A 72,089-nucleotide genomic window follows, 5' to 3' on the forward strand; every position below is an offset into this window, starting at 1 on the left:
CCAGTGCCATTCACAGAAAGCATGAGAAAAAACCTAATACTATATATAAAACCAAGAAAAATTCAAATTCATCACTTCTAGGGACCTCGTAACCACCCTGCCAATACAGAAGTATGTTCATGTGTGCAATTAGAAAAATTACCCAAATTACAATCTGTTTAATCCAGCATATGTTGGAAAGTTATAGAAGGATGACTAGTCAATCAATCCATTCCTTTTAGCCCTGGATTTGTTTCAGTTTAAAACAGAAGTATACAAATATACTTGTCCAATGTTTATGCTTTAACCATTCACCTTAAGATGTTTTTACAATATAATTTCTTAAGTCTATTTAATATCTTCATTATCATAAAAACCAACCTATATCCATCTTAACTCCACATCTACCACTCTTAGGGGGATGAAATCTATTTATCCCTCTGAGCACTTGGTAGACACAGAATTAAGATGGATCTAAGATGATAGAATTTCCCCTTTAAATAGTCTATGCTCACATGAATACCATGGTATTACCATGGGTCAATACCATGGGTTATCATAAACCTGGAGCTTAAAAATTACTATTAGTAATTTATAAAAATTAATAAAATTAATAGTTGATTTTTATTTTATTTTTTATTTTAACCAAGCTAAAATGCTTAACATACATTAAATTACAACATCCATTTATACTCTTGATCGGATCAAATATTTTTTCACTCTATGCTAGTTTGCATATCACGATATTTGATACCTCTCGGGGGTTAGTAAATCCAGAGTAAAGATGGATCTATGTTGGTTTAATTCCCCCATTTAAATAGGCTACATTCCAGGTGAATACCATGGGTCAATACCGTGTGCCATTTTGGTGAATACCATGGGTCAATATCATGTGCCATTTTTATTTTTATTAATACTAATATTAGGGTTAATAATGTTTTTTTGCATGGTCTTAATAACAATCTAGTCCATGGTATTTGTCCCATAGTATTTTGCCCATAGGTTTCACCTAAATATAATGCATTTTTTGAGTGTTCGTAAATATAAGGTGACTTATGGAGTAAATATAAAAATTATTTGTTTACCATACCTCTGGTTTATTTATATTTTTATTAATTTACCATACCTCTTTTACAAATATGGTATTTGGCCCATAGGATTCACTTAAATAAAACCTATTTCTTGAGCCTTCATAAATAGAACAAGGGTTATGGACTAAATATAAAAGGAGGTTTTATTTATTTACCATGCGTCTAGTTTATTTATATTTTTATTTATTTACCATACCTTTTGAGTAAGTATAAAAAGATGTTTTATTTATTTACCATACCTCCACTTTACTTATATTTTTATTTGTTTACACCCTTGCATGTATATAAGGTGACTTATGGAGTAAATACAAAAAATGTTTTATTTATTTACCATACCTCTCATTTATTTATATTTTTATTAATTTACCATACCTCTTTTATAAATATGGTATTTGGTCCTTTGGCCCATAAAATTCACTTAAATAAAACCTATTCTTGAAAATGGGCGAATGGATTCACTTAAATAAAACCTATTCTTGAAAATGGGCGAATGGAAGGTTGTAACTCCTAATTTCAAGGGCTAAATTTACCTTTTTTACCCTCCCCCTTAAAATAAGGTGGGCTATTTGAGGTGATTTGTAAAAATGTACTATGATACAAAATATTCGCCCACTAAAAATTTAAAACCCCTTAATTTCGCCAAAGGGCGAACATTCGCCCCTAAAATTTTCTATGGTACTACAGTACAATTCGGGTGGTGTGAAAAAGGGACTTGGCGTCGAACACCACACAAAATCTTTCGGTCGAAGGCCATTGATGTAAACCTGTCGCCGGAAGTGAGAAACTTGCAATTGAGGCATGCAAGCTTCAAAGTACTGAAAGGGTTGTTCCTAAGTCAACTTCTTGGATAATGAGCCAATGTCGACAAGAAGCGACCCGTCGTAGGAAGGCCTTAATGAATCCCACATCTACGACACGAAACAGAGTAAATGATTTTGGAGGTGAAAACGATCTGATGATACAGGGTTCAGGGTGGCGGTCATGAAAGCATGGAGCGTGAATGTATTGCAGCAGATGAAACACAGGTGAATTCTTTGAGCGACTTCTCTTGAACATACCAGCCACACTGACATGGATTGGTAGCGTTAACCCCAAATATGGATGGTGCGATGGACCAATGGTGATATGACCAGTGAACGGAATAACCCAACCTGACTCGGACGTGGAGTGAAAGTGTCATGTTCAAGAGCGACTTGCTACCAATAAAGTTTCTTCAAGTTTTCTTCCCAATTTTTCCCTAGTCATTGCTGACCAGTACCTCTTTATTTTTATCAAGCTTGAGGAGGATAACATATGCTTGTTCTATAATTTGCCCTTTGGGCAAACCCGTCGCTATGTTTTAACGAGCCTAGCGACAGTGAGACTCGTTCTTGTCTATATGGACAAATTTGTCGCTATTTGGTTTTAATGAGTTTAACGACAAAGATAACTCGGTCCTTTTCAATTTTAGAGAGTTTGAAAGGGACGTAAAGGAAACTCCAATAATCCTTTTTCATCATATAATCCCTTAAGTTCGAAAAAGTATAAAATAATACGAAAGGGATGAATTTTCGGTAATTTTAACAAGTCGAACAAAACAAGTGCTCGATATTTTTGTGTAATAATCCCTCAGGTCCAAAAATATTAAAATCTAGAGGAGGGATAACACTCCTGGTAGCTTTAACGAGCTGGAGAGGCCAATTTCTCAGAAATCTTTTCATATTTTACGAGTCAGGTGAAAAGAGCTTAAAGGAGACTCGTCTTTTGAGGAACGAGTGATAATTTCAGGTAGCAGCTGATTCCAGGTAAGGTTTGGAATTTTCCAATCACGGTAGTTTCACAAGGATGGCTAACAGGATCACTCTTCTCAGCTATTCCTCAAAAGGGGTAAACAATCAAATGGAGGTGAATGATTGCCTAAAACAGAGTGGAGGTGATGGTAAGAACACAACCAGGGCTCAGAAGCGGATGATAATGCATTCACAATGGTTATTTACCGGAGATGGGTTCATTTTTTAATGAGCTTAAACTCTGGGGAACATTTTCTCATTGCTTGGGTTTAATTTTTAATGAGCTTGAACTTCACATAAAAAACTGCTCGTGCCAGTCATATAATAAGGATGTCTCATCGATAGGTTCAATTTTTAGGGAGCTTGCACCATTCGAAACTTTGCTCCAGATCCTTTCATTATGCAAGCTAGGAATGACCAATCCTACGAGTTTAAAGGGTTGAGAAACTACAAACTAAGAAAATAAATGGTCACTCTTTACTTTCAGGAAAAAAGGTTTGCATGCCCCCAGGCATAGCGAAGTAGAGTTTCCAGGTTACCATATGAAAGCTCTCGCATATGCAAGTTTGTTCCATTCGCATTGCAGAAAAAACACTTCCTTGGCGATGTCTACTGAAATAGACAAAGGTGAGTGGCGCGGTTGCCTCCACTCACATAACTTTGACGAGGGAATCTTATTCCAGTCTAATCCCATTTTCCTAAATGGACGGGTGTGTCAGACTAGTCATATATCCTCCACGGAAACCTACCCTATGCCCAAGGTTTTCTTGCTGAAACAGACCAGGGTGCATGCCCCCTGGGTTTCAGTCATGTCCTCCTGAATCACTCGCACTTTTCGGGTGGATGGACTGGAGATTGATGAGACATTCCTTGTGTGAAAATACCAGTTAGGGATGGCATTTGACTATTAGTTATGTGTGAGCCGAGGAATGAAAGCTGGTCTACGATCTGGACCACTTGGCCTTCATGCGGAAAACACATTACTCTAAAGAGTGAGGAGACAATGGCTCCCATGCTATAAATATAGTCGTGCCCAAGGAGTAGATTATAATCTATAGGTCTTTGGACTACCATTACGTTCATATAAACGGTTTTCCTTCTCAACTTTATGGGTACATTGGGAAGGATCCCTAACGGTCAACTAGTTCCTTTGTCGAAGCCTGTAAACCAAGCACTGGCGAACCAAGCGATGGCGAACCAAGCGCTTTCCAAGTAGTTGAGGAAAGGATACTCACAAAAGCCTCTTCATCTATGATGGTACCGACCATGACCATTTTTTAAGCTTTTAAAATGATTCAGAATGGTACATTAGCGAGTAAATGGGGTCTGCCTAGTAGATTCCAATTGAAGGAAATGACTAGGTTACTTGGAGGTGGGACCGAATAGACGGCCGGATATGACTCTAACGAACTTCCTTCCTGCGGTAAAGGAATGGGTATATTGCCCCCATATTCATTAGAGTCTATGTTTACGAAAAGAATTTGAATGGTGTCGTTCTCATTCTCTTCGGTGGTTGTATCATATGAAGATGGACCTTCCGAAGACAAGACTGGGTCGACTGCCACCTCAACCTTTTGACTTTCGTCTGGTATGGATTCAGTGGGTTTATCTTTAATGATAGATGCTTCAACCGACCACAATGGCGTGTCGGTTAGATTTTCAACTAGTGATAGACTCGGCAAGAGTTTCTTATATCCAGGAGGAAGTCGTAGCGGTGAAGCCAGACGATTATCCAAAACTCTTTTAGCTTTGTCTAGGAAGGGACAACGGTGGATGACGTGATTTCCTTCACACAGTTTACAAGGAAATTTACATTTCCTTTTCTGTCCAAATGCTTCGCTTTCACTGGTCAATGGTGTACTTTCAACATGATCTCCAGAGGTTGATGACACCGGATTGCGCAAATGAGGAGACCAGTCCCTTAAGATCCGAGGGATGCAAGGACAATCTCAATGATAGTGGTCTACTTTGCAAATGACACATGGAGATTTAGGCTTGGACGGTGCAGTGTGTGGATTTTCACTAGACGATGCCCGGTTACCCCTTTTCGCCTTTGGCTCCTTCTTCTTCTTCTCTTTCTTCTCCTTCTTAGTTACTTGATTTTTGGCTTTACCAGCTTTATCAAGTGAAGAGTAAGGAGGAGAGGGAGAATCGGACGAAGTAGAAGGTTGGGGGGTAACTTTAGTATCATCTAGTTGCTGATTCGATTGTTCAGGAATCACGGTGTTCTGAACGATGGAGGTCGAGAAGAGCCATATTGGCAAGCCAATCATAAATCGTGGAAGTGACAATGTGGCCATATGAGGTGCACCAACATCTCCCCAAGAGGAGAAAGGACTAGGATTTCCTCCAAGGGGAAATCCTTGGTTGGTGGACTCCATTTTCCTCAACCTAAGACCAACGCGAGAATGGTGATATCATTCTGATTAAAATAAATTTTAGACACTTTGAAACAACTTGTTTTTTCAATTTTTAAGAGTCAAGAAAAAACAAAAGATGACTCTAGTTGCCTTCGATTTTTAATGATTTTGAAGTGACAAGTGCTCAGATGGAACTTTTCCTTTAAGGAGTCTGAAAAGGAATGAAAGAGACTACTCTGGAAATCTAGACATAGGGATTACCAAACCAATCGCAAAACTGTAGAATACTTTTTACAGTATGGCAGTCAATCTTCCCGAATGTTGTGTTCAGTGCATTGCGATCGATAGGGCAGCAGACACGGCTTCCTATGGATAAAGGATATAGCCTATTGTGGTCTCCCAATATATACTTGATGGTACGTGGAAGCACAAGTCCGTATTGGAACTTGTCATCTCAAAGAGGAGGAATCACCCAACCAACAGTGAAAGCGACAGTTACCAGGCTTTACGACGCCAGAATACGTCTCTAGCCTAGACTTCTAGATGTTGTGCGTTAGGTTCCAATGCGTTTTTATGTTTATTGAATTTATTTTACAGTTGATCTTTCTTAAGAAATTTTCCTTTCAGGTTCACCGCATGATGTAGATATACAATTCCTAAAATGTAATCTAAGATGATAAACAATCGTTTAATCTTCTTTTTTGCAATGAAAATTCTAGCTACTAAAGAAAGAGAGATGATATTCTTTCAACATAGAGCAGAGAGCACACACTAGATGCACTGTCCTAAATCAAACCAACAAGCAGTCTAAATGAAAATGCACATGCATGTATTTGTTTTCAGCTTTCTTAATGTGTGAATGACAAGAAGAATGCTAAGTACAAATCTGAAGTATCTTTTCAAATCGACAGTACTAACAAATTTCTCTTCAAAAATGAAAGGAAGATAATGACGACACTTTGTGATTTTGAATTGAAAACTGCATTCGACACTTGAAAAACTACTAATTCAAATCAAATACAAGTGTAACTGTATAATCGACCATCAAGAACAATAGGATTCTTTTCTATGACTAAAAACGACACTTGCAACACTTCCAAATCAAAAGACGACAGTTTGATTATGTTACTTTTTGTAAAAGAGAACTGTAAATGGCACACAATACATAAAAACATTCACAATTCTTTGTACTATGGAGGTGGAATCATGCAAAGGAAGGGAGTTTCTATAGTGGTATACTGATCACAGACAACAAAACTCCTGAATAAAGCTAAAGAGAGTGAACACAGAAACCAAAATCTGAGAGCAGAAGAGGTCTTGTCTGATCAGCGCACCTGCAACACAGGGAAAGTGCGATGCAGCACACCTACTGCACACGGGAGGTGCGATGCATCCAGATTCCCAAGAGGAGAAAGTGCGATGATCCAGGGACGAGACTTCAACTTGGTTTCGAGTCATAGTTTGCAGCTTAGTTCAGGGATTTAGCCTGAGCTAATGATAGTCAGTAAATAGAAATCACAGGGGCTGATCTAATGAGGTTACTAGAGCCACCACTAGGGCAATTAGAATGTTTGCAAATCGATTGTTCAGTTTATAAACAAAACTCGGAGATAGACTGAAGTAGCATTGATCTACTTTGCACTTGCATAGCAAATGCAGTTTGAAGGCTAGCTGGCTTAACTTCAGGCTCTGTTTGTAAGCTTATAAAGCAAAAAAATATAGACAAGCAAACAACCTATTCGCCCCCCAATGGAGTCGCCATTTCATTATCAGGAAATCTAGTGTCCACTCGGAGCTGCTAGTCCCACTAAGACTGGTAGCTATCTTAGAAACAAACAAACTAAAACTACTTTTACTTTCCTTTATGAGAAGTAGATAAAAGGGGAACAAAGGACACCAACCTCAGTCTTGCGCTTGGTTCCTTGCTTGGTTCCTCTCCCTTCTGACACATCTTTGCCGCTTTTTCTTCATCTACCCAGCTTCAAAAAGCACCTGTGGGATCAAAGCAACACAATACTATCGAAGGACAAAGATCTACAATCATAAACAATATAGGACCAGATATATATTGACCACACAAATGCATATATCATCAAACATACAAGAATGTGGAGGAAAACTTGAATAGCTTTATTAATATCAAGAATAGCAAAGAGGATTACAACCAATTGTTCTGACCCAGCATCATCCTCCCAGCATGAAAGCCCTTCTTCACCTCATGAAAAGCTTAGATCACCCAACACTATTATCTTCCACCAAGAAACCAATAGCACTTCCTTACAAGATACAAAATTCCAGCCTCTGGATCTCTGGGATGAGGGATCCATATATAGATGATTGCAGGGGGGTGAGTCAGCTTCTGGGATTTTGATTAGTGTCATCTCTCTGATAGTTCTTGATTCCACTTGGAGATTGATGATCTCTTACTCATCCCTGGGTGAATTCAGAGAGGCAAGTGTCACAGGAGAAGTTTTTGGAAGATTCCTGACAATCCACCTTGCAAACTGTCTCTGCCATTTGTCTATTCTTGCCCATCGCACCCTACAAAAGGGCTTTCCAGTATGCATTGCACCCTTTTCACTGAGCAAGTGAGATGCATCGCACCCTCTGCACTGGGCAGTCTGTATGGTCCAGCTTTGACCAGTTCTGAGTAGTTTTCTGTGGAGAACTTCTGGGAGATGATATAATCAGCTGACCTTATTCCTTTAGGGTGTGAAGCAACACTTTTAGGGACTTAGGAGCCCTTGGTTTATGGACATGTATGATTGGGGTTGCAGTGCCCAAAAATGTCTATAACAGGAGGCACTTGGAGATTTAACTCCTACTTGTCTTGCACACATTGAATGAGATTCCTCATCATAAATGTAATTGTTATGTGAGTTGTTTGGTTGTTAATTAGTTGGATTTGAGAGATTTAGTCCAACTAAAATAGTTCCTACTTTGGTGTTTGGTTGAGATATTTTCTCAACTAGTTGATTGTGTGGTTAAGATAGAATTTCTATCTTGAACCAATAATTTTTGTATTTATATGTGATGTTTAATAGAATATAGTTATGATTTTGGTGTGCAATTGGCTTTTCTAAATTAAACTACTACAATATATATATATGTATATCTATATATATATATATATATATATATATATATATATATATATATATATATATATATATATATATATATATATATATATATTTAAATGTGAGATTTGAGATGTTTGAGGTTTAGTTTGCATACATTCTTATTTATCTTTGAGAGAGAAAAAGCATATCAGATAATTATTTTCTTATAAACTTGATCAAAGTTAGAGTGGAATCCTATCAACTTAAAAATTGATCTATCTAAACTTTCTAATATTTTATATAAACTAACACTTCTAGAATTTCTTCGATGTAGGAAATTAAATATATATATTATGTGATAAATAAAATATGTTCCTTCAGAATTATGAGAGTTGAAAGACAAATATTTCACCCATGTTAATAATATAATTTACCATTAATAGTTTATGGGCTCATAGTTTGAGAAAACTTACTATGAAATGCAAGAGTACTAGATTAGTATAACACCCTCCTCCCACACTTACCCAAGCTTACTGGTCTACCATGAAAAATATGTGATCAAGCGTTACTATGATATGACTCAATCTCCTAGATACAGTTAAGGAAGTGAAATCATTGAAACGAAACCAAACTGACTTCTCTCAGGTGTTACAGGACCCCCAAGAGATAAACCACCCTTCGAGGTGCCCAAACCCTAAGTTTACTTGTTTCTTGTTGATATGGACTCCTAGATGCTGCCAAAACACTGCCTGAATTCTACTGCAACTCTCCAGTTGCATGCATAAGCCTGCATGGGAGCGACTATAGTATTTTTCACCTAGTTCTATGCCTACGACCACAAGATCTAAGGCACTTTTTCAGGGCTAGGACCCAGACCTCTACCTAGAACTTAATGAAACACTTAGGAATTATAAATAACTCAGATACAAAGCCTTTAACTCAAAAATTCATCAATGACTTAACCTGAGGCATCCTACCAATGACAGGAATTTCTCCAAACACTTCATGAACATGTAATCTACAGGTCATAATTATACATATGGACATAGGGGTCTCATACGTATATAAGAATCATCAATAATGTATGATTCCCTCTCACGTTAGCTACATTATCATTTATTAGGTCATACATTCATTAAATTTTCATTTACTAACTAAAACATGATGAGAGCGATAACTCAGGTCTGTCATAAAACCATGCTTATAACCAACATATAGCCAGAATCATAATGATGATAGAACAACCATTAAAGGCACATGATAACAAATACATCTACTCATGAAATACAAGGGAAAAAGAGATTTTATTAACATATGCAAAAGCCAACCAAGTCAGGGACTTCCATGCACCACCTGAGCATAGATTGGGCTAAACCAAATCTCGCTTTCAGCCAATCATCCCCGTGCCATATTCCAAGCATGAATGTGGGATCTCATGGAATAATACAATCAAAACCAAACCAAGACTTCGAGAGGCCAAACAACCTCAACCCTCAACCAATGATTCCACCTCACGATCAGATATCACTAACTATCACGAGATCAATCTCTACCCAAGTTATCCAGGGCTCTAGTGTAACAGCCCCAGGTTAAAAGTTCATGTAATAAAGTTAATAAAGGCAAAACAAGACCAAGGTCATGGGACACTTATTCCAAGATAAATGTTGGGAAAAACATCCCAGTGGATGTTCATTTGGTTTATTATGGCTAAGGGGATATTGGCAAAGGCAATGACAAAGGCTTTAGATAGGCAAGAGGCATTAATTAGCATTTTATCTATGAAAATAATGGAAATTAGGAGAAAAGGAAGGTCACAGGTTGCATGCGAGGAGGAAATTGAAGGAAAACAATGGAAATTAAAGAAAATAGAGGCCTCATTAATAAAAAGACTTCTCAGGATTAGTTCACAACCTTTTGTTAATTTTAGCTTGGAGCTTTCTCCATTCTCTCTATTCTCTCATAATCTTGCACACTTAGCGCTTTCTTGGAGTACCACAGCTTTGGAGAAAGGAAGGCAAAGAAAGGACAAGAAAGAAAAGGGAAGAAACGATCAAGAAAGGAATATTTGGATCAAGCGGCTACAACGGGATTACTTGTAGTTATTGAATTGCATGTCTGATTTCCTTACTAGTTTTGGCATGCATGGTATATGCATGTATGTATTGGGTTCTCTAGCTTTCATGGGCATGTGTTTTCTAGGTGTAACATTGGTTTCAATATTTCATTGCCATTTCCATATAACCATGGTGTGATGCGGTTCTCTTACTTCGTTGAGCTAGATTTTCAGATGGTTTTGAAACTAAGTGAGGTGGTCTCAGGAAAATTCCCAAAGGCTTAGAAATCCCTAGACTGGTAAATGTGGGATATGCAGTAAATACTTAGGGTAGATATGGGAAAATTCCTTATGGTTTAGGTGGAGAAATATGGAGGTCTCCATGCTTGTATAGGCCTAGTGATCCCAGGACCGGTATATGATGGGATTGTGGTAAAGCCTGCTAGTGTGTGTTTCTTATTTGGGCCTAGGAATCCCTTGGTGGGATATACAGTAAAGCTTAGTTGTATAGGTGTTTTCTTCGGGCCTAGAAATACTTGATCGGTTCTAGCAGGATATGTAGTAAAGCATGAGAAGCATGGTCGGCTTTGTTTTGAATCCCACATTCATGCTTGGAATATGGCACGGGGGTGATTGGATGAAACAAATATTTGGTTCAGACTAATCTATGGTCGGGTGGTATGTGGAAGTCCCTGACTTGGCTAGATTTTGTATATGTTAATAAGGGCTCATTTTCCTTGTATTTCATGAGTAAATGTGCTTGTAATTATGATATTTTAATGGTGGTTCTATCATTGTTATTTTGTTGGATATATGATGGCTATAAGCATAGATTTATGACAAAATTTAGTTATGGCTCTCATCATGTTTTCATTAGTAAATGAAATGTTAATGAATGTATCACCTAATAGATGATTATTCAAATATTGTGAGAGGGAAAACCTTCTTGACGAATCTTAGATAAGTATGAGGACCCTATGTTGAAATGTGTATTTATGACAAGTACATTACTTGTTCATGATGTATTTTAGACTTCTGTGGTTAATTCCTGTTGAGTTTAATTTCGGAGTATCCACAGTAATAACCATACTTTGTCTCCATTTTGAATCCGAAAGGGTATCCATCATCAGGACTTATGTCATGGTTAGGATGGGTCAGTATAGGTCCTTATTCGATCCTTGCATTAGAGGCCTTGTTTCTTTGTTATTTATTACTTCTGGGTGTTTCATTAAGTTATGGGCAGAGGAATGGATCATAGCCCTGAAAAAGTGGCTTATATCTCACGGTCGATGGCACAAAACTAGCTAGAAAAGGTTGCAATCATTGTTGGGACAGGGTCCCCTAGGGACAATTTTGGGGCAAAAGGCCAAGTTTTGGGGCAGAGAGCCCAAGTTTTTGTATGTAAAATGTCAAGTCTTCACAATTTGTGGTCACGGAGCACGTAGATGGTAAAGTGTCATAAAGGGTTTTACCCTTTGTTTATGTAAATTGTGTCGACTTTAGTAGATCTACCCATGGTCTACGAACCATGGGATTGTATAAAAAGGGAAGTCTTGGAGAGTCTAAGGCAATTTTTAAAGAAGTAATATATGAGGAGGAAGACGAATGTAATGGGTCAGTAGGAGCTAAGAGCGAAGAGTCTGAGAGTAGAATGGAGGCTCTGCAGCTGAGTGCGTAGAGGCCTAGATGAGAGTCTGCAACTGAGTGAGCAGGGTAATGTCGACTCTGTAAGAAGAACTGAAGTATCAATAAAGAGATTATTCTGGAAATATCTGTGTTTTATATATTTTACTTATGTTACGAATGAATGTGATTATGTTATGATGAGTAATGGGTTTATGATTTAATGTTGTATCGATGCGTGAATCTATATGTTTTACATTGTTATATGAACACAAGTGATCATATATGTTTAAATAAAGAATATCTTAATGCATGTTGAAGTTATCACACACTTAAGCCAATCTGGGTTAATACGTAAGTCGGAGTAATTACAGAGGTGCATAAGTGGTTGATTCACCTGTTTAGGGTCCGTGAAAGGCAGTTGTAGACCTTCACAAAGGTCTAGAGGTCGATTAAGAGAAGTCTATCGATAAGCCCTAAAAGGCTTATTTATCTGCACAAAGGCAGAGCTAGGGCATAAAACAACATTACACTAATCTCTGGGTGCAGAAACTTGGTTCCAACATCTCCCCATACTGCTTCAGGTGAGACTTCAATCTGCGCTTCGCAGATTGATGCCGAAAGGGCTAGTAGTGTAGGGATTTGTTTGGCTAAACTTAACTCTGAACCTGGGTCAGGACGCCCTAAGACAACAAATGGTTTTGTTTCCAGGACTGGGATCTACATAAAGAGATGTGTGATGTTGCATCACTAGAATCCAACTAAGAAGGAAATTGAAGATTGGCTAGATAGAAATATCCACGAATTCGCGGTGCAGGAAAACAGAAATCCACGATTGACGAAAGAACAGTGGTTGGATAGATATCTGTACACAGAGATACATGAAATCTTCTTTTTTTCCTTCCCAATCGAATTATACGAGTGGATCGCTAAATTGGCAGACGACCATGGAAGGTGGAGGCTTGACGGTCTGATAGTTTGGACCCCGGAGTTAGTGCGGAGATTGGAAGCCTCTGAAGACAATATCACATGCGTTGTCGATCACTAGATTGATCACATCATAGGAGGATTTGTGACAGAATTCGTGGTCGATACCTTGGTCATCTATAGCAAAGTAGAGCAAAACTTCTTCAAGGGACCGCGAGGTAAGTATTTAAGGTCTTTGAATACTTGGATTAAGATGCTCTTGTATGAAAAGTGGGTTATGTAGTTACCTTGATGTTTAGGGCTACCCGAAGCGGAAAGATCTTCAGGGACAAAGGAAGAATAGGCCCCGAATACAGTGCGCTAATTGTACCTCCTCTAAGTGATGATGAGGAAGTAGCACATGCTTCTTCGCAGAGCGTTGTCCAGTTAATATGACAAGGGTTCTCGCTAATACCCTATCCACCCACACCACCTCCATTTTTGCCTCGATAGTATACACCTTCGCCCACACCGCCACCACCTCCACCACCATTTAATATGGCGAATACAGTGAAGTTTCTTGTTAGCCTCACTCTCATAATAAAAGGGTTATAAATCCAAATTTACAATTGAATAAATCAAATCTTGAGAATTAGGAGTTAGTTCCTCAAACTAGGGAGTTTAGTTAGGATGAGAGATTCTCTCGAACTATTTCTCCTAGATTAGTGTTTTGTTGAGAATGTATCTCAACCAAGTTTGTTCAAGATAGACGCACTATATTGAGACAACTTGCTCATGTATTTATATGTATCATAAACATTATTTACAAAAAAAGGGAAATTCATGAGAATGAGAGACTACAAGAAAGTCTCTCATGCCTTTTCCACCATGTCTGGTTTGGATATATTTATACTATTTATTTCCTGAGTGCTTTATTACTTGTTTATTAAATTTATTTATTTGGTATCAGAGCCTATAAACAAAAATATGAGAGGCTAGATCCAGATCTGGGAAACAAGTGTGGCTGAATTTTCTGTGTGGTTGATTTTGTTGGGAGAAGCGTGATGCACACCAGTTTGGCCACAAGCAGGAGATCCATTACATTGTTTGGCATTGAAATCTGTTGACGGACCTGAGGTGGAAGAATTGTTGCAGTCTGTGTAGGAAAAGGAGTTTTTTTGTTGGGGAGTGAAAGCACCTGTGCTATCACCAAGTCATAAAATTTGCTAAGTACTTATATGTATCCACCATTTCCGTGAGAGGAGAAGCTTGTGGATGTATATAATCACCATTTTGAATTTGCATAAATTTTACGAGTTGAGAGATTGAATTATTTTGTTGGGTCATGCATGTGAGGCGATATGCATTTCATATCGGTATTCATCTCACATTAAAGGTTGAAGGTTTTCTTTGTTTTTTCATAATGGATCTTTTATATTGCAAAGCTTCCATGGCGTGAGTAAGCCACAATCATGATAGTCTCACCATTTCCCATGGCTAGAGTGTTTGTATAAGTTCTGTCGATAAGGCTTGCACCTACAGTCATAATCCAGGGACTGAAAGACAAGATGGATGATGCATCTGGACCACTGTTACCAGCTGCTTGAACAACGAAAAAGCCTTCCCTCTGGGCGAATAGAAGTGCAATGTCAAACACATTAAGAAAAGTGACTACACCTTTTGGAGGCGCATTTGGTCCGATAGACAATGACAAAATGTCTACCCCATCTTGAGTGGCTTGATCGATTGCTGCAACAACATCTGCCACAGCTCCTATGTCGGGATATATGGCTTTGTACACAACGATCCGAGCATGAGGTGCCATGCCACTGGTTGTACCGTAGTTGAATCCATTTGAAATAACTTTCACTCCTGAGTTTCCAGCGGCAGTTGAGGCTGTGTGACTGAAAGTCCCATGCCAAAACAACCAGCTTGATCCATCAAAATTTATTATGCCTCAACTTCCTAGAAATACTAAAATTTGCGAGATTCAATCCAATAGCGAGGTAGGGGAACAAATATTTGCCTGCCATGGCCAGTTGCATCGAAAGGAGAAAGAATATCTCTGGACGTATTGATTGGGATCTCATCCCTTGCACCAGCAGCAAAGTACCTGGCTGAGACAATCTTTCCATTATAGGATCCAATGGGAAAATAAGGAGCAACGTTGCATTTTCTAGTGAAATATGGAAGCGGAGGATAAGACTCGTTGCGAAAGCTGGGATGAGTGGGATTGATCCCTGTATCCACAAATCCTATAACGATGTCTTCTCCAACATTATATGTTCCCCCATTTGCAACCCATGGTCCTCCGGGCAGACCAAGATATTACAGTATACCCAGCGTTTGCTAGAAGTCCATCAATCTCAGATTCTACCTTCACACCTGACGAAGAACAACCCATCATATTTTTGTGCCCTGGACTCGATCCTAGGACCTGCTACATGAAATTGCGATGAACACCAATTTGATGTGGTTTGATCTCTGAACCTGGAGTAAGGTATATTTTTTAATTTTGTCATTTTTTATTGGGAGAGATGTGTTGTAGAAAGCATAGGATTTTGTTTCAGTAGCATGAGGATTGCATGGATATTTCAATTGGACTAGTTGTTGGGCATATGCAATGAATGGGAGGATGCTCGTGGCAAGGATTAGTGATATTATGGTAAATTGACTACAAGAATTCATAGTTAATTTGGGATCAATGCTGAGTAGCTTGTTGATGCTCTTAATGGATTTTAAGAAGGTGATTTTTTAGTGGAGAGGTAGTATATTTGAAGTCATAAGTGAATTTTTGTATTTGGAGTGATATGTTTTTTTTGGAGGGAGAAGTGATTTTTTTTTGTACCTTTTGGAGAGATAAGGAGTATTTGTATTTTTTTATGTAATGGAGTAATCAGTGATTTTGTGGAGTCTTAAGGATAAGTGAATTTGTTTTAGAGAAAACTTAGTTGTAACCCAAAGTAATGTTTTACTTTGAGAGAGATTGAGTCCATGAACATCCATTTTTTGAAGACAATTTGCTTCCAAAGTTTGCAAGTGTGACATTCTCATTGAGAAGTCTCCATGAAAAATTTGTGACATTGAAGAATGATGTACTCCAGTAATTAATAAAATCATAATTTTTGTGGTGCTTGTGTCCTAGATTTGCCCGAAATTCAATAAGAGGATCTTAGGTACACCGTGTGTAATGAATGAGTGTGCATGACTTGTATTCAGATTCTCAAAACGCCCTCTTTGTATTATGCTTAAACAACTACATGCACATAAGCAAGCTTATGTATAAGAACGCTTAATCAAGCTCCTGTAATCAAGCTTAAGTACACAAGAACAAAGCATCACATCATCAACCTGATAAGATGATCTTCCAAGAAAGCACATTTCACACCATGTAATCAAAGCAATCAAGTTAAGGACCCTACAAAATCAAGCATATTTAAGCCAAGACGACATCAACATCATCAACACTTTTTGTATCACTTGCAGATATACATTTTTTAACTGAATTGTACGGTTCTCAGTTGTAATTGACACCTCAATTTGAATTGTTAAGGTGAATACATTAAGCCAAGTAAGTCTTCAACTTGAGTCATCAAGATTGAACTTGTCATTTGTCTCTTGGGTGCATTTTCGATAGTGTTCGACACCCTTCCTTTTTTAAAATCAGCACATTCAGTGAGTACATTCAAGAAAGCACAAAGTGTTAGTAATCAATCAAGCGAGTTCTAGCAAGCAATCATCATCAAATGAGTGTGAATTCTAGTATTTTATTCTTAAAAGTGAGCATCAAATCAAGCGAGTGTTTAACGCAAGTGCAATAAGCAATAAATCAAGGGAGTGTGTCATTCCAACACAAAAAATCAAGCGAGCGTGTCAAAATCATGTGCGAAAGTTCAAAGCACGACATTTACAACAAATGAGCCAGTGTGAAGTTGATTGAAGCATTCACAAAATGTCAGTGAAGCATTCAAGCAAAGCGATCATCATCAAGCGAGCGTGAAATCAAGAGTTCAAGCAACCAAGTTATAAAACTCTAGAAAGTGTTTAAAGCATCAGCCATAAGCAACAATACAAGCAAGCCTGAATTCAAAGTGAACAAGCTAACTTGGCGACACACATTCAACTGTCCCAAATTCTTAACAGTTTGATTTTATCATCAGCTGGCGACATGGTGAACATCAAAAAAACAACTCTTGCTGATATGCAAATGCATCTTCAACATGCATATCAAATGATTGAGTTTTTTCAACCGGAGTCACAACTACAAAGAACTGAGTTGCTAGAGAAGCGTGATGCTTCCAAGTCTTTGAACAATACAAATACAGCTAATGATTCCAAGTCATTGATCCAACCAACATTAAGTGTCAAAGTGATCCTTGATCCATTTCAACTTTCTTCCAAACTAATCATTAAGCCATGGGAAGAAATCCAAAGTAATAGAAATGGACGAGGCTTAGGATATGTCAAAGATGACGCCAAATTGCATATCCCAGATTATTCAAGGCCCATTAAGTTTTTCAGTGCAGGGTTTGTTGCACATATCACATCAGCTAGTTCTAAGAAAGTTGAAGACAAACAGAAATACAAACAAACTGAAGTTGTAGCCAAACCAATATGCCTTCATTGTCAAAGAACCGATCATCTGGAAGATCAGTGTTTTGATCTCCATCCTTGTCACCATTTTGGCAAGTCAAAGCATTCATCAATGCAATTTAGCAAACAACAATAATCAACCAGATTGAAGATCAATTATTCATGGATTGATCCCTGGGAATGGTCATCCATGGTCATAAGATTGTATAAGTCTTACAATTGAATTCACTCACACATATTGTAGCCAACAGCAAAAATGAAGATGGTACTCTCGTGCAATTGAAAGAGGGAGTACACCAGTGAAACACTCCTACAACACATATTTCATTAAATTTGGAATTAAATGATGAATCTAGAATTTCAAAATAACCAAAATCCTCAATTAATTGATGTCATTGTAATAAAAAATTACAAATTTAATGAAATGTGTGTTCTACACCTGAAGGGGGGGAGTTCAGAAATAATTTGAAGAAGATTGTCTCTCCTTTCAGCTGACAAAGGGGCGAAAATGTCAATGAAATTGATAGTGGTTGTCAGACTGAAAGTCTTGACAACATCAGCAAAGCAACCAGTGGGCATTTTCATCAACGAGTGAGCATCAACAAATTCACTAGTGGGCAATCGATAGCAAAGTCAACAGTGGGCAGTTTTCAAACACAAAAGCAACAATGAATTAATTTTCAATGTCATCAGCAGATTCGCCAATGGGTGTTCATCAACTTTTGTCAGTGGACAAATAAATACGCCAGTGGGCGTTCATCAAATTTTTTCAGTGGAGACAGGATGTTGATTTCAAGCAAAGGAAAGTTGGATCCTTTTTTAGCTTGGCACATGATGGAGTTGTCAAGTGACAAACAGAGATGAATCAGACATGAAGCTAACTCATGGTCTCTTCATATTGTAGTTTCTTCAGTATCTAGCTTTGGCGGCATTTTAGGAAAATGTTTTTTGAGGATCAACTTGAGAACTTGGAAGAGGCTTCCTTGTTATTATTTTGGATTTGTCATTTAAGGGGGGAATGTTAACCTCACTCTCATAATAAAACAATTATAAATCCAAAATTATAATTAAATAAATCAAATTTTGAGAATTAGGAGTTAGTTCCTCAAACTAGGGAGTTTAGTTAGGATGAGAGATTCTCTCCAACTAGTTATCCTAGATTAGTGTTTTGTTGAGAATGTATCTCAACCAAGTTTGTTCAAGATAGACACACTATCTTGAGATAACTTTCTCATGTATTTATACGTATCATAAACATTATTTTAAAAAAAAAAGGAAATTCATGAGAATGAGAGACTACAGGAAAGTATCTCATGCTTTTTTTGCCATGTCTGGTTTGGGTGTATTTCTACTATTTATTTTCTGAGTGCTTTATTACTTGTTTATTAAATTTATTTATTTTGGTTGATAGTGAAGGCTATATGGCAAGTCCAGAATATTATACATGATCAGATGAAGAAAGCAACGTTGGTTACTGCTTTATAGGATCGCATGCTAACATGGTACATTAAGTATTGCACCAATAACACGATGGCTTCGTTAGCAGATATTCAAACCGCGCTAAATAGGGAATTCAGTAGGCCCATGTCTAAAGCGCAATCGGTCGTTGGATTAAGTTAAATTATGATGAGGCCTGGTGAAACGCCTTGGGAGATGGATCAGAGATTGAAGTGCCAGATCTGTGAAGCTAATATGAATCTTATGGATGGGCAACACCGCGAATGGTTTGTAGCTTCACTCTTGCCTCATCTAAGGGTTGTGCTATCACAACAAAAGATTGGGACCCAGGTGGAAGCCCTAGAAATTCTGATGAGATTACATGAAACAGTGACTCAAGATGCTGCTTTGGTTGTTCAGCAGATTCACGCGGAGTTGCAGAATATTTTCCTAGAGTTCCAAAGTCTGAAGAAGGATAGGGTGGCTCAGCCAAAGGTGCGTGAAGAAGTTTGGTTCCTGAAATGAAAAAGTCAGGGACGTGACAAAGATCACTGCTCAGTCATCACGAATTATGTTTCAGGGGGAGGGCTGATGCCTTTGAGGCCAGAAGCTCAAGCGGGGCCAAGTACATGGCCCGCACCATGGTATGCTATCTGTTTAGTAGCTGGAAAACATGTGACAGAAAATTGTCACTTACTGCAAAAATTTGTACAGACACCGAAAAATCTCTTCTGCAAATTCTATAAATATGTGGGTTATGATGAGCATAATTGCCGTAGATATGAGTTAATGATGGATAGAATGCCTGCATATTGAGTGCAGGCAGAAACACGGCCCCTAGATCAAGGCACTGGAGGAGTGCAAGGAGGATATCAGGGACGCCGACAAGGTTGAGGTGGAGGAGGACCTAGTAGAGGTCAGGGCCAAGTTATTTGTTACAATTGTGGAGTGCCAGGAAATTATGCATGAGAATGTACGAACCAAAACGACTATTGTGAAAATATTGTACACAGTTTGAAGATGTGTCGAAGACTTCCCTGTATTAATAGCTAAGATGTGGGAAAAGGGGACACAACCTCAATAGCCTATCCAGAACCTGTAGATGATGAGGGTTGAACTGTTGGGTCTTGAAAATGTCATTCATTTCCGTTACACTTTCACTATTATGTCCATTATATCACCTCCATTTCACCTCCATTTCACTACTATGTCACCACATTCATCCCACTTTCATTATCATTGGGCCACATTTATGTTTTTCCAATCTTTATTAATTCTAAGCCTTTTAAGTGAATTTGTGGTTAAAAATTAGAAAATAATGTGCATATGCTTATACCTAACAAGTGGGTTGAGATTGTTGACATGTATAGGTTGAAAGGAGGCTTCTAGAAGACCCTTATGTGGCACTCTAAGGCCAAATTCGAATTTGAGTGGAAAGAATCATGGGATCATGAGGATATGTGTCACATCTCCTAATTGTATTGAAACTCTAAGAAGACATGTGTCTTATCAGTTCCTATTTTGATTAAGACTCTAGAGGTAGAGGGAGAGATTCATGGACTCTCATTAATGAGATGGCTTCTCATATTTTTGTATAAATAGGAGATCTCTCTCCTTTATTTGTTAGTCTTAGATTATTAGCTTAGAGCTTATTAGTTTAGAGCTTGGTAGTTCTTCCTTGATGGCTTTTGAAAGCTTTGGAGAGCTTTGTTGTACTTTGCAATTTTGAAGAATTTGAATAAATCTTTGATGTTCTCAACATGGAAGGAGATGTGAAGTAGATGTCATGGAGCATATTAGAATGTAAGGTAGAGTAGATTTCATTTTGTAATTTTGCTTTGATTTCATTATGTCATTTGATTGCTTTCAAGTTTGATAGATTAGATTTTCCATTCATGCAATTTTAATTCATGTAAGTGTGTTCAACCGGTTGATTGTAGATTAGTTTTTCTTTATATGTTTTTGCATCAACTAGTAACATGAGATTAACCTCTCTGCTTACTTTTATTTTCTTAGTTTTTTTAATTCCAGTTCTATTTTGATTTCAGTCTTCTTTACTTGCTTTGTTAGTTAGTTTAGAAATAAACTTGCTCATATCATTGATGGTTACCTCCGAAAGCCATAACGGGACTACTGGTGAGGGATCAAATTATGAATGTGTAATTTGATTTTAGTTTTACTTTTCTGCAATTAGATATTAAATTGCTCATATCATTGACAGTTACCTCCAAAAGCCATAGCGGGACTACTGGCGAGTATCGAATTATGAATGTGTAATTTGATTTTAGTTTTACTTTTCTACAATTAGATATTAAATTGCTCATATCATTGAAGGTTACGTCCAAAAGATATAGCGGGACTACTAGCGAGGGATCAAATTATGAATGTGTAATTTGATTTTAGTTTTACTTTTCTGCAATTAGATATTAAATTGCTCATATCATTGACAGTTACCTCCGAAAGCCATAGCGGGACTACTGGTGAGGGATCGAATTATGAATGTGTAATTTGATTTTAGTTTTACTTTTCTGCAATTAGATATTAAATTGCTCATATCATTGATGGTTACCTCCGAAAGCCATAGTGGGACTACTGGCAAGGGATCGAATTATGAATGTGTAATTTGATTTTAGTATTAATTTCCTTGCAATTTTTTATTTCTTTGAGTGCAGTGGCTTAAATCGCTTTTCTATATTTAGACAGCAACAGAGAAAATAGTTTCACGATCAATAGTTCATTATTTACTTGTTTAAATAGTAGCATATTTTCCATTCTTGTTCAAGCATTACTATCATCACTAGTATATTCTAAGACCTTCTGAAGTGTTAAGTTCTGGAAATCATTATAGAGGACATAATTGCCTTAGAATTTGTATCCATACTTGCCTTCTAGAGACGTAGGAATAGGATTTCCATTTGCATAAGACACTTTAGGAGATCAACAAGAACAAAACCCCAAAACAAAACAAAAACTATAAAACAACGAAGTAAGAAAAAGGTTAACTAAGCACATATGGTGCACCACACTTCATCAGTTTACGATACCCGAATTGATAATTTATGTAGAGCAATTTAAGACGTTAAATTGACTAGACATGAACCCCATGAAGAAGATCCTAATGTGAATATTGTGTTGGGAAGTGGAATGACGACTAACGAAGATAAAGGAAAGAAGCCTAAAGAAAGTGACTGGGTTCGTAAAGCTCCAGAAAAGGAGGTTGGGTTTGATCTAGATCTCGAGAAGGAGAAATTCATGGAAGAAAAGAAAATATTCATTGAGGCTTCTACCTCAGAAAGTCAAGATAAGCTATCTGAAAAAATGGACTCCTCTATGCTTACTACCTTCTTGGAGACCTGTATGAAGTTGTTGCGTGATAGCAAGGCCATAAAAGGATTACATGAGTTGATAAATAAGTGTGTCGGAAAAGAAAATGCTCCCGAGGGACTGCGCGTAGTCAGGAAAATTGGTAAGCATAAGGCAAGAACAGGGCGTGAGATGAGGCTCACTGCGTAGATAGGAGAATATGAAATGTATCAAGTTATTCTAGATCTAGGGTCATATGCGAACATATTACCTAAACATATGTGGGAGATAATGGGTAGACCCGCACTATAGTGGTCTCTGATTCAATTGAGGATGGCTAATCAACAAAAGATTATCCCCATGGGAAGATTGCAGGGAGTGACAGTAGATATTGAAGGTGCGAGCGCGTAAGCTGATTTTGAAGTAATGGAGATTGTGGATGACAACAATCCTTACCCCGCGCTCCTTGGGATTGATTGGGCCATTGTTATGAATGGGATGATCAATTTGAATAAGCGAACGATGTCATTTTAAATGAAATTTCTCCACGTAGTAGTACCTTTGGACCCTGCTAAAGGACCATGCTATACTGAACTGGTCCGTGATTATGAAAGTGACGATGATTTGGACCAGATTTATAAGATAACGACGCGAGATAAATATTGGGTGAATCCAACAACTGATTGATGTATTGCATGGGACCGCGCAAGTTCATGCACATCAGATACAGATGAGGAGTTGGAACACTGGCAGAATTGATTGCATGAAGTGTCTATGATGCGTTGTAACATGATGACTAAATCATTGCGATGTGTATCGTCGGAGGTAAGGAGTCTACTTGATTATGATGGGTTAACTGGTGTATATAAATTTTTGGATGCATTTGAAAGGGAATTACTAGAGAAGCATCACCTCCAAGCCTTGGATTTGGCAATACGTGCTACACCTGAAAGATGGTGGGGTACACACAAAGACAATTTTGAGGACTGGCACGAGTACAAAAAAATGATGAGGTGTGATTTGGTCATCCAAAAGTTTTCTTAACAGAGAAATATGATGGAAGGAATGATCCACGTGATCACTTGGCAAAATGGACTGAAGTTTATGGAGCAGAGCCACAACCTGAGTAGGTGCATTTGTTCTATCATACTTTGGATTGGATACCAATGAATTGGTACTTGGAAACAGAGGTCCGCCATGGCACTGAAGAATGGGACGTTTTGCGATAGAGATTCTTGATGACATTCAGCTTTGAGGATGGATTTGAATGATGAGGCATTGCAGGAGGTCAAGGTAACGATCTTCAGAATACCACAGGATCCTTTGGATATGATTCAACCAAATTGGGCCATCCAGCTATGCCATGTGTTGGAGTGCTACAATGTGACCGCTAAAGAAGAAGACGAGTATCTGAGAAAAATTAATATCCCAGAGACAAAAGGTCACCGCAAAGTTGAGGGACCACAAATAGAGAATCTAGATATCATTGTGCCACTAAAGACTAGATAAGTGAACATTGGCACAGATGTGGAGCCAAAATTTGCAAATATTGGGGACTACTGGGATGATTCCATAGTAGATAAGGTCACTGAGTTGCTCTGCGAGTATCAGGATTTGTTCCCTACAAGGTTTTCAGACTTGAGAGGAATAATAGGGGACTTGGGTGTTATGAAAATTACGTTAAAGCCAGACATAAAGCCGATCAAGCAAAGGCCTTATCGCCTCAATCTGAAGTATAAAGAAAAGGTGCGCTTAGAGTTGGATAAAATGCTTGCAGCAAGTATTATTGAACTGGTAGAGGAATCTGATTGGGTGAGCCCAATGGTAGTTCAGGAAAAGAAGAAGAAGGATGAAATAAGGATATGCGTAGATCTCAGGAAGTTGAATGATGCTTGCATGCATGATCCTTTTCCAACACCATTCACGAATGAAGTACTGGATAATATAGGAGGACAGGAAGTGTATTCATTCATGGGTGGGTTCTCTGGTTATCATCAGATCAAGATCACGCCTGAAGATAGAAGTAAAATGACCTTCATGACTGAATGGGGATGATTTCAGTATACTGTAATTCCTTTTGGGCCTAAGAATGCGTTGATGATCTTTTCGTACGTAGTCATCGCGACATTCAAGGAATTCATTCACAAGTTTTTGCAGGTATACTTTATGATTAGACAGTGTTTGGGTTGGTAAAGTACCATGTGGCTAGTTTACACTTGATAATGGATACATGCTGGAATTATTAGATCGCGCCCAACTTGAAGAAATGTTTGTTATGTGTTCCTTTCGGAATCTTGCGAGGCCATGTGGTATGTAGACAAGGATTAATGGTGGACCCTGCTAAGATCGCAATTATAATCAATTTGGAGGTGCCATGAAGTGTTAAACATCTGCGTGCAATGTTGGGTCATACTGGCTACTATAGAAAGTTCATCAAGAGTTATGCCCAGATTACCGTGCCGATGGAAAAGCTGCTAAAGAAGGACACTCCATTATGTTGGGATGAAGAATGTCAACGAAGTCTGGATATTTTAAAGGAGAAAATGCTCACGATGCCAATCCTAGTCTTCCCGGATTGGAAGAAGGAATTTCACGTGCATGTGGATGCGTCATGCATTGCGCTAGGAGAAGTGTTGACATAGGCTGGTGAGGGAGAGTTGGATCACCCTATAGCATTTTCAAACAGGAAGTTGTCTAAGGCTGAAAATAAATATTCAATGACAGAGCACGAAGGATTGGCTATGGTGTATTCTCTCCAGAAGTTCAGACACTACTTGCTAGGTGGTCACTTTAAGATGTATACAAACCATTCTATATTAAAATACCTAGTCAACAATACTGTGTTAGGGGGGGAAGATATGCAAATGGCTGCCGTTGTTTTAAGAGTACGATTTTGAGGTAATTGTGAAGCCTAGACACTTGAATGCAGGGCCAAATCATCTATCTTGCATTGAAACAGGAGAGGAGCCTACCAATTTAGAGGAAGGGTTGACTGACGTGCAACTCTTTGCGGTGCGCATCACAGGAAATCACTTTGCAAACATTATACACTTCTTGACTATAGGAATGGCTCTAGAAGGGTACACTAGTCAACAAAAGAAGGAATTAGTGGTGTGCGTGGCAGATTTTTCTCTCATTGTATGCCATTTGTATAAACTGGGATCGGATGAAATACTGCGATGTTATGTGCCTGAGTTTGAATGAAGCAGTATCCTCATTAAAGCTCATGGAGGAGTCACAGGAGGCCATTATGAAGGAAAAGAAACAACGCAACATATTTTACGCGCTGGATTGTGGTGGCCAACACTACATAAGGATTCCACAACATATTGTAGGGATGCGATGCATGTTAGAGAAATGGCAGGCCATCACAGAGGGATGATTTTCCTTTGAATCCGCAGATGTCATTGCAGCAATTTGAGAAATGGACGATTTATTTTGTAGGGTTGATTTAGCCTCCCGGAAAGAAGACGGGTGCACAATATATCGTCACCGCGACTGATTATTTGACCAAATGGGAAAAGGCACAACTTGTGAAGGACTATATGGGGGAAATATCAATGAAGTTCCTACTTGAATATGTGTTAACCAGGTGTTGACAGTGCTCGACCCGCCAACATGTTAAGGGGATCTCCCCAGTAAGAAATCCCAATTAGACATCAGATCGTTTGGTGTAGGAGTCCTAGCAGTGGGTCATAAGGTAATGCCTTGACTGCGATGTCGCACAGAGGTAAGTAAGATAAATCTATCAGTACCAAGGGTGTGATTGATGCAGTGAGTCAAGGAATGAGTCTGAGAGGTTCCAACACTTCAAAGGGAGAGGAAGGTGAAGGTGAGTTCTAGGTTGAAAGGGGTCAATCCCAACTCAGCTAGGAACACACAACACAAAGGACATGCACAACTTTCGGTAGAGCATTTGATACAGATGCGACAATCACAACACACAAGGTAAGATAACACAAAAAACACTCACGGATCAGTCTGAGATGAGTGTGACGGTTAATATAACAAGGTTCAGAGAAAGGTCTGTCTGATGTCCGGCAAAGAAGTCAACACGGACGGTGACAACATTAACAACATATGCAACACATTAACAACAAGATTCATATAATTGCATACAAATCAGTTCATATACAAGTACGTAAGTTAAAAAACATATATCATTAAGGCAACCAGAGCAGTCCAACTACAATAACAACATATGCATGAAAATGTGCTGGCTTTTATTATATAAAGAAGTGTAAGTCACAATCACACAATACACCATGTAAGCCTGCTAGCCCCATCAGTGGAACATTACAGTCACATCTGCCAGCTCCTCCAAAGAGATGAACTAGATCTGTGCAGTGGAGAAGCCAAGGCACATTACAATATTTTCCAGGCCTTCTTCAAGATAGTCTTAGTAGAAGCTTGGTTGACCAAAAGCCTATACAATGAGTTATGAGGGACTATTTATAGCAAAGGGTGGGTGACCCTTGACATTCCCCTTTATGACAGTTCAAATACCCTCATGACTCTTCACCTACTCTATGATTGTTATGTCCAACTATTTACACTTGACTTACACTTGACATGACTCAACATTACAATGCACATGTACTCATGTGAGACAAAATGGTTTGAGCAAGCCAAGTAATAAATCACTTACACATGGTACACTATGGTGAGACCAACTCTTTGACATGCTTGTGATGGTGAAGGTGGTGAGGTGAGGCCAAGCTTAGTCGTCCATGATGGTGTGCATGCATCTCATGGTGACATCTTGCTGAAGCGAACTCTTGCCTCTGTTGCAACTAGTGTGTGGGTTCGGCCCCTTCATCCAACTTGTCTATTAACATGCACATGGTCTTCTTGGGTACAGTTGAAGTGGAAACACACTGATGCATAGTGTCCCTGTTGATCTTCAAGTGTGGGCTGGTGTTCATGCGCATCAGCTTTATGAAGTACTTGTTCAAACCCAGTTGGACTTGCTTCTTGTCTTCGCCTTGGTGAGTGTGTTGAATGGGTTGGATTTCATGTGTGCACTCAACGACATGTATGTTGTTGGATCCCTTGCATGTGATCAACAATACTTCTCACCATGTTTGCTCTGTGTCAGCTCCTGGGATGGATCCTTAACTTGTACTGGCACAGTTTGATCCATGAGTGCATGTTGCAGCCACTGTTGTTCCTATTCTTGCTACAAACCATTGGAATGTCCGTGAAACTTCATTTTCTTCCAGAGTTGCTGCTTTAGCACATGTAACTCCTTCTTTGTTCCATATTTTGCCTTCGCATGATCTTCATGTTGTGCCGTCACTTCATAACCGGAGTCTCCAAAGTTGCTTTCATTATCAGTGGATCTGCTTGATCTTGCAAATTTGCTCTGCCTCTATGTTGTCAACAACCTTCCTCTTGCATTCATTGTGTTTGATGCATTCGCTACATTCGCTGCATTCGATATGTTGTTGTTAATGATGATTCTCATTGTGATTCTACTGCTTGATGTCCTTGTCTATGAATAACTTGATGTCTTCGCGAGTAGGCAAGCTCATAGACACTTGATCGATTGCATCCCCAAGTATGCTCTAAAAAGTGTCTTCGTCTCTGCTCTCTTGGAAGCCACTGTACCTTTACTGCTAAGAGGCAGATGAACACTTGCGATACCTAGAGACATGGCAACACTCATAGCAAGCAATCTATCAATCGAAAACCAAAATGAACATGAGAACTAACTTGCAACATACCTAGGTGAATGATCATCAAGGTTGTGCAATTAAGGCAGGGAGGTCGGGAGACTGACTGCCAAGACTTCATAAGGCATAGTCGAGGCTACTGAGAGACTGATTGACTATTGGAAATGTGTAACGCATAGTCTAGTCTGGCTGCTTACCGCTGGGATTGTGCATTGCACAAATCCAGTTGGGAAGGACTGCTGGCCCAGGGACATATTGCGCAATTTCTTTGCCCGAGCAGCCATTGTCCTCCAGAAATTCACAAAATAGTCTTGGAGGCTAGTTTTGGGTAGGAATGTGCAAATCTGGAGAGGAAGGTGAGCCTTCCTTTCCTAGATTGCACAATGTAGCCTTGGTGAAAGTAGAGCTCGGGCCAAGGTTGGTCTGACTCGCCAATGGGAAACTGAAAGTAAGTAAGTCAATGAACGCATGGAGACACGAAGTGATAACATAAGTGATTAACAATGCATGAAAAACATGAATGAAATATTCAGCAAGAAGATCAACATACATGTGGGTGAGGCAGTTCGTCGGTTGGGTGAACGTCCGTGAAAAATAGTTTCATGCATGCGACAACAGTGAGATAGCAGCAAAAACTAAAACAGATCTAGGACAAGCTAGTATACATGTAAATGAAAACAAGCATTCAAAGAAATCAAGCAAACAATACTTCCACAACCGAAAGCATAAAAAGCGACAGAAATGCAACACAAGGCATGGTAAGAGAGCTTACCCCACAAAAGTTGAGTTGAATATGCTGACTGCTCCTAGATGTGATGTGGAATGTCAGAGCTACAAGGTTGATATGAGGAATGATCTTTGCAACGCCCAGTTGATGAGTATTGATAACATCAAGGTTGCGATGCACGTGCCACAAATCTAGGGGAAGAGACACTTGGTGGGAGGTTTCTGAAATGATCCTTGCATTTAACCTCCAATTGCTAAAGGCTGCTTTGGGTGAAACAACCCAAGCATGCAAGTATGTTTTTCTCAGTCCCAGAGGGAACCGGTCAACTCAGTTGCACATGCATGAGACAGCTTGATTGCTGGAGAAAAATGTGCATTTCTGGCTGGGATCTGTGCTCGCTGCCTAGGAGATTTGTGCAATTTTTTGGCTGAGCAGCTGACTGCTTCCTAGATTTGTGCAAATCCTGGGATGAACAGCTTGCTGCTGGGAAAAATTGCGCAAATCCTACTGGGAGGGTTGGCTGGTAGGATTGTGCAATCTTGGAGCCCAACATGTTGTTAGAGAGGATTGTGCAATTTTTGGAGAAAAGGTTGGTTTCCCTCCAGAAATGCACAAATTTCAAGGGGAACCTGCTCAGCCTGCAACTAGACCAAGTCCTGGTGTGTAGCCTATGAAGGGAAAAGATCAAACTGTGATCGGCAGGTTGCCTTTAAGCAAGAAAGACACTAAAGCTTGAGGACTTGATGAAGCAAGGAAAGCTGCTGTGAAGGTTGGTAGGGAGGCTCCAAAAAAGTCTAAGACAAAATTTTGGAGGGTGGTTGTAGCCGCTATAACACTTGGTGACACACTGGTAGAACTGCAGCTCTCTGAATGGACCTTGTTCGTGAAAATCAAGTCTAACACCTCCGGAAGTATTGTTCAGCTCTCAGCTCATCTTGGCTTCACACTAGCTTGATTATAAGATGTAGCATCTGCCAGACTCTTGGTCGATTGACACACATTCCAAGACAAGGCAACACAGTTGTTTTGATTGGGGTTGAGGGGTATATAGGTGCACAAGCAGTATAGTCGTCAGAGTCTTAGTTTCATCTCTGGTGTTGCTCCACTACCAGCAGGCCTGGACAACACCCCAGTGGAGTCACATAGGAACACAAGCATGGCTCCGCTGCCAATGAGCCTGGTCATTGCCCCAATGGAGTTACTTGCATCACCTCCCTGTGTAGGAAGCCTTTCTCTTCTTTCTCCTTATTCATTTTTTATTCTGAATTTTTTGACATTTTTATTTTTTCATTTTCATTTTCACTATGCATAGAACTTATTCATTTCAGAGGCGGAAGAGGGATCTTGACTTATTGAGAGCAGAAGAGGTTGTTCCAGTAGAGAATTAGTTTAATGTATCTTTGACGTGCCTGTTAAGGTTTTCCCCTCACCTTACTCTACTTGATTGAGCTGACAAGGGTTAACCCAAAAACAATCGACTAGAGAAGGTGACACTAGTTAGTGCACAAGCGTTGTGTTTACACCAAGGTTCACTTCGAAGAGTACATATTTTCCTTCGATGTATCATGGACTAAGAGTAACAAGTTCATCATACATAGGCAAGATGACAGATAACCAAGTAGTGATAGTTGTACAAACCCTCTTGTACTTTACCTAGCTCATTTCATGAGTCACACATGGTTTCATGCAAATGAACCTATGAACGAAACAAATGAACTAACTAACAACAAAGCCAAGCAAAAGCATAAGCAAAAATGAGAGCAAAGCGAGGAAACAAACAAGCAAACAAGCAAACAAGAAAACAAAGCATGAAATAAAACAAGCATGCAAGCAAACAACTGAAAGCAAACACTACTCCTAATCCTACACTAATGGTGCATGGGCATGATCACATGAAGTGATACTTCCAATGTAGTGACCGGTGCATTGGTAGACCCATGTAGGTGAAGGATTGGTCTGCGAGTAACCTAGTTGTGTGGACCATCATACAAGAAAGATATGACAGTGAAAACAACCACACTTCATGTTTCAAAGTGCCCACGGGACATAAGTGAGTGCATGTGCATGACGGATAGTCCGTGGACTTATCATGGTGCTGGGTGACACTACAAGAAACTTTGAAGGATAAGCACACTCTTGACTATGACATGCAAGCAAACGAGAGAAACAAAGATAACTTGCGTCACAATGGAGTGCTTGCAATGTAAGATTCCTCCAATGCATGAGCAATGGGATTGTGCAGTTTCAGTGGAGGAAGTGTGATCTGTGTGTAATATGGATCTTCAATGCATACAAATGAGTGATGAGGAGCCTTGGGTGTTTGAAAAATTTCATGATCAAAAGTGAGACTAACCCCAAGAGAGCGAGGACCTCACATAACCATCAGCTCGGGCTGAAGTTCCTCGATAGTCTTAGGTGTCTCAACTTCATCATCAAGTAGATCATCATAAACTGGTGGATTCGAAAGATCAACTGCGATCAATTCATGATCGTGATAAAAAATGGAATAAAATGGACCCCGACCGCCACGATCAGAAAAATCAAAGAATTCTTTGGCATCCTCATGATTAGATGAATCAAACAGAGGGGAATATGAAAAGTGAACGAACTCATCGTCTTTGTTTTTAGAAAAGACAGATGAAGGATCAAGTGGATCTTTAATGAATAACTTATCCTCTCCGTTGTCGAATGATGGACTAGCATCCAGTGAGTCCTGCGAGTGATCAACAATGGGTGCATTCGTGGATGAAGATACACATGCAAAATCATGGATGGAAGGTTCACCAAAGAAGCTAGGAAACAATGGAGGGGGCTCAGACGGAAGGGAATCATCCTTCATAGAGTGTTGATGTTCAATCTCCCACTCATACTCTTCATGAATGACAACGCATGTTGGTTGTGCAACACCAACTGCTTCAGTGGGTTGTTCCTCGTTCACAACAAGTGAAGAGTTCGGAGTGGATGAACACAAGACAACATCATCTCGAGGAACACCTGAGTGCAAAGACGGAGGTCGAAGAAAAGAATGCATATGGGAACTCAAAGGACTCAAAACCAACTCTGCTAAAAAATTGAGTGGAGTGATATTGGGAGGCTGTGAAGGATGAACAAATGTGCGAACATGATCCTCAGCATCATTGGGCGATGTTGGAACTCTTGAATGAGAGGGAGGTGGACAATTGATTGAGACAGTGCCTGCTCCCACATGGGATTGCGTAGTTCCATCAATGAAGAAGGTTGAGTGAGGCTTGACATCAAGCTTCCTCTTGGGACGGGTAGATTTCTTAAGACAGTACTCGAACTGGTCCTAGAGATAAGAGAACTTCACTTGGCTCCTTGGATCTTGAAACTGCATGTCACGAAAGCGCTGCCAAAAATCAATAAGGGATTCATGCGGTGCCCTTCGTTGCTGTAATAGTTTCCACTCAAGATGTTCTGGATCAAAATGATAGAATGTGTCTTCAATAAGATCATAGAAGTGCTCGCATGAGTGCACAGTTTCAGCTGGTAGGTTGAGCACCCAACAAAACGGAGATTTGCAAAGTGTGAAAACAAGCAGTAGACTGACCTGTTCATCAGTAAAATCATCTTCCTGATAAATCATGGAAAGGAAGTTATGTAAATGCTCAGGCCAAGCCACTTCGCCTTCACCATCATATGTGTGAGTGGACAAGAGATTGAAAAGCTTCCCCGAGACGGAAGCATCTTCACGATTTGAAAAAAACCTCAGGGGAAGAAGAATGGAAGACTCCATGAAAGATATGCAAAGGTTAAAAACTGGATGAGAGGACACTGCTTGTCATTAGGCCCTCCTTTTAGCACCAAAAATGTTGAGGGTGCTGGACCTGCCAAAATGTCAAGGGGATCTCCCTAGTAAGAAGCCCCAATTAGACCTCAGACCATTTGGTGTAGGAGTCCCAGCAATGGGTCATAAGGTAATGCCTTGATTGCGATCTTGCACAGAGGAAAGTAAGATAACTCTATCAGTATCAAGTGTGTGACTGATGTAGTGAGTCAAGGAATGAGCATGAGAGGTTCCAACACTTCAAAGGAGAGGAAGGTGAAGGTGAGTTCCAGGTTGAAAAGGATCACTCCCAACTTGGTTAGGAACACAAAACATGAAGGACATGCACATCTTCCGACAGAGTAGTTGAAACGAATGTGATAGTCACAACATACAAGGTAAGATAACCTGAACAACACTCCCAGCTCAGTCTAAGACGAGTGTGATGGTTGATATAACAAGGTTCAGAGGAAGGTATGTCTAATGTCCGATAGAGTAATCGACACAGACGGTGACAACATTAATGACATATGCAACACATTAACAACAAGATTCATATAATTGCATACAAATCAGTTCATATACGAGTATGTAAGTTAAACATCATATATCATTAAGGCAACCGGAGTAGTCCAGCTATAATTAACAACATATGCATGAAAATGTGTTGGCTTTTATTATATAAGGAAGTGTAAGTCGACATCATACAATACACCATGTAAACCTACTAGCCCCATCAGTGGAATGTTACAACCACATTTGTCTGCTCCTCTAAAGAGATGAACTAGCTCTGTGTAGTGGAGAAGCCAATGCGCGTTACAATATTGTCCAAGCCTTCTTCAAGATAGTCTTAGTAGAAGCTTGGCTAACCAAAAGCCTATACAATGAGTTATGAGGGACTATTTGTAGCAAAGGGTGGGGTGATCCTTGACATTCCCATTTGTGACAATTCAACTACCCTCATGACTCTTCACCTAATCTATGACTATTACATCCAACTATTGACACTTGAATTACACTTGACATGACTCAATGTTACAATGCACATGTACTCATGTGAGACAACATGGCTTGAGCAAGCCAAGCAAGACATCACTAACACACGATCTGCTATGGTGAGACCAACTCTTTGACATGCTTGTGATGGTGAAGGTGGTGAGCTAATGCCAAGCTTGGTCATCCGTGATGGTGTGCATGCATCTCATGGTGACATCTTGCTGAAGTGAACTCTTGCCTTTGTTGCAACAAGTGCATTGGTTCAGCCCCTTCATCCAACTCGTCTGCTAAAATGCGCATGGTCTTCTTGGGTATGGTTGAACCAACAACCCACTGATGCATAGTGTCCCTATTGATCTTCAGGTGTGGGCTGGTGGTCTGTTGGGCATGGAACCCCCCTAAGGAATGTTTTGGGGCTTACAGCCCAAGTTTTGACCGAATCTTGTTGTAAAAGCTCTGCGAATTGTGGGCGCACGACGCGAAAGTATAATAGAGTCACAGGGTTGTCCACCCTAGTTTTTGTAATGTAATGTCGACTGGATAGACCTACCCATGGTCCGCGGACCATGGGATTGTATAAATAGAGTGAGTCTCTAAGTATAGAAGAACGAATGAATAGAAGCATGAGAAATATAAGTGATTGAGTCGAAGTGTAAAGTGTGTCTGTGGGTCATAGAGTAGGAGAAGGCTTTGGAGCTGAGTGCACAGAGGCCTAGTAGTCCACAGCGAAGTGCGCGGACCCCTGTAGCTGAGTGCACAGGGCAGGTCGAGTTTGTAACCATTGGAGAATCAATAAAGAGAAGTTTTTCTATAATTATGTGTATCTTTTCTTGGTTTAATGCATGATTGATATAATTTGCAAGTATATTGTTTATTTACTGCGCGAACCTATATGAATGTTTTGCATTGTTAAGTATAACTTAAGACATTTAAGTAGGCGAAGGTGCCTAATTAATACTAGAAGATAAATAAGATCTTGGGTACTAGCACAGAGCTCGACACGACCCCTGGTTAAGGCTGCGCGAAGGTATGGTATTGGACCATGAGGAACGGAAGGTGCGCGAAGCGACCTGTGCGCAGGAACAAACAAAGGACCAGTCAAACCTCTCATACATCTCAAGGCTGTGGAAACCTAGTTCTATCACCCTCCCATACTACTTCAGGTGAGACCTCAGTCCACGCTCCATGCACTGTTTCCAAAAGGGCCAGTAGTACAGGGATTTGTTTGGCTAATTAACTCCAAACCTGGGTGAGGCCCCAACAAGCCAACAAATGGTTCTATTGCCGGGACCGGGATCTCCATAGAGATGTCTGCTGTCGTATCACTGGAATCTGGCAAAGAAAGGAATTGAAGAGTGGTTGAACAAAAAGATTCACAAGTTCGTGGCATATGAAAACATGAATCCGTGGCTATCAAAGGAAGAGTGGTTAGATTGCTACTTGTATGCAGAGATCCATGAAATTTTCTTTGCATCCTTCCCTACTAAGTTCTATGAGTGGATCGCGAATCTAGAAGATAGCCAAGGAAGGTGTAAACTTGAAAAACCTATTGTGTGGACTCCAGAATTGGTGCGCAGACTGGAACCATCAGAAGTTAAGATCGCATGTGTTGTCGATCATTGGCTTGATCGAATCATAGGAGGATTCATCATTGAATTCGCGGTAAATACTTCAGTTAGCTATAGCGAGGTAGAACGAAGTTTCTTCAAGGGATCGTGAAGTAAGTACATTAAATCTTTGAACACTTGGATTAAAATTCTACTGTGTGAAAAATGGGTTATGTGAATAAATTGATGTTTGGGACTACGCAGAGTGGGAAAATCTATAGAAACGAAGGTAGCACTAGCCCCTTGATTTCACCTTTGCGAGGGAGCGAAGAAGAGCTCGCGAAGGTTTCGCCATGAAGTGCAATCAATATGATAAGGAAGAGAATTCGCGCATACCACCCCCACACACAACACCACCAGTTTCACTGTCTTCACCCCTGACTTCGCCCATACCACCTCCGCCACCACCGCGAAGCAGTATGGCCAGCACGATAAAACTACTAGTGTTCAAGGGAGTAGGGGATGAAGATCCGGACCAGTTTTGGTTCGTGATAAAAGTTGTATGGGAAGCACAGGGTGTCACAGATGACAATATAAAGAAGGCAACGTTGGTCAGCTCTCTGCAGGATCGCACACTGACCTGGTACATTACGCATTCTAGTGACAATACGAATGCGGGATAGCGGATATCCAACTTGTGCTAAACAAATAATTTAGCAGGCCAAAATCAGAGGCACAGTTGATCATTGGATTCAAGGAAATCGCAATGCTACCAGACGAAACCCCGTGGGAGTTGGATCAAAGATTGAAGTGCACAATTCGTGAAGCGAACATGACATTAAAAAATGGGAAAGACCATGAATGGTTTTTAGCATTGTTAACACCGCATCTACGGAATGCGTTGTCGCAACAAAGGCTAACCACTCAAGCTGAGGCTTTGGAGGTCACGATGAAATTGTACGAGACTCTGATACAAGATCCTAACCTCGGAGTTCAACAGATTCATGTGCAGTTGAAAAATTTGTGCCTTAAGATGCAGAGTTTGAAACAAGATAGGACAACTCGCCCAGACGTGCACGACAAGGTATGGTGCATAAAATGCAAGGACCAGGGGCACGACAAGGACCACTGTGATCTAGGTGGATATTGGTGGCCACCTGCCAAGTCCACCTAGACCCCCACCATTGTTTCTCTCAGCATTTTCAGTTTCCTTAATTGTAGCACAACTTACTATTTTTAGCAGTTTTTTTTTCGGGTCCTGAACTTCTGGAGCCGTTTTGAGGCCCTAAATGACGTTTTTTGGGAAATTTGGGGCAACATGGGTCCATGGACCCATGTTGCCTCCCAAAGTGGTAATTCTCGGATAGATCTTTCTAACGAGCTATTGTACACGTCAAACGGAGATCGTATGCTAAAGTTACGACCCCGGGAAGTTGGTGTACCAATTTACCCAAACAGGGCCCACAGTTTGACGTTTCATCTTCTAGGGTTAAGTTTTGGAATGTTAAGGGTTTTCCATTGTTTCTCAACAATAAATAGGCCTTCGAGCCTCATTGTAACATAGTTCAGAGGCATGTAGCCACCACATCTCTTCTCAGAGACAAGCTACCATCGCCCTAGCTGGTTTATTTCCATTTCTGGTTGTAAGCATATTTCAGTATTTTCCATTAATGAAATGAAGTATTATTTCCGCTGCATCTTTGTGTATATGGTTATCTCTATAATTTGTTGTGTTCCTATTTAAATCCAGATCAGTGGTATCAGAGCGGTCTGTGTTTTCTCTCTTTTTCTTTGCATGTCCCCAACGAGGTCAGGATATAAGGAGTTAGGGCTTGAACTAGTCGAACCTTTGCAAGACCAGCCTCACAAATCCTGACGGCCTCCCATGGCGGATGAGAAGAAAGACGAGGGGGCAGGAGATCCTATCAAAATCTTGCTCGAAGAAGCGCTCGAGCAGCAAAGGAACGCGATGATGGATAGCTTTGCGCAGATCCTTCAGTGGCTACCCAGAGGCGACGCATCGGCTTCCAACAGCTACTCTGGAAACGCCACACCTTTTAAGGTACAAGTTAATTTTGAAATCCCCATCTTCAAGGGTCAAATAGACGCAGATCCCATAGATAAATGGTTAAATCTGCTAGATGGGTATTTTTCTGTTCATGAATTTTCAAGTTGGGAAAAGATTGTTTTCGCTCTTCTCAAAGCAGCCCCCCACGTCAAGGACTAGTGGGAAACCTACTGCGAGCAGAAGGATGAAAGTACAGGCACACTATTTTCAGCAGCACCCACTTGGAATTCATTCTGGGATGCCATCAAGGAGCTGTACTACCCTGTCGGAAGCTATGAGGATGAATACATAAAGTAGACCACGCTGCGGCAGGGAAGGGACCAAGACGTGCCAGAGTTCACCAATCTTTTCCATACCCTTCACACAAAGTTGGGTATCAAGGATTCGGAGCCGCATTTGATACTCAAATACTGCGGCTGCCTGCACAAGTACATCCAGGAAGAAATACAATTCCTGAACATCTCCTCGCTCGGTACAACATACAGATATGTCGTGAAGGTCGAGCAGAAGTTTAAACAAAAGAAGCGAGACTTTGGATCTGCGAATCCAAAGCAGGGGAAAGGTGCCCCTAAACCACAGAACAAAGGACAAAGCCAAGGCGGGGTAGCCCAGGACAACCCGCTGAAGCTGCAAGCAAAGAACAGCGCTGCGAAGTCGAAAAAGGACATGGGAAAATGGTGTGAGTTCCATAAGAGCTCCACTCACAACACAAGTGAGTGTCTGGCCAAGCAGTCACTGGTGGCTGAGCTAAAGGTTTCAGAATCAGATGCATGTTCCGACTCTGAGTCAGAACCCAACAAGGGGAATGACAAAGGGAAGCAGATCATTGATGCGGATCCCAACGCCACTGTTGCTACCACCAAGATCTAGAAAAATGAACCTGAAGATCCAGAGGAGGAGGAGCATCTCTTCCACTCCCAGATGTGGGTAAAGGGCTCCGCGCTACAGTTCATTGTTGATAGCGGGAGCCAAAAGAACCTCATTTCGACAGAGGTCGTGAAGCGGTTGGGCTTACCGACCATAGCACATCCACAACCGTACACCATCGGGTGGCTTCACCAAGGACGAGATCTTCGCGTGAGCCAGCAGTGTCGCCTTCCATACAACATCAAGCCCTTCACGGATGAGGTATTGTGTGACATTTCTCCCCTTGAAGTTTGTGATGTATTATTAGGACAACCATACTTGTGGAAGCGACATGCTATGTATGAATCAAGGCCCCATGCTGTTATTATTACATTGGGAAATAAGTTGTACAGGATACCAGAGGTAGCACCACCTACTGCCATCTCTTTGATTACTGCAAAACAATGCAGTAAGCTCATTTCCAAAACCAGGAAATTTGTTTTCCTGATGATACGCCCTCAAGGAAAGAAGAAGACGGTGGCCGCGGCCTCCAGACAGGGCCCCTCCGCACGACAACTACAGATGGACAAGGTCATGGAGGAGTACGAGGACATCTTCACCTCCCCCGCAGGGGTTCCTCTACACTGTCAGGTCAAGCACTCCATCGATTTGACCCCAGGTGCGCTGCTACCCAATGGACCAATTTATCGGCACTCCGTTCTGGAGAATGATGAAATCAAGAGGCAAATTCAGGAGCTCCTGCAGAAAGGTCACATCCATCCGAGTTCATCGCCTTGTGGGAGCCCGATCATGTTGGTACAGAAGAAGGATGGGACGTGGAGACTCTGTATTGACTATCGAGCACTGAACAAGATCACTGTCCGTAATAGGTACCTGATCCCACGGATTGATGACCTCTTGGACCAACTAAAGGGGGTGAAATATTTTAGCAAGATCGATCTGAAGTTAGGATATCACCAGGTACCCATCAAACCCTCTGATGTATGGAAGACTGCCTTCAAATCCAAGGAGGGCCTTTTCGAATGGTTGGTTATGCCTTTCGGATTTACGAATGCTCCTGCAACCTTCATGAGGCTAATGGATGACATCTTGCGGCCATTCACCAACTCATTTGTAGTAGTATACTTGGATGACATTCTGATCTTCATCCAGAGTTGGGAAGAACACCTCCACCACATCCGACAGGTTCTCCAAACACTGCGGCAACACAAGCTATGTGCCAATTTGGAGAAATGCACTTTTGGCATGACCCAGGTTGAGTATCTGGGATACATCATTGATGAATAGGGGGTGCATGTGGATCCAGCCAAGATCCAAGTCATTCGGGATTTGCCATCTCCAACCACTCTAACAGAGCTCCGTAGCTTTCTAGGTCTTGCCAACTTCTACCACAGGTTCATGTTGGGGTTTTCTCATATTACTTGGCCCTTGAGTCAAGTCACCAAGGGAGGAGCGAAAGCAAAATTCTTTTGGTCTGAATCTCAATAGAAGGCATTCATAGAGTTGAAGGATCGCCTCTGCACGACACCAGTGCTCGCGTTACCAGATTTACAACAACCATTTGAGGTCGAGACAGAGGTTGTCAATAGGATGATTGTGCACATTTTGCGCATGTATAACTCAAAGCATCCACGCACATGGGACAAGAGCCTTGCCTATGTTCAGCACAGCGACAACCGAGCTCTTCAAAGCTCCACTGGCCATAGCCCTTTTCAGGTGGGTTTGGGATTCCAGCCACTATGCCCCATTGATGTGGCCATGCCACTTGCAGCTACTCACATAAATTCAGCTCATGGCCAGTCCGAAACAGATAAGGCCACTAGCTTCATTGAGCACATCCAACATATTCGCTAGCAGGTTCATGACATTATGGAGAAATCAAATTCCAAGTACAAGAAGCGACATGATCAACATCGGGTGCCACACAAGTTTCAGGTGGGTGACAAAGTCTGGTTGCATTTGTAGAAGGAACGCCTTACTAGAGCCTATCGAAAATTGAGACCACTCCGATATGGTCCTTACACCATTACTAACGCTGTGGGAGACAATGCATTTGAGCTCAGCATTTCCCCATTCCTTGGCCTGCACCCAGTGTTCAATGTGGACCGCCTTCGACCATACTTTCCACCATTGCTAGACACATCCGAGATTGCAGAACAGCTCACACCCATAGAATTAAATCTAGATTGCATGGAACAAGCTACAATTGATTGGATCATGGACACACAGATCAAGAACACTCGCCAACAGAATATCCAACTGTATCGAGTTGTCAAAGCAGGCCAACTCCTTCACCAGGGCAAGTGGCTCACCAGGGAACAAGTTCAGCAAAAGCTTCCTCATCTCCTGGAGGAACTCAACGCAATGGGGACCATTGCTTCCTAATGGGGGAGGAATGATCCAGGTGGATATTGGTGGCCACCTGCCAAGTCCACCTAGACCCCCACCATTGTTTCTCTCAGCATTTTCAGTTTCCTTAATTGTAGCACAACTTACTATTTTTAGCAGTTTTTTTTCGGGTCCTGAACTTCCGGAGCCGTTTTGAGGCCCTAAACGACGTTTTTTGGGAAATCTGGGGCAACATGTGCACATGGATTGATGTAGCCTCCCAAAGTGGTAGTGCTCAGATAGATCTTTCTAACGAGCTATTGTACGCATCAAACGGAGATCGTATGCCAAAGTTACGACCCCGAGAAGTTGGTGTACCAATTTACTCAAACAAGGCCCACAGTTTGGTGTTTCATCTTCTAGGGTTAGGTTTTGGAATGTTAAGGGTTTTCCATTGTTTCTCAACAATAAATAGGCCTTCGAGCCTCATTGTAACATAGTTCAGAGGCATGTAGCCACCACATCTCTTCTCAAAGATAAGCTACCATCGCCCTAGCTGGTTTATTTTCATTTCTAGTTGTAAGCATATTTCAAAATTTTCCATTAATGAAATGAAGTATTATTTCCGCTGCATCTTTGTGTATATGGTTATCTCTGTAATTTGTTGCATTCCTATTTAAATCTGGATCACACTGCCCGGTTTTCGCAAATTACCTTACGGGAGGAGAGCCAATGCCACTAAGACTAGAGGAACAAGCAAGACCAAGTGCAACGCCTATGTTTTGGTGCGCGATTTGTTAGATAGGAGGAAAGAATGCTATAGACAACTGCCATCTATTATAGAAGTATATGTAGAATTCATAGCAATTGTTTTGTAATTTCTGCAGGTCAGAAGGACATTATGAGTGCACCTGTAGAAGTTATGAACTGATGATGGATCGAACTCCTACCTACAGAGTTCAGGCCGAAACACGGGCCCTCGATCAAAACATAAGAATGACGCGCACCAGATTTCAGGGGCTGGTCCAGATTTAAATAGGAACACAACAAATTATAGAGATAACCATAAACACAGAGATGCAGTGGAAATAATACTTCATTTCATTAATGTAAAATACTGAAATATGCTTACAAACAGAAATGGAAATAAACTAGCTAGGGCGATGGTAGCTTATCTCTGAGAAGAGATGTGGTGGTTACATGCCTTTGAACTGTGTTACAATGAGGCTTGAAGGCCTATTTATTGTTTAGAAACAATGGAAAACCTTAAACATCCAAAAACCTAACCCTAGAAGATGAAACGACAAACTGTGGGCCCCGTTTGGGTAAATTGGTACATCAACTTCTGGGGTCGTAACTTTGGCATCCGATCTCCATTGGATGCGTACAATAGCTCGTTAGAAATATCTATCCGAGGATTATAACTTTGGGAAGAGAAAAATTGGTCTACTACCCATGTTTTCTCCCAGATTTCCCAAAAAACGTTGTTTAGGGCCTCAAAACAGCTCCGGAAGTTCAGGACCCGAAAAAATGCTAAAAATAGTAAATTGTGCTACAATTAAGGAAGCTGAAAAAATGAAAGAGACAGTTGTAGGGGTCCAAGTGGGATAGGTGGGTGGCCACCAACATCCACCTGGATCATTCCTCCCCCCTTAGGAAGCAATGGTTCCCATTGCGTTGAGTTCCTCCATCTGCTGAACTTGGTTCCCGGTGAGCTGTTCTGCAATATTTGATGTGTCCAGTAATGGTGGGAAGCATGGTCGAGGGCATTCCACATTGAACACTCGGTGCAAGTGAAGGAATGGAGGAATGTGGTGCTCCAAAGCATTGTTTCCCACATCCTTGGTAATGTTGTGAGGACCATGTCAGAATGGTCTGAGCTTCTGATGGGCTCTTGTAAGGCGTTCTTTCTGCAGATGCAACCAGACTTTGTTGACCACCTGAAACTTGTGTGGTACCCTATGGGGGAGGAGAAGTTGTTCCTATGTTCTTTCATGACCATATCCCTCTACTTCTACTGCTGCGTGGAGGAACCCTTCACGAGGGTCATGGATGTGGCGACGATCTTCCCTTACTTTGGGAGCGAACCAGACAGAAATGAATTTCCTAGTCTGGGAGACGATCTTGTTGCATTTCTTAACAGAGATCAAAGAGGTGGCGGTAGGTGGGGCTACCTCTGGTATCTTGTATAATGAATTACCCAAAGTGATAATAACAGCTTGAGGCCTTGACTCATACATAGCATGTCGCCTTCATAAGTATGGTTGGCCTAATAGTACATCACAAACATCAAGAGGTGCAACATCACACAATACCTCATCTATAAAGGGCTTGATGTTGTAGGGAAGGGGGCACTACTGGTGGACTCGGAGATCTCGTCCTTGGCGAAGCCTCCCGATACTTTACAGCTACGGGTGTGTTGTAGTCGGTAGGCCCAACCGCTTCACGAACTCTACTGAAATGAGGTTCTTTTGGCTCCCACTATCAACAATGAATTGCAGTGGCTAACCCTTCACACACATCTATGAGTGGAAAAGACGCTTCCCCTCCTCTAGATCTTCAGGCTCATTATTTTGGACCTTGGCGGTGGCAATAGTGGCACTAGACTCTGTGTCAATGATCTGCATCCCTTTGTCATTCCCCTTGTCAGGTTCTGACTCAAGGTTGGAACATGCATCTGATTTTGAAGCCTTCAACTCATCCACTAGCGACTGCTTGGTCCGACACTCACTTGTGTTGTGAGTGGGGCTCTTATGGAACTCACACCACTTTCCTGTGTCCTTCCTCGACTTCTTGGTCTTCGATCACCCTGTGTTGGCTTTGTCCTTTGGTCTTCGGATTTGCAGATCCAAAGTCTCGCTTTTTCTGTTTAAACTTTTGCTTGATTTTGAAAGCGTATCAATACATCGTGTCGAGCGAGGATATGTTCAGGAACTCCATGTCTTCCTGGATGTACTTGTGTAGGTAGCTGCGGTATTTGAGTACCAAATGTAGCTCAGAATCCTTGATATCCAACTGTGTGCAAAGGGCATGAAAAATGTTTGTGAACTCTGGCACATCTTGGTCCCTTCCCTACCACAGCGTGGTCCACTTTATGTATTTGTCGTCATAGCTTTTGACAGGGTAGTATTGCTCCTTGATGGCATCCTGGAATGAATTCCAAGTTGGTGTGGCTGAAAATAGTGATCCCATACTTTCATCCTTCTGCTCACAGTAGGTTTCCCACCAATCCTTGACGTGGGGGGCTGCTTTGAGAAGAGCAAAAATAATAGTTTCTCGACTCGAAAAATCATGAATAGAAAAATAACCTTCTAGCAGATTTAACCATTTATCTACGACATTTGTGTCTATTTGACCCTCAAATATGGGGATATCAAAATTAACTTGTACCTTAAAGGGTGTGGCATTTCTAGAGTAGCTATTGGAAGTCGATGCATCACCTCTGGGTAGCCACTAAAGGATTTGGGCAAAGTTGTCCATGATCACGTTCCTTTGTCGCTCGAGGGCTTCTTCAAGCAAGATTTTGATAGGATCTCCTGCCCTCTTGTCTTTCTTTTCATCTACCATGGGAGGTCGTCGGGATTTGCAAGGCTAGTCATGCGAAGGTTCGATCAGTTCAAGCCATAACTCCTTATATCTCGACCGCTCTGATACCACTGATCCATATTTAGATGGGAACGTAACATATTACAGAGATAACCATAAACATAGAGATGCAGTGGAAATAATACTTCATTTAATTAATGTAAAATACTGAAATATGCTTACAAATAGAAATGGAAATAAACCAGCTAGGGCAATGGTAGCTTATCTCTGAGAAGATGTGGCAGCTACATGCCTCTGAACTGTGTTACAATGAGGCTTGAAGGCCTATCTATTGTTGAGAAGCAATGGAAAACCCTAAACATCCAGAAACCTAACCCTAGAAGATGAAACGCCAAACTGTGGGCCCCGTTTGGGTAAATTGGTACATCAACTTCCCTGGGTCGTAACTTTGGCATCCGACCTCCGTTTGATGCGTACAATAGCTCGTTAGAAAGATCTATCTGCGGACTATAAATTTGGGTAGAGAAAAATCAATTTATGACCTATGTTGCTCCAATATTTCCCAAAAAACGTCATTTAGGGCCTCAAAACAGCTCTGGATGTTCAAGACCCGAAAATTGCTAAAAATAGTAAATTGTGCTACAATGAAGGAAACTGAAAAATTGAAAGAGAAAGTTGTGGGGGTCCAAGTGGGATAGGTGGGTGGCCACCAATCCACCTGGATCAGGGGCGCAGATGAGACTGAGGTGGAGTGGGACTAGGAAGAGGTCGCGGATAGCTGATATGTTAGAATTGTGGAGGGCCAGGACATTATGCCTGCAATTGTACGAATCCAATACGACCATCATGCTTGTATTGTATGTTGTTTGATCATAAGATAGAGGACTGTACAACACTGATAGTAAGGTTGCGTGATAAAGGAGCACTCCAACCTCCCTCGACTCAGAACCTGCAAATGATGAGGTTTGAGCCACGCGAGGAAGACCCTAATGTAAATATGGCGCCCCGAAGTGGTATTACGACAGGGGATGACAAAGGAAAGTAGCCTAAAGAAAGTACCTGGGTTCGTAAGGCTCCAACGAAGGAACCAGAATTTGATTTGGAGCATGCTAAGGAGACCTTCATGCAAGCTAAGAGGAGCTTCTTTGATGCCTCCACTTCAGGAAGTAAAGATAGGCTGGAGCCAAAGGTGGATCCATCAATGCTCAGTACGTTCTTGGAGACATGCATGAAGCTGTTGTGTGATAGCAAGGCTGTAAAGGGGCTGCAAGAACTCATAACTAGATGTGCTGGGACTGCGCCATGAGAACCGCGCATAGTCCAGAAGCTCGGGAAGCACATGACATGAACAAGAAGGGAGATGAGATTGACCGCGCAGATCGGGGAATATGAGATGGACCAAGTGATTCTGGATCTAAGATCAGATGCGAACGTCCTGCCAAAGCAGACATGGGAGCGCATGGGCAGGCTTGCGTTGCAATGGTCTCCTATCCAATAGTGAATGGTAAACCAACAAAAGATCCTACCTATGGGGAGATTGTAGGGAATCATAGTAGAGATCAAAGGAGCAAGCATGCTAGCAGATTTATGAAGTGATAGAGATTCTTGATGACAAAAATCCCTACCCCGCACTATTGGGAATAGATTGGGCCACTGACATGAATGGAGTAATAAATCTAAAGAAGCGCAAGATGATCTTTGAGAAAATGTCTCTGCGCATAGTGGTACCTTTAGACCCTGTAGAAGGATCGTGCTACACAAAGCCAGTGCACGACTATGACAACAATGACGATCTAGACTGCATCTACAAGATAACCGCATGGTAGCAAGATTGGGTAAATCCAACCGCGGATGGCTGAATCTCATGGGAGCGCGAAAACTCCTGCACATCAGATTCTGATGAGGAGATAGAATGATGGCAAAACCGGTTACACGTGGTAACCATGCTCAACTGTAACATGATGACAAGGTCACTATGCTGCGTAGCAATAGAGGTAAGAGATTTGCCTACATATGAAGGGTTGATCGAGGTTATGAATTCATAAACAAATTTGAAAGAGAAGTACCACAACATTAGCGTTTCGACGCTCTAAAGTGGGTACTGCAAGCTACACCCACAAGATGGTGGGGTATGCACCAAAGAAGTTTTGATGACTGGCGGTAGGAGACACGATCGGTAAGCAAGTGCGGGTAAGGCAATGGCATGAACGACCCCTCCGATTGGGACCACGAGGTATGAAAAGACCAAGTGCGTAGAAGAATATCCCTGCAGAAGCTTTTAACAAAGTACGCGAAGCACTGAACAAAGTCCACAATGTGAGGCAAACTGACTGGGACCTGCGTGTACCAGTGGTTCTTTGGGCTCATAGGACTACTTGCAAAACCCTGACTGCGCAAGCACCGCAAAGGTTAGAGTATGAAGCAACCATAGTAAGCCCTATACTACTTGGAGAACTTAGAACATGCATGATAACACCATAGATACGACGGTTCGCATAACCTTGGAAGCAGAAGTCCAATAGGGAAATCTCAGACTCCAAGAACTTGAAGAAGAAAGGATACAATTAAGGAAGAAAAGCACTCTGGTGGACGTGGAAGTCAAGAAGATTGAGGATGAGATAAAGGAATATTTTCTTGGAAAAAGGACCAGGGTGATAAGGCAGGATGCGTACGATTGCGATGATAGGTTTAAGGCTTGTCACCGTGAATTGATCAGTCTAATGCCTTGGCTTGGACCGCACATTGCTAAATGTATTGACCAGGGTAGTGCGTTGTAGATGGTAAAATGCGTGATGCCGATCGTAACAATAAAAGGTGGGTATTCTCTAGGAAACATGATGGATGACAGGATGAAACTTTTCACGGGTGGTGCGACCACCTGACTGGCCGAAGGAAGAACAGTCTTAGCGCTCCAGGGAGTTGAAAGGGAGAGTGGGACTATAAAATATTCTACATGGGAGCTGCGCATAGAAGCAAAGAGTCACAAGGTACGCGATCGTGCATGGCGGGCTATGTTGCCATGCGGGTTGAACAGAAAGTGACCATTGAAGTCACTATTCATGATGGGATGCTCAACTTTAGACCAAATGGAGCGGGTGACAGGCAATTAAGACGTGATTTATGGGCAAGATTTGGGAAAATCTGTTGCCAAGGGAGCATTAACCAACCAGATTTGGGGGGAGCGGTCAAATTCAAATTCAAAAAGCACTATAAATTACAAAGGGCTGCCCAGCAAACAACACTTGGTCATTTGCGAATTGAGATATTGAGCAGAGCCCTGATTGTTGTGTGCCAAGTGTTGAATGGGCCCTTGAGTTCGCGAGTGCTATATTTCTAGACAGATACGATGGCAACAACTGAGAATGTTATGGAGATAATAGAAATGACTGCCGAGGAGGCCGTGTAGGCCCTGAATGTGGGGGATGCTCCAGAAGGTGCCGGGATTGTGGCAGAAATCCCGAAATCACTACGCATGCCAAGACCAAAGAAGGAAAAACAGGCAATGGTTCCCGTATGTGTGTCCTCGCAGAACCCACTGCACACCAAGCTATCGATGGAGGAGAAAGGGAAAGTCGTCATCATAGAGACCGATGAAGAAGAGGAAGACCTGGAGGACCTAATCATCGCAGAAGATGAGGATGAAGGCATGGAAGAGGAAACTCAGCCTGCACACCCCTTGACAAAGTTTCCCACCTATGTTCCCCAGCAAAAAGGGAAGGCTAAAGTGCCTAAGGACTTGGATGAGACCAAGAGCTCGCTCCATACCCTGCTCCTCCCAGAAAACATTATTTTTTAGGGCATGCACCTGGGACAGGTGCCAAGCCTAAAATTCAAAGATTGGAATCTCGTTGACCATAAGAAGTTACCTCACCTTGAGACCAGGCACCTCATGAAGCCCAAGCAGAACACCGTGATGGGGGTTATAGAACTAGAGCCGCGAAAGTGGTTGTACGGAGTGGAAAATGCTGGGCTACTGAACCTGCTCTAGGTGCCACATTTCTACTACGCCCTAATAACCATTTTCTTCATCAAGTAGTTGCTATGCCTGGTGCATGATGGGTGTTTGTGGTAGGAGGAGCCCATCCCCATCACGACAGACTTGATTCACCTCATCTCCTAGCTTCCATGCAAAGGAGAGGACCCCACGGACATCTCGAAAGGGAAGAGCAGTGACTTGGCCATCGTGGCAGCCATGAAGAAAAAATACAAGCTAGAGAAGAAGAAAAGGGGCTACGCCATATCCAACATTAGTGAAAGTGGCAACCCAAATACTGGCTGGTAAGGTTATGCCCAAGTGCTGTGCAGATGAAGTGCCCGCGCCGGTGGTCACACTGGCTGAGCAGTTTGCGGAGGGGGTCCAGTTTAACTAGTCTAAGTTCCTCTGCAAGGAGTTTTTAGAGAATTGTCGCGAAGCTCAGGAATAAGGCAAAACATTCGACTATGCATGGATTCTGCTATCCATAGTGCTCATGGCAGGGGAATTACCAGAGGATAGTTAATTCCCCATAATTGACAAGGACCTGCCAGAGGTCGCAAAGTAGGCTTCGCTCTAGGCCACAAAGGATGGCAAGAGGATCTGGGACAGTAAAATATTATGGGTGTTCATGGAGATGAACCTCAGAATGGGGATCAATCGCAAGCGTGGTTGTCGCCCACTGTCTACAAAATCCGGCAGAGTTTTTCATAATTCAAAGTAGACATCCACAACATTTACATAAGATTGCGTAAGGACCCAACCAAACAATGGATAAAGCTACCCTTTGTAGCCACAGACGATGTCATTTTTAATGTGTTGGAGGCATGGTCACTAGAGTGGCGCACCCTAGTTATCGCAGAGATAGAGAAGTTAGCAACACAAAGAAAGAAAGACGAGGCTAATATGCGCATCGCACAATTGGCTGAAAAGCGAAGGAAGGAAGCAACGACAGTAGAAGTGTGGGTAGCACGGGATACCTCACAAACAACAACTAAGCAGGAACAGGCCACAACAACAGAAAAAACAGCACAGGAGGCAGCTGTGAAGGCGTGCGAGGGCCAAACGTCGCCTTCGCATGGGAAGGAAGCAGAGGAAGAAGAGGGAGGTGTGGACCCATGAACCATGTCAACACAATTGAAGCACCAATACCTAGTTGAGTGGACAGGGTCGTGTAAGAAGGTCAAGGCATCGAAGTTTTCAATTGACCCGATCACCCTAATCGAGGGTGATCTGCACGACATCGGCGAGACAGTGCGTGATGTCACCTTTGAGGCCCTCCAAAACTTCATGCAGGAGAACCAGATTGTGTTTGGGGCCCTCAGAGAATAGTTGCAGGAATTGCAGGTATGCCCTCCTCAGGCTGGTACCCTTTCAACCAGCCCCGCAGCCAGAACAATGACAACAGAACAAATGTTGCGCACACGGATGACGAATACCATAGTGCTGCCAGAAGGGGCACTAGTGACAACAAATGAGGCCGACTGGCCTACAGTTAGTGCACTAAAGGGTCTCGATATCAACATAGCTGCACTCCTGTGAGAGACCTTATATGTTTTACAGGATGGGATAACTACAAAGTTGTGATCTAGGGAGAGCCACGCACTGCAAGTCCTAAGCAAGCAGAAAATAAATATCGAACAATTGAGCTTGCAGCGTGACGAAGTGGTGTCGTAAAATCAACATCTGGTATAGGTGATAGACGATGCTTGCCAAAGTGTCCTAGCACTGGCCATCCCAGCAGACATGCCAGTAGAGGCGCAGATCCACAGGTTAGCAACAAGGGTATGTGAGGCAAGGGAAGAAATGACAAAGGTGCAGCTGGAGTTGAACCTTCATATCGCTGAGCTACAGTTAAAGGCACAACCGTCCACCCCTCGGAAGTCAGAGAACAATGTACTAGTGCTATCACAGTGGGATTGGATGAAATTGGCAGTGCAGTGCGAGACTACACCAGCATGTTGGAAGAATCATTTGAGGTCCTCACAAATCTATAGGAGGACCCCAACATCCAGCGCTTAGAGACAAAGGGGTGATAACTTCAATAGCATTATGACAGGGTCAAAGGAACTGCATAGACAGTGGCCCTCACTCAGAGGCTCGTGTGGATGCAATAAGCTAAAGTGCTGAAAGAACAGGTGGACGCAGCATGACATAAGGAAGCAGTCCTGAAGGCATGCATTCAACCTTGGATCAACGAGGCCTTCACCACATAAATTGAACGCAAGCTCACACAAATTTAGGGGATGCATGCACTAATGCATAGAAGCACTTCCAACACAGAGGTCTCAGAACAACGTATGCAGCAGATCCAGAAGTAGCAGCTCAGTGTGCTGCTGACCTTGCCGCAGTTCAAGAACAATTGGAGGGACTCCACGTAAAGATCTCCACGCCGACAGAGTGACTTGAGGGCGAGTCATGATGTTTGTGTTGGGGGCCTGTTGGGCATGGAATCCCCCCAAGGCATGTTTTGGGACTTAAAGCCAAAGTTTTGACCGAATCTTGTTGTAAAAGCTCCACGAATTGTGGGTGCAGGGCGCGAAAGTATAATAGAGTCACAGGGTTGTCTACCCTAGTTTTTGTAATGTAATGTCAGTTGGATAGACCTACCCATGGTTCACAGACCATGGGATTGTATAAATAGAGTGAGGCTCTAAGTATAGAAGAATGAAGGAATAGAAGCATGAGAAGTCTATGTGATTGAGTCAAAGTGTAAAGTGTGTCTGTGGGTGATTGATGTCTGTGCACCAGTTGGACTTGCTTCTTGTCTTCGCCTTGGTGAGTGTGTTGAATGGGTTGGATTGCATGCGTGCACTCAATGACATGCATGTTGTTGGATCCCTTGCATGCAATCAACAATACTGCTCACCACGCTTGCTCTGTGTCAGCTGCTAGGATGGATCCTTAACTTGTACTAGCGCAGTTTCATCCGTGAGTGCATGTTGCGGCCATTTGTTGTTCTTGTTCCTGCTGCAACTCATTGGACTATCTGTGTAGCTTTAGTTTCTTCCTAAGTGGCTGCTTCACCACATGCAACTCCTTATTTGTTCCATTTTCTACCTTTGCACGATCTTCATGTCGCGCCATCACTTCATAGCCCAAGTCTCCAAAGTTGATTTCATTATCAGTAGATCTGCTTGATCTTGCAACTTTTCTCCACCTCTATGTTGTCAACAACCTTCCTCTTACATTCATTGCGTTCACTACATTCACTATGTTCACTACATTCAGTATGTTTTTGTTCATGATGTTGTTCGCTGTGATGCCGCTGCTTGATGTTCTTGTCCACGAACAACTTGATGTCTTTGCAAGTAGGCGAGCTCATAGACACTTGATCGACTGCATCCCCAAGCGTTCTCTGAACGATGTCTTCGTCCCTGCTCTCCTAGAAGCCATTGTACCTGTACTACTAATAGGCATATGAACACCTACGATACCTGGAGACAGGGAAACACTTATAGTAAGCAATCCGTCAGTCGAAAACCAAAATGAAGATGAGAACTGACTTGCAACATACTTGGGTGAATGATCATGAAGGTTGCGCAATTACGGCCAAGAGGTTGGGAGATCGACTGCCAAGACTGCATAAGGCACAGTCTGGGCTGCTAAGAGACTGACTGGCTGCTAGAACTGCACAATGCACAATCCAGTCTTATTGCTGACTATTGGGATTTTGCATTGCGCAATTCCAGCTAGGAAGGACTGCTGACCCAGGGACAGATTGCAAAATTTCTTGGGCCAAGCAACCACTGTCCTCCAAAAATGTGCAAAACAGTACTGGAGGCCAGTGTTGGGTAGGAATTCACAAATTTGGAGAGGAAGGTGAGCCTTCCTTTCCCAGATTGCACAATGCAGCCTTGGTGAAATCAGAGCCCAGGCCAAGTTTGGTCTGACTCGCCGATGGGCAACTTAAAGAAAGTAAGTTAATGAATGCATGGTGATACAAAGTGATAGCATAAATGATTAACAGTCCATGCAAAAAATGAATTAAATATTCAACAAGAAGATCAACATGCATGTGGGTTACGCAATTCGTCTATTGGGAGAACGTTCGTGAAAAATAGTTTTATGCATGCGACAGTAGTGAGATAGCAATAATAACTAAAATAGAGCTAGGACAAGCTAGTATACATGTAAACGATAGAAAATGTTCAAATAAATAAAGAAAATAGTACTCCCACAAGCGAAAACACAAAAAGTGACATAAATGCAGCATAATGGATTGTAAACGAGCTTACCCCAAAATAACTGAGCTGAATGTGCCGACTTCTCCTAGATGTGATGTTGGATGTCAGAGCTACAAGGTTGATGTGAGGAATGAGCTCTGCAACGTCTAGTTGATGAGTTTTGATAACATCGGGGTTGCAACGTGCATGCCCCAAATCTAGGGGAAGCGACACTTGTTGGGAGGTTTCTAAAATGATCCTTGCATGTAACCTCCAACTGCTAAACATAGATCCCTAAAACAAGGGATGCCTTTGCATGCTTCCTTGGGAGAAATAACCCATGCATGCAAATCTGTTTTGCTTAGTCCTGGAGCGAACCGGTCAACTTAGCTGCACATGTAAGAGACTGCTTGACTGCTGGAGAAAAATGCACATTTTTGGCTGGGCACTGGGCTGGCTGCCCAGGAGATTTTCACAATTTCTGGGCTGAGTAGCTGACTTTTCCCAAAATATGTGCAAATCCTGGGCCAAACAACCTACTACTAGGAAAAATTACGCAAATCCTGGTAGGAGGGTTGGATGGAAGGATTGCACAATCCTAGAGCCCAACAGGTTGTCAGAGAGGTTTGCATAATTTCTAGAGGGAAGGCTAGTTTCCCTTCAGAAATGTGTAAATTTCAAGGGGAAGTTGCTCAGCCTGCATCTGGACCAAGTCTGTGAGCAGCCTGTGAGGGGAAAAGATCAAACTGTGATTGGCAGGTTGCCTTTTGAGCAAGAAAGACACTGAAGCTTGAGGAATTGACGAAGAAAGGCAAGCTGCTGTGAAGGTTGGTAGGGAGGCTCCAAAACAGGCTAAGGCATAACTTTGGAGGGTGGTTGTAGCCACTACAACACCAGGTTTGGTTGCTCGAAGATTTTGATGAGTGATCGAGGTATGCATTTCCTTCATGAAACGATCAGTGCGTTGATGGAGGAATTCCAAGTTTATCATTGAAAGAGTATGCCATATCATCTTCATTATAATGGGACGATTGAAGTGTTTAATAAGATATTGGAGAATGCACTGACAAAGGTTTTCAATGTGCAGAGGAATGATTGGGATGTGCGCGTACCAACAGTTCTATGGGCTTATAGAACAACTTGTAAGAATTGGTTTGATAGACACCTTTCACGCTGGTCTATGGCGTAGAATCTATGATGTTGATGGAGTACATTGTACGTAGTCTACACATAGTGGCATTCATAGGAATGGCGGACCGTAGAGCCCTATAAGAATGGCTCATGCAACTGACAAAACTCGAGGAAGATAAATTTTTGGTTGGATTCCATGAGCAAGTTCAGAAGGAGCGCGAAAAGGCATGGCACGATCGACACATCAAACTGTGCACTTTCAAGGTAAATGATTTAGTTTTATTATATGACAACAAGATTGATAAATTTCCAGGAAATTTTTTTATGCATTGGCTGGGGCCATATGTCATCAAAGAAATTACCAATGGTGGAGCAGTTCAGCTGGTGAAATTCATTAGAGATCCATTTCCGGGAAAGGTAAATGGAAGCCGATTGAAGCCATACACTAGGGATCCGACTAGATCACTATATGACGGTAGCACAGTCTTAGCACTCCAAGAACGTCAAGGAGGCGGGAGACTATAAACTACATTTCCTAGGTTGTATATCAGCGCGACAAGAGGTCTGCGCGGAATGGAAGAGTGTCACAGTATCAACAGAAGCGTGAAGGGAACTATGTTATAGAAGAAGAGACCACACAGTGCAGCCAGAAAGTGACTATTACTATCACTGTTCATGATTTGATAGTGAGAAAATAGCTAAGAGGAGTGGGGGACGACATTTAAGGCTAAATTTAAGAGTGATATCTTTGAAAATTTTCTGTCAATCTAGCATTTATGAGAGGATTTTGGGGAGGAAGGTCGAATTTGAATTCGAATTTTCCTATAAATTACAGATGGCCATCCAACGAGAAACACTTTGCATTATGAGAATTTTTTATTTGTGTTGTCTGTTGTGCATGAACATAACATTCTTTGAGGACTTTCTTGACAACCCCATGTTTGATCAGTATCCTAAGTCTGACCACAAAATTATTCACGAAATCAGTTAGGACCAAGTCCCGTAGAAACTCCAAGTGCTGGAGGGTTTATTGCCTCTAAGAGAGTTGCCCCTGAGGTCGTGAGTATGGAGGTTCCTGCAATAGTGCCTAAGTCGTCGAGGTCTCCTAGGCCAAAGCCTACACCAACAAAAGAGGTCCCCAAGTTGAAGACAGATAAACAGAAGAAGACGCTATCAGTGCGTGAGTCACCAAGGAAACATCTAGCTACACATGCTCAGAGAAAAGAAAATCCCACCACGCAGGAGAAAGGAAAAGTGGTAGACCTGGAGGCTGAGGAGGGTGAAAAGGACATTGATATTGAGGGGGTAGACCCTATTTCGAAGCTGCCAGAGTACATCCCTCCATGCCAAGGCAAGGTGATGGTCCCAAAGGATCTAGATGAGGGACAACTCCTCCTTAACACACCCCTACTGCCAGAAATGATAACTTTTGAAGGTTCGTGCTTGGTGCACATCCCACATTTGAAGCTTGAAGATTGGGACTTGGGGGACATTGAGCGGTTCCCCCACCTGGCTACCAATACCTTCATGAAGCATGTGTTCTACAAGGAGATTGGTGTCACCATGCTGGAGCCGGTGGAATGGATTTGTGGGGTGAACAAGGCATGATTGTTGAATCTGCTATGGGTGTCACATTACCACCACGCCTCGATAAATCTGATAGTCATTAAACAACTGTTGTGTCTTGTGCATGATGGGTGTTTATGGTTGAGTGAGCCGATACCAATCACTGATATGCTGATCCATCAGATCACATTGTTACTTCATTTTGGACTAAATTCGGCCAAGGCGTTTGGCGGAAAGACAGGAGAGCGCGACCTTGCCGAGAAGATGAAGGACAAGTTCAAGCTTGTGAAGAAGCCATGCAGGTATTCGATTTCTTGTATTACTGACCTCACGGTGAAGGTGGCCACCCAAATCTTGGTTGGAAAAGTGGTGAGGAAGTGTCGTGCAGATGAAGTGTCGGCACCAGTGGTTTCACTAGCGGCTCAGTGCGCAGAGGGTGTACAGTTCAACTGGGCGCGCTACCTATGCAGCGAGTTCCTCGCGAACTACAGGGAGGCATAGGACCACAGCAAAAAATTTCATTACTTGTGGCTACTACTTTCGATTGTGTTGGCCATGTGGGAATTGCTGAAGGACTGGAAATTTCCTTCGATTGAGACAAATTTTCCAGAAGCGGAAAAATTCGTGTCTTTATTGGCTACCAAGGACGCTGAGCGGGTCCAGGAAAGTAAAGTATTTTGGGTGCTGATCGAGGTGAGGATCCACACAGCTATCAACCAAAAGTCATGGTTGTCACCAACCATTTTTTATCAGCTCTCTAAGAACGCGAAATTCAAAGCGGACTTCAACCATGTCTACATTCTGGGGTAAAAGGATCCATACTAGAAATGGTATGATTTACCATACTTAGCTACAGGCGACGGCATCACAGAGATCCACAAGATATGGCCAACAGACTGGCACAGAACATTAGATTTGGCCGCTAGGACTAGTAAGTCCGCGGAGAAACAGAAAAAGGAAGCAACCCGGCCAAAGTTTTAGCAGTTGGCTGAAAAGAGAAAGAAGGAGATTGAGGAGAAGGCTCAAGAAGAAGCGGAGCACGCTGCAAAAGAAAAAGCAGAGAAGGAAGAGTGCAGCTTTGATAGGAGCTAGAAATCCCCTTCACCATAGATAGAGAAAAAAGAGCAATTAGAATAGGGTGGTGGAGATCAAGAAAGCACTCCCTTCTGGGTGAAGTGGTACAGGGAGCAGAAAAAGGAAGGACCACAGAAGAATACCAAGGCCTCCAAGTTGTCACTAGATCCTATCACCTTGACAAAGGGTGACTTGGACAATATTGGTGACAAGGTAAGGGATACGATAGCAGAACTGCTACAAAAGTTCGAGTAGCAGCAGAAGAAGGCACTAAGTGCCATACAGACGGGTCTGCATGAGCTGCAAATCCAAGCAACTAGACTCCAGGCAGGTGCAGGGTAGAGCAACGCTACATCAACTAGTTGGGTGTTGGGGAACACTCAAGCCATAGAGGTAGTTTGATCCTTGGATCTCTGGGCAGTTGCACTACCTGATGGAGCCTTGAGCACGGAGGCAGATGCTGACAAGGCCATTGTTAGCACTCTGAGGAACATTGGTCTGAACTTAGCTGTGCTCCCTAGTCAATTCCTTCACACGCTTCAAGCCAGTGTGATTTCAGAGATTAGGGCTCGAGAGCAACGTGCGTTGAGCTTGATCAGCAAGCAGAAAGTCAACAATGAACAAATGTTCATGGAAAAATCAGCGGTGCTCAAAGCATGGAAAAAGTTTCAGGCACAGAACGAGCGCACTGTAGCTGTGGTAATTGAAGTGTACAAGATAGTTCCAGAACTGCACATGTCAGAAGAAGCGTTGTTGGAGGCCAGGATTTAGAAGCTGGCTGCAGATGTGCACGATGCAAAAACCAAAATGGCCAAGGTTTACTTTGAGTTGAACCTCAAGATAACAGAACTTGAGTTGAAGTCACAGCCTTCAACTCCACTAGAGGTAAGAGAACAACGTGAAGCCACTATAAAAGATGGAGTCACTCCAGTAGATGTCACGAAGGTAGAATGCACTGCGCTCTTTGAGAAGTCTATGGATATACTCACGACTCTAGAGGAAGATCCTAACTTGCATAGGTTGAACACAAAGGTTCAAGAATTACAGCAGTAATATGACGAAGCAAGGGTGATAGCATGCACCGTCGCTATAAGCAGAGATTGGAAAAGTTGTAGGAGGCAAAGAAACTGCTTGAATAGGTGGAAGTAGCACAGTGGAAAGAGGCAGTTCTTAAGGCCAGATTGGGGCCTTAGATGGAATAGGCCTATGTTATCTTTGCCTCCATTGGGAAGAAGTTGGCTAGCCTGCAAAAAACACAACAGAAGATTCAGGAAGACAAGACAGGACCAACAACAAAGTAGTTGGTGGAGCAGATAAAGCAGGTAGCCATGTAGAGCATAGCTGAGGTAGCAGCGGTGCACATTGAGTTGGGAGATCTTCGCAGTAAGATCTCTGTGCCAACATAGTGACTCGTGGGTGAGTCACGATATTTGTTTTGGGGGGCTGTTGGGACAGGGTCCCCCAGTGTTATAGACATTTTTGTGCCTTACAGCATGAAGCATGAAATGTCCATAATCTAAGGGATCCAAAGTCCCTAAACATGTTGTTCCTACCCCTAGAGGAACAAGGTCAGCAAACCACAGCACTAAATATCAGTTCTCCACCTGAAAACACTCAAAAACAAGCAAATTCTGGATCATGTCAACTGCTCCACTGAGCATCTGCGCTGAATGTCAAGTGCTCCACTCTGTACCTGCGTTGAATGTCAACTCCAACAAAGGCTACCTGCGCTGAGCGAGATTTGACATGTGGAAGTCTCATTCCTCAATGTGTCAGTGCCCAGGAAGCTTCCAAAGTGACACTTGGATCAAGGAATTCGCCTAGTGATGAGTAAGAGGTTCTTAGACTCCAAGTGGAAGCAAGGATCTCCAAGTGGACTCAAGAACTGAAGAATAACTGAAGTGGGAGAGGACACTAGTCAGCTTCATGCCAGCCTCAAGCTGACTCATCCTTTCTCCAAAACTCCTATATATAGAGCTCTCTCATGAGGTCTAGGGAGGCTGGAATATTGTGAATGTAAGGAAGTGCTGTTGGTTTGAGTTTAGAGCTATTGGGTGATTGCTTTGAAGGAGGTGAAGAGGAGATTTGTTTCTGCTGGGAGGTGTTGCTGGATTGGGCCTCTTATGGTTGTAACACTTCCTGAACTTTACTTCTTCCATTAATAAAGCATTTGAGGTTCTTCTATATGCATGTGTCTCAATGGTGTATTGTTATACTTGTGTATTTGATTTATTCTAATCCTTGAATCAATTATGAATGTATGCTTCTTGTAGTTTCCCTCTCTTGCCTTTTTGCAGGATCTTTGTGTAGCTGGGCCAGTGAAAGAGCAAGGAGCTGGGAGCAAGCAGCAAGGAGAGAAGATTGGATCAATCATTAGCGAAAGACATCGGTTAGTGGATCCCTTTCTCCCCTATTTTACTTTCATAAAGAAGAAATCTTAGATAGCTTTGCTTCGGTTGTTGCTGAGGTACTATCACCCTTAGAGTGGGATAGGGTCATTCCGTATTGGATACTTTTCCCAACAACAAATTGGCGACTCCACTGGGGATCGTATCTTGTTGGTTGTTTGTGTTTTTTGCTATTCATTTCATAAACACAGGGAGTACCGAATCGAACTGCATTTGGATCTTTCAAATGCAAAGTAGAGGGCAACTACTCTAGCTCAGTTTCTGGGCATGTTTATGATTTGAAGAGCTGATCCACAAGGACTCTGAACAGCTCTTAGTGATAGCTTTTCATCCTCCTAATTACCCTTTGGTGTGTACTTGATTGATAGCTTCTGATTTGGCCAAAAACTGTGAATTTTTGAGCAATCTGTGACCCGGAAACCAAGAGAAACGCAAGTTTCTCTCTTCAGTGCAGGCACTGTGAAGGCAGTCTGCATTTCAACGCAGTTCCCGAAGGGGCTACCTGCGTTGAATGTCAAACTGACAGTGTACTACCTGCGCTGAACCAGTCTTGCCTTGTGCTACTGGGGTTCCCTGCTGTTTCTTGCCCTGTTTTCATCCTTGTTTTTGCAGCCTGTTATCAGTCAATGTACCTATCTGAAACCAACTTTCCTTGCCACTATTCCGCCTCAGTTGTATAAAGAAACTGTGATTGTTCTTTGTGTATTTCTTACATCATTTACAGTTTCCCATAACGAAAAGTGAACTAGTCTTGCTGTGGCCTCTTAGATCTAGACCTGTGATAAGTGTCGTATTGATCTTAAGAGTTAGTTTGTTTGCTGTTCATAGCTGATTGAGCTTTTGCTTTCGTCATATGGTTTGAATTTATGTATTTCTAGTGTTGAAACAAGTAAATCTTAAGGTGTCTTTTGATTTTGGACAAGCTTGTTTGCTTTCACTTGAAATTGAATTCAAAATTATACAACAACTTTCTTTTTGTAATACATCAACATTAAGAAAGAGAAAAGAAATACCTGCATTGTGCATGTGCATTTTGACAGTTTGCATGTTGATTTAGGAGAAAGTGCATTAGTGTGTGCTCTATGATCTGTGTGAAAAGATGATGTCTTTCTTTTCCCTCAGTAGTTAAGATTTTCAAAGTTGAAAGATTGAAAGCTTGCTTATCATCTTAGACTGCATTTAGGAAGTTGTATTATACATCTCGTGGTGATCCATAAAGGCAAACTGATAAACAAGATCAACTTAAAATGAATTGAATTTACATAACAACACTTTGAAACATAACGCAAACACATAGAGGTCTAAGTTAGAGACGTGTTCCGGTGTCGTTAAACGTGATATCTTAGCGTTGAGTGGTTGGGTGATTCCTCCACAGTGAAGCGATAAGTATCAATACGGACTTGTGCTCCCAGGTACCGTCGAGTATATATTGGGAGACCCCTATAGGAACAAAGCCTTTATCCATAGGAAACCGTGTCGGCCGCCCTACTGATCGCAATGCAGTGAACACAGCATTCACGAAGATCGACCACCCGTACCGTAAAACGTATTCTGTGGTTTTGCGAAAGGTTTGGCACACCCTCTGCCTAGATCTCCAGAGCAGTTTCTTTTGGCCTTTTTCAAACTCTATAACTGAAAAAGTCCATCCGAGCATTTGTCACTTCGGGCTCGTTAAAACATCGAAGGAGACTAGAGTCATCTTTAGCTTTTTCTCGACTCTTAAAAAGTGAAAAAGCAAGTTGTGTCTAAAGCGTCGTTATAAAATTTATTTTAAACGGAACATAATCACCTCCTATTCCTGCGTTGATCTTTAGGTTGAGAACATGGAATGCCCCAACCAAGGAATTCCTCATGATGGAAATCCTAGTCCTTTCTCCTCTTGGGGAGAAGTTGGTGCGCCCCACATGGCCACATTGTCGCTTCCAGGACTGACAATTGGCCTGCCAATTTGGCTATTCTCAACCAATGTAGTTCAGAACACCACGGTTCCTGAACAGTCGAGTCAACAGTTAGATCAGTCTAGAGCTACCCACCAGCCTTCTACTTCCTATAACTCTTCCTCCAATCCTTCATCTTCGCAAGGTAGAGCCGGCAAAAGCCAAGCTCCCATGGAGAAGAAGGAGAAGAAGAAGAGAGAGAAGAAGAAGAAGGAGCCTAAGGCGACTGGGGGCAAGCAAAAGACATCTGACAAAAATCCACACACAGCACAGACCGGGCCTAAATCTCCATGTGTCATATGTAGAGGAGACCACTTCCATAGAGATTGTCCCTGTATTCCCCGGATACTAAGGGACTGGTCCCCTCGTTTGCACAATTCGGGAGCATCAACCTCTGATAGCCATGTTGAATGCTTACCGTCAACCAGCGAAAGTGAAGGTTCAAGACAAAGAGGGGGAGTAAGATTCCCCTGCAGACTGTGTGAAGGTGATCACGCCATCCACCGTTGTCCCTTCTTAGATGAAGCGAAGAGAGTTTTGGAAGATCGTCTGGTTTCACCGTTAAGACTTCCTCCTGGATACAAAAAACTCGTGCCAAGTCCTTCGTTGGTTGAAAATACAGCTGGCCCACTCAAGTGGTCGGCTGAAGCGTCAGTCACTGAAAATGAACCTACTGAATCCAGACCGGACGAAAGTCCAAAGTTCGAAACGGCAGTTGACCCGGTTCTCCCTTCAGAAGTTTCATCTTCAAATGACACCGTCACTGAAGACTCATCTTCAAATGACACCCTCACTGAAGAGAATAAGGATGACACCATCCAGATTCTTTTCATCAACACGGACTCTGATGAGCATCAGGGCAATGCGCCCATTCCTTTATCACAGGAAGGAACATCGTCAGGGTCATATCCGGCCGTATATTCGGTCCCACCACCAAGCAACTTGGTTGTATCCTTTGATTGGAACCAACTAGGCAGACCCCGGTTACCAGCCAGTGTACCATTCAGAATTATAGTCCAAATATACAAAATGATAATGGCTGGAACTATCATTGATGAAGGGGCATCTGTGAGTATCCTTTCCTCTATTGCTTGGAAAGCACTGGGTTCCCCGGCGCTTTTGCCTAAGATAAGAAATCTCTCGGGTTTCGACAAAGGAACCAGTCGACCATTAGGGATCCTCCCCAATGTGCCTGTTACATTGAAAGGGAAGACCGTTCAAATGAACGTGATGGTCGTTCAAGGACCCTTGGATTATAACCTACTCCTTGGACGAGACTATATATATTGCATGGGAGCTGTAGTCTCCTCACTCTTTAGAGTAATGTGTTTTCCACACGAAGGAAGAATGGTCAAGCTCGTGGACCAACTTTCATTTCCGGGATCACGCATCGCAAATAGTCAAATACCAACCCTGAATGGTCTATTCAATCAAGAAATGTCTCCACCCCCAGTCCTTCTTCCCGATGAGTGCGAGTGATTCGGAAAAATAGGACTGGAACCCAGGGGGCATGCATCCTGGTCTGCTTTAGGCAGAGAAAACCTCGGGTATAAGGTAGAATTTCCGCGGGAGAATATGACTAGTCCGTACCCCGTCCGAAAAGGAGAGAGGGTTGTTCTAGATTCTTCTGTCAAGGTTATGTGAGTGGAATAATCTGCTTTTCATTCACCGTTGTCTATTTAGGTAGACAGTGCCGAGGAAATGTTTTCGTTTGAAGAAGTTAACAAAACAATCTTTGGGTAACCAGAAAGAGGTAAGCCTCACCCGTTAAAACAAATGTTTTAGCGGATAAGTAGGGGTAGCCTTGAAATTGTACTTTATACCTGGGGGCATGCAATCTTTTGGAGTGCAAGCAAGGGATGACTATTTATTTTTTTAAATTTTTAGGTCCTCCCTTTAAACCTGTAGGTCTAACCCTTTAAACTCGTAGGATTAGCCGTTTCCGAACTTGCATAAAGAAAGAATATGGAGCATAGCTTCGTGAGATAAAGCTCCATAAAAAAAAGCTATCTCACAGGAGACATTCTTATCTTATGACTGGTATATCGAGCAGTTTTAGCACATAGTTCATGCTCGTTAAAAAATAAATGCAAGATCCGAGCAGTTTTAGCACATAGTTCATGCTCGTTAAAAAATAAACATAAGATTGTGAGCAGGCTTTCCCTTAGAGTTCAAGCTCATCTAGAAAAAATGAACCGGTAAATAACCATTGTGATTGTAAATTTATCAGCCATAAAAGCCTTGGTCGTGTTTGCACCTGTCACCTCCACCGTCATTTGGCCGATCGTTCACCTCCATATGATTGTTTACCCATTTTGAGGAACAGCTGCGAAGATTGATTTCACCTAGCCATCCTCGTGACACTGCCGTGATTGGAAAATTCCAACCTGTACCTGGAATCAGTTGCTATCCCTGTTCATCACTCGTTCCTCAAAAGACGAGTCTTCTTTGAGCTCTTTTCATCTGACTCGTAAAATATGAAAAGTTCGCCGAGTTTTGGCCTTCCATCTCGTTAAACGACCGGAAGAGCTATCCCTCCTCTAGATTTTAATCTTTTTTGGACCTGAGGGATTATTGCACAAAAGGATCGAGCGCTTGTTTTGTTCAGCTCGTTAAAAGTACCGAAAACTCATCCCTTCTGTATTGTTTTATACTTTTTCGGACTTAAGGGATTAGATGACGAAAAAGGAATTTTGGAGTTAACTTTCTGTACCTTTTCAGACTCTCTAAAAATGAAAAGGACCGAGTTTTCCTTGTCGTTAGACTCGTTAAAATGATTAAATAGCGACAAACTTGTCTTTAGACGAGAACGAGTTTCCCTATCGCTAGGCTCGTTAAAACATAGCGATGGGCTTGCCCGAAGGGCAGGTTATAGAACAAGCATATGTTATCCTCCTCAAGCTTGACAAAAATAAAGAGGTACTGGTCAGAAATGACTGGGGAAAAATTGGGAGAACCTCAAAGCTTTAATGGTAGCAAGTCGCTCTTGAACATGACACTTTTCCTCCGTACCACATCGGGTTGGGTTGTTTCATTCGCCGGTCTCATCACCATGGTCTTCGCCAAACCATCCACATTTGGGGTAATGCTACCGATCCATCGCATCAGTGTCGTTATATGTTCAAGAGATGTCGTTCAGAAAGAGTCAACCGTGTCCCATCCACTACCATACATTATCCTTCATCCATTCATGACCGCCACCCTGAATCATATGTCACAAATTGTTTTCACCTCCACTAAAATCATTAGCTCCGTTCCGTGTCACTGATGTGGGATTCATTAAGGCCCTCCTTTGACGGATCGCTTCTTGTCGACTTCAGCTCATTATCCAAGAAGTTGATCTAGGAACAACCCCTTCAGTACTTTGAAGCTTGCATGCCTCAATGGCAAGTTTCTCACTTCCGGCGACAGGTATACATCAATGACCTTCGACCAAAAGATTTTGCGTGGTGTTCGACGCCAAGTCCTTTATTCACATCACGTGAATTGTACTGCAGTACCTTGAGGGTCATTATCATTATCGGTGATTCCTCTCGCGCTTGTTAACGGTTTACATCATTGACCGGTAATCAAGCGATGTCTTTCCATGTTCGACTTCAGCGCAGTTCTCACATGGATCGACTTGTACTTAGAGTGAAGATCGAACGAGTTTGAAGACCCCGGATCTAGTTTCATCCATCCGGGCTACGATATATATTCAGGAGATATAAAGACATTTGTCGTGTACATCATTGCAGCAGATGATCATCCTACTCAAAGGATGATAATTTCAGCAGAGAATTATCAGTCTACCATCAGACGATTGTCTGTTCTATGTACCAAAATGAATTTATAAAGCTGAGCATGGGAATGCCCGCCTCAGCTAGATCATGAAAGCAGAATGAAAAATAATGTATTGTATTGTATTTTATTACAGGTCACCTCTCAGCGATTGAATGAACTTCGGATCCTCCTGATAAAGCATTTCACCCGATAAACGACCTCATACTTTAGGGGGCAACTGTTATAGACATTTTTGTGCCTTACAGCATGAAGCATGAAATGTCCATAATCTAAGGGATCCAAAGTCCCTAAACATGTTGTTCCTACCCCTAGAGGAACAAGGTCAGCAAACCACAGCACTAAATATCAGTTCTCCACCTGAAAACACTCAAAAACAAGCAAATTCTGGATCATGTCAACTGCTCCACTGAGCATCTGTGCTGAATGTCAAGTGCTCCACTCTGTACCTGCGTTGAATGTTAACTCCAACAAAGGCTACCTGCGCTGAGCGAGATTTGACATGTGGAAGTCTCATTCCTCAATGTGTCAATGCCCAGGAAGCTTCCAAAGTGACACTTGGATCAAGGAATTTGCCTAGTGATGAGTAAGAGGTTCTTAGACTCCAAGTGGAAGCAAGGATCTCCAAGTGGACTCAAGAACTGAAGAATAACTGAAGTGGGAGAGGACACTAGTCAGCTTCATGCCAGCCTCAAGCTGACTCATCCTTTCTCCAAAACTCCTATATATAGAGCTCTCTCATGAGGTCTAGGGAGGCTGGAATATTGTGAATGTAAGGAAGTGCTGTTGGTTTGAGTTTAGAGCTATTGGGTGATTGCTTTGAAGGAGGTGAAGAGGAGATTTGTTTCTGCTGGGAGGTGTTGCTGGATTGGGCCTCTTATGGTTGTAACACTTCCTGAACTTTACTTCTTCCATTAATAAAGCATTTGAGGTTCTTCTATATGCATGTGTCTCAATGGTGTATTGTTATACTTGTGTATTTGATTTATTCTAATCCTTGAATCAATTATGAATGTATGCTTCTTGTAGTTTCCCTCTCTTGCCTTTTTGCAGGATCTTTGTGTAGCTGGGCCAGTGAAAGAGCAAGGAGCTGGGAGCAAGCAGCAAGGAGAGAAGATTGGATCAATCATTAGCGAAAGACATCGGTTAGTGGATCCCTTTCTCCCCTATTTTACTTTCATAAAGAAGAAATCTTAGATAGCTTTGCTTCGGTTGTTGCTGAGGTACTATCACCCTTAGAGTGGGATAGGGTCATTCCGTATTGGATACTTTTCCCAACAACACCCAGGGACAATTTTAGGGCAAAAGCCCAAGTTTTGGGGTAGAAATCCCAAGTTTTGTATGTAAAGTATAATGTCTCCACAAGTTGTGGTCGTGGAGCACGTAGATGGTAAAGTGTCATAAATGGTTTTACCCTTTTTTTATGTAAATTATGTCGGCTTTAGTAGATCTACCCATGGCCCGTGGACCACGGGATTGTATGAAAAGGGAAGTCTTGGAGAATCTAAGGCAGTTTTTTAAGAATTAACAGATGAGGAGGAAGACGATGTATTGGGTCAGTAGGAGTTAAGAGAAAAGAGTATTAGAGTAGAATGGAGGCTCTACAGCTAAGTGCGTAGAGGCCTAGAGTAGAGTTCGCATTTGAGTGCCCAGGGTAGTGTCAAGTCTGTAAGAAGAACTGAAGTATCAATAAAGAGATTATTCTAGAAATATATGTGTTTTATATATTTTACTTCTGTTATGAATGAATGTGATTATGTTATGATGAATAATGGGTTTATGATTTAATGTTGTATCGATGCACGAATCTATATGTTTTACATTGTTATATGAACACAAGTGATAATATCTGATTACGCAAACAATATCTTAATGCATGTTGAAGTTATCATACACTTAAGCCAATCTGGATTAATACAGAAGTAGGAGTAACTAAATAAGAGCATAAGTGGCTGATTCAGCTATTTAGGGTCCGTGAAAGAGAGTCTTAGACCTTTGCAAAGGTCTAGAGGTCGATTAAGAGAAGTCTATAAATAAGCCCTAAAAGGCTTATCAATTTGTGTGAAGGTAGAGCTAGGGCATAAAATGACATTACACTAATCTCTAGGTGCGAAAAGTTGGTTCCAACATCCCCGCATACTACTTCGAGTGAAACTTAAATCCGCGCTCCATGAATTGATGCCAAAAGAGCTAGTAGTGTAGGGATTTTTTTGGTTAAACTTAACTCTAAACCTATGTCAGGACCCCCTAAGCCAACAGTCACTGAGAAGCAAGCTTTTGGGAGAGACTAGAGGGTTTTCATCGCATGGAGGCCTTGTCATGGGAGCTACTAGGGGTTTAGTTCAGTGAAAGGCTAAGTGAACTCAAGGGTTGGGAACCTGGAGTGGTTGGTTACCTCTTGGGGGTCCTTTAGCACCTAAGGGGGGTATGTAGACTGTTGGTTCATCGGTTCCACTTCCTTAAGGTGATCCAAGAGGTTAAATCATATCATAGTAACTCTTCATCAAATATTTACCTTGATGGACCAGTAAGCTTGGGTAAGTGTGGGAGGAGGGTGTTACAGAGTGGTATCGGAGCATGGTTCACCCCTTGGACTGGATGGGCAAAATGTGGTTGTCATGAATCCATGTAGGTTGTATATGTGTTTGATGTGTATGCATGATGATGGTCATTTTCACAATTGTGTTTTCATGTAGAAGTTGAAGGTGGTGTTGTTGGGATGTATTTGTCATGAATGAATGCATACATCCACATAAACAACAGACGTACACATCAAATGCACATTCAACCGACATATGCATAAGGTCATGGTATGTAGTTCATATTGTCATGCATGGTAACTGGGATAATGATTGAGATGATGTTTATATATTGTTATGATTATGATTATACATGTATTGTGGTAATCTGGTTGATCTTGGAGACGAGATATCCTCCCTTAAACTATAGTAAGGTATGTTTATATTTTGGTTTAGCTGACATGGTATGCTTGCAGGAAGAAGAATAAGATCAAAGATGACTAGCAAGAGGATAGACTATAGTTCATGAGATTCTCCCTATAGATCAGATGAGCAACATGGTTATGGGTAGTATAATGACATAGCAGGCACATTAAGAAGTTTGAAGGCATAAATAAGAACTTGCAAAGCATATAATGACAAAATCATTTAGGAAAAAGAGAAACAAGTAGAGTTTAATGAAGTTATCCTTCATAGTTTCTCATATTTGTAGAGACAGGGACCACCTGGGATCAATCATGGATAGGAGGATATAGCTAATGAGGAATATGGTAGTAGGTCTTATGGTGGGCACAGGTTAGACAGGGATGACACAATCAGAGATAGAAGGTTCTTGGATATGCCAGAGAGTAGATGTGATAGACACATGTTCTACTGTAGATCTAGTTCCCACAAGTACCATGGTCATCATCATTATCATCCTTACAAGAGGAATGACAGGGGATATTTGCTAGATGAGTTCAAGAAAGCCAAGCCACCTACCTTTTATGGAGATTTGAATAAGTCGAAAGATGCAGAGGCATGGTTACTCAAGATGAAGAAGTTATTTGAGCCACATGATTACATGGCGAATATGAAGGCATGAATAGGTTTCTTTAGCCTCAAAAGGAAATTAGACATCTGGTGGGAACATGTGAAGTGGGTTAGAGATATAAGGACAGAGGAGTTGAGTTGGCATGAATTCAAGAGACTTTTCAAGAATAAATATTTGTCAGATATGTACTATGATAGTAAATCCAAGGAATTTTATGAGCTAAATATGGGATTGATGATGGATGAGGAGTACACGACCAAGTTCCTGGAGTTGTTGAGGTATGTACTGTATCTTAAGAATGATAAATCCAAAGTTCAGATATTTTTCAATGGATTACCATTAGAGTTTAAAGATCAAATTGAGTATGATGAGCCTAGGTCACTTGAAGAAGTCATTGGAAGTTTAAGAATTGTTATGAGAAATCAAATCGTAAGACAAAGTCATCGCAAGGTTGGAAGGGGAAAGAAAAATCTAAGGTAAAGTCCTAAGCGAACAAGACTCCATGATGTAGGTAAGAAAGAGAATGTTGTACCTTACAAGAAGTTTAATGGAACTCATCCTAGAGAAAAAACAGAATAGAGGTGATGGTAGGAGACAGTTGCAGTGTAGGACATTTGGTAAGGAGAATCTTAAGAAATGTTTTCCACAACATCAGGGTGGCAGACCTCAGATCTGCAATGCTTAAGAGGCACAGACAGTTGGGGATGTTGGGCAGAGCATTCCTCGTATCTATGCAGCATTGGATAATAGGCAGGAAAATCACCAAGCATTTATTATCGAGATGGACGTAAGCTTTGTGATCAAGTTCTTTCTATTATTATTGATCCTAGATCTTTTTATCATTATGTTAATCCTAAACTAGTGTATAAGTGTGGTTTGAATAAATAAGTACATGAAGAATCTTGGTTAGTGCAATTGGCTATAGGTACAAAGAAAAGAGTTCATCATTGGGTAAGAGCTTGTGCATTTGAGTTGAATGGTATGCCTACATCAAGACATCTTAATGTACTTCTGTTGGGATCATATAGGATGCTTTTGGGTATGGATTGGACATACCTTCATAGGATCAAAGTAGATTTATATGAAAAGGATATTAAGTGCTTGGATGACAATGGAGAACATAGAATCTTGTAGGGTAAGAAGAAGGCTACATTGATTAGAATGGTGACAACTATGCAGGTGAAGCACAGTCCTAGGAAAGGGTGTGTGTTGTTCACAATACATATTTCTAGTGATAAAGGTAAGGGTGTTGAGGATGTAGAGTTATTGAGAAGATATCCAATCTTGCAGTAGTTTCAGGATGTATTTCCTGTAGAGATTTCAGATTTTCCGCCTCACAAGGAAGTGCACTTTTCTATTGAGTTAGTACTAGGGGAAACACCGACATAAAAGGAACCATACAGGATGAGAAAACTAGACTCTAGTACAAAATGGCTAATTAGTTACTAAAAAATGACTAAATTTTGCATATAAATGACTATTTTTCGGTTGGTAACCAATAGTAGCTAATTTACAGTCGCTTATAACGCGACCAACTTTTAGTAATTTTTAGCTTAGTCATTAATTGGTTGTCTCAATTTTGTTGTCTAGTAGTATATTTGGTCATTAATTTAGTCATTGATGTGGTCATTAATTGCCACAATTAATGACCAAATATACAACAAAATATATTACTAAATGATTGCCCGAGAAAATAAATTAATGACCAAAGAAATATGACAAAAATGTTGGTAGTGTTGTAAGATACTGTAAATTAGCTACTAGTAGTCATATATATGCAAATTTTAGTCATCGTTTGAAACCAATTAATGACCAAAGAAATATGACTAAATTTTGGTCATGTTATAAGACACTGTAAATTAGCTACTAATAGTCGTATATATGCAAAATTTAGTCATCATTTGTAATCACAAATTTATCATTTGCAGTAATCATTTAATTTTTTTGGTAGTTTCATACTCATTATATAAATGGCTACTTTAATAGTTTATATTCATTTCATTTAATTTCATTAACAGTCATTATAAGCAACTAATTTAAACTTATATTAATTTTATTTGTGTTCATCATTAATAAACATAAATTACTCATTTAGTAGTTTTAGATTGATTTTATGTATTTATTCTTAATCAACATAAGTTAATTAGTATGATTTTGCAACTAAATTAAAAAATATATAAATGTCATACAATGTACATGTTCATCTAATATGAAAACACAAAGTTACAATGTTAATTATAATACTAAGTAATATCAAGTGCAACTATAAATAATTTCAACCACATAAATTATATTATAAAATTTCAAGTATTACAATATGAGTTTTCAACTTAATATTGGTTGGAGTACAATTTACTCATGAATATTGTTTCATCACTTCAAAACATTATCATTGTGTTGCCAAAGCATTACAAGTGAATTCACCAACTCTAAAGACTTGATCACCAGTCCCTATGTGTGTGTCTTATGCAAGATATTGTCTTTACAGATACCACTAGACCAACTCTCTTCTATCTCTCTTTAATTTTCATTTTGTCTCTCTAGTGATATTGTTCCCCTCTTTCTTCAATCCCTACTTCTTACCATCAATACTGAGTTCCTTTTCTAAAAGAAAAAAAGAAGAAGAAGATACAATGTAAAGTATAAGACATGAAAGTATATGAACACTAGAAAATAAACTAAAGTAGACTATAAAGGATTTATAAGATATATATCTCATCATCAACAATATTGTTAATGCCATTATTCCTCATAAAATCAAGAAAGTCGAACAAGTTTTCTTTAGTTGCAATAGTGGTCACTATGTAGGCAAATGACCTGTATAAACAAAGCATATAAAATGTCACCATAGAATAATTTTTTTACCTACTGTGTTCTTAGTGTACAACATTTGTTGATGAAATGTTATCTTCAACTAAAGTAATAAATGCAAATAGACACACACATTTATGTACCAATATTTTGAATTCCAATGCTTATGGTACATTGCAATTTTGATTTTATCCAACATAATCAAACACAATAGAGCTAGCAATTTCTACTAAGAATTTCTCATGCTCCACTTTTGTAGTTGTATTGTTTCCTGTAGTCATCTTTAAGAAGTAGTGATACTTCAACAATAAAATTGGTCAATAGAAATATAATGGGTGGAGAAAAGTATTGCTAACACAAGATTACAACAAGAAACTAAAAAAGAATAAGACAAGACTTTGAAAATTGTGATACTAACTGAGAATATAGGTTCAATATAGTAACTTTCAATTATCAGCGTACTATTCCAGGGGAAAAGGAATCCAATTCCCAAAAGCAAACACATTATGTATGCCCCTTGTTTTTCCTGTAATTAATTGAGAAAGATTAGCACATGGAATTAACATTTTGAATCTCTGAAATGATTCTATAAATATTCAAAGCAAATGTAATGTTACTCATTAATTTTTCTCTGATGCAGACAAAGTTAAATATGCTAACTTGTTTTTGAGTTGGAGAGTTATGTAATTCATTGTGTCCAAAACCATTGCTTATTTTCATGACTGTTTTTTTTTAATGCTAAAACAATGGGCCTATATTTGATCAAGATTTTTTATAATTCAAAGCTAAATTTCCATCCAGTTTATGACATTCAAACAAATGAGAATCTATTTCCTTTAACAAGTCACTGTTGTAATATACTACTAAATGGACAACTATGTAATGAAGTTATTAGTGGTGGAACACTAATAAATCACAAATAAAGGAAAGAAATAACACCAATATGTCTTAGGCATGCCAATTCTTTATCCTCTTGGTTGGAAATATAACTTCATGAAAATAACATATTTGACAAAGAGAACTTTTCTAAACCTAACGAATGCCAATGTATTCGACAATATTGAAATTTCTATTAGCATGCCCTCAAAATGTGTGGAAGTATCAAATAAGTGTAGTGCACTTCCCTATACACACTCCTCTTTCTTCATGTGTCTTCGTAGGAAGCCCTCAAGTTCAATACTCCTACAAGTAATGCTAAAAAGTTCTATCTTTAAAGGAATTTGGATTTCAAATAGATGAATGTATTTTATCTTGGTTCTAAATGATAGACACAGTGATGGAAGCACCAGCTAATCCTAAACTCAATTATATGTCTCTATGAAATAGCATTACAAAAAAAATTTCTACAAAGATTTAGGTCCAACTCAACATGGAAAAAGAAACAAGGTTTGACTTGAAATCAAGCAAGACTTAAGAGTTAATTCAGGAAATTTGGTCAAAAAAAATAACCTTGATAAAACTTTTATTTTAACTATTAAGTTTTTCTGGATTCTTGCCCAAGCCCAAGTCAAATCCTGAGATAGTTCTACTCAAGTCTGAGTTAGACCCTGAATTATGTCCAAGTTAAGCTTCAATTCCATCTGATCTACTCAGATTTAGATCCTCACTGAGTCATACTAGCCAAGTTAACTCAGCTGAGTCTCGTAAGTATGGCTACAAGTATCTTTACTAGTTAAGATAAAAATCGCCCAAACATGATATGAAAAATAAATAAAATGTGATGAATCATTTCTTATTATTTAGGATTGATACATTTCAGATGATGGAAATGTTATGTTGTCATGTATGGATAGGGTTTAGAAGGATATGGTGAAATGTTCAAAGGCTCCAAGCTGTCACAAATAATGGTACTGTAATTCAAGACCATAACTTTGTAGGAATTTACAGGGTAAGTTTCTCAGAAAGAACACCAAAGGACACCACTCACAAACAGATCACAGATCAATACACCAGTATTCTTGACGTGGTTAAAACTCT

The sequence above is a fragment of the Pinus tabuliformis genome, chromosome 6 (genome assembly GCF_031772625.1).
Source record: "Pinus tabuliformis cultivar Carrire ecotype Pingquan chromosome 6, CPIR1, whole genome shotgun sequence".
NCBI classification, from domain to species: Eukaryota; Viridiplantae; Streptophyta; class Pinopsida; order Pinales; family Pinaceae; genus Pinus; species Pinus tabuliformis.